The sequence below is a fragment of the Aythya fuligula genome, chromosome 1 (genome assembly GCF_009819795.1).
Source record: "Aythya fuligula isolate bAytFul2 chromosome 1, bAytFul2.pri, whole genome shotgun sequence".
In the NCBI taxonomy this organism is placed as follows: Eukaryota; Metazoa; Chordata; class Aves; order Anseriformes; family Anatidae; genus Aythya; species Aythya fuligula.
In genome coordinates, this window is record NC_045559.1 from 109,183,780 (window position 1) to 109,255,868 (window position 72,089).

The 72,089-nt window shown below is 39.2% G+C and overlaps 1 protein-coding gene across 2 annotated transcripts; it reads right to left on the minus strand.

Moving 5' to 3' along the window:
• Positions 1–4,383: 4,383 nt before the first annotated feature.
• On the minus strand, positions 4,384–36,022 carry CXADR (CXADR Ig-like cell adhesion molecule). 2 transcript variants are annotated; one of them, XM_032206292.1, is made up of 8 exons: positions 35,907–36,022; positions 22,080–22,249; positions 20,706–20,910; positions 20,175–20,330; positions 17,986–18,108; positions 17,491–17,629; positions 16,981–17,167; positions 4,384–4,480 (listed from the first exon to the last, which is right to left on the minus strand). In XM_032206292.1, exons 1-8 carry the CDS (start codon positions 35,983–35,985, stop codon positions 4,439–4,441), a joined length of 1,101 nt encoding a protein of 366 aa, XP_032062183.1. In that variant the 5' UTR covers positions 35,986–36,022; the 3' UTR covers positions 4,384–4,438. The 2 variants fall into 2 exon arrangements, with proteins under 2 accessions (XP_032062183.1, XP_032062175.1); XM_032206284.1 differs by lacking the exon at positions 4,384–4,480 and having other exon boundaries at positions 12,901–17,167.
• Between the last annotated feature and the right edge of the window lie 36,067 nt (positions 36,023–72,089).

Sequence of the window (72,089 nt, forward strand, 5' to 3'; positions counted from 1 at the left end):
GTTAAAGCATCCTGCATTATATAAGCAAACAGTTCAAAATAAATCACTTGCAATTCTTAACATATTACATTTTCCTATATACAATGAGAGTCATAAGAGGAATACAAATGAACTAGAATGAACCACATTAGAGTCTTAATATCTGTGCTTAAATTTTATAAACTGGGCCTTGCATATACGGATTAAAGCAAGCAGTATTTGGATGATACACCACATTGTAGAGAAAGATACTGGTTTTTCTTTTAATGGTTTCTCTCTTCACCTTCCACGTTACTGAAGTTGAGTTTGAAGTAAATTATTCCTCTCCACTTGAACTTGAGCCTTTTTTCTTGTAAACAACAGCAGACATCGTTTGCACAGAGAACTGCACTACCAGTGACCTAGCTACACTGCCCTTGAAGATAACGGTGATTTGCCCAAGTGAATCTATTTCATCAGATGCCTTAGGGAGAGACTTGGAATTACTTTGCAGTCACAAAAAATAACTGCATACATTTTTGCAAGCTCATAATTGAGGACAACATCAGCATTATCAACAGCCATCTCCTTTAAGTATTAAAAGTGGCAACTTCTGCTGACATGTTTAGTCCCAACACTGGCTGGGCCGGGATGTCCTGACAACACACTGGATTCATATAGACTGGTTCATACGTGTGGTAGCCCACGGGGTGCATGTGCAATACAACACAACCTGCATCCCATTCAGACCAGCTGGTTTCTGAGCAGGCCAGGAGGACTAAGGGTGCCTGGAACCACCAGTTGGAAGCAGAGGTAACTATAGCCTTCAAGCATCTTCAGATTTACATGGCTGCTAAAAATCACCATTTTTGATGCAGGGAGAATTTGGGTATGTGTGTCTATTCCACAGAATCACAGAATAGTTGAAGCTGGACAGCATCTCTGGAGTACATCTAGTCCAACTCCCCGCTCAGAGCACTTTTAGCATTGCTGCTGAAATAAGCTGTCCCACCTTTCTCTTGTACTTTGATCCCTGTTTCCACTTTCACACTGTCTCCTTCTCTTCCCCTTTTGTCAGCACAAATATTGGTGCAGCTGTCTGGTGAACTGAAATGATGAACATATCTGAGTTAAAACTAAACTACGCTATATGTAAGTAATTTTAAACTAAATCATGTCTCTGATGTGGCTCACAGCAGCTGCACCAATGCTTATGCTGACAAAAGATAAGATATAGCCCAAGGCCAGAAACGAAAAGCCAAGAGCAAGAAGGACTGGGCCAATTCAGCCTCTAGCATACCGAGTTCTGCTGTTTAAAAAGCATATGCTAGAGTTACAGTCTGAGGTTTCTAATTTTTATGGAAATAATTACAATGCTATAAGTTCAGGCCTGGATAGAGTCATGGCAATGTGAAATTGCCTTGTGGTGGCATAGCTCATTCCCATTTCTGAGCCTGTTGCAGCCATATTGCCTGTAGGGCAAAGTCTGAATCTGGATCAGCCCCTAGACCACAGGAAAGTTCATTTGGTGAAGGATCTGGCTTGCTTCAGACTCCAGATGGTGTAACACCCAGGCAGTCTGAACCCACATAACCAACTTTGGTCTTAAATTGCAACGTATGATTTCCAAAGCACACATCAAACTTAAAGGTCTGCATGACTAGAGCGCTTGGTAACTGTGGAGAAGATGCCAGCAAGTGTTAAAATGGATGAGCACAGTGCTATTTTTCAGATGTGTATAATTAGAATGGCTGTTGGAAAAATTATACTGAACTAAATAGAGTACAGTAACAGCTTGATTCAAGAATTCACATTTGATAGACCTGCATATTATGCAGGGATAGTGGGAAAGCATTGCAAGTTTTGCAGGCTGCTGAGTATAGGCAGCTCTTAGGCTTTGTCCAATTGTCCAGGTCAGCTAGCTTGCATATGAAAGAGAAAGACAGAGATTTTTGGGTGTGGACAAGAGCTCAGTTACCAAATAAGCACTGCTTGAACTTTCTTGTGAAAAGCAAGCCCTGGCAAGAAGATCTCTTGGCACAAGAGCTAGGGTGCTTACAGGGTGTTTCCTCCACCCTTTGACCAGGTAAGCCAGTCTGCATGCTAGATACAAAGATAAAAGACTTGAACCATATCCAAGTAAAAATGCCTACTGACATATATAATTCATAAACAGCCACCAGGTCACAGTAATCTATCCAGGCATGATCTCCAGGCTTCATTATTTTACCTTCTAAGCATGAACACAATGGCAGCATGCAGACAGAGTTAGTCTCAATCTTCAACCTGTCTATATAATATCAGGCAGGCTTTCAAATTTGTACCACATTTACACCACTGTAACAAAATTAACATTTACTTGGCCATCTCACTGAGGTAGACTTCTGGACTAAATAGTCAACATTCAGTACCTTGCAAAAGACTCTGTGTTGGTATCTGGAACGCTAGTAAGAAAAGCTGTACTGTCACGTGGATTAGACATGACAAAGTAGTTCTGCAGCTACTAGCTTACTTGAAGAAAACAAACACATCACACATTTAACTTCAAGAGCAACAGATATTTTTCTTTACTCAAAATATATTGAAAGACTGTTTAGGCAGGAATTTGAGTACAAAAATGGTTCCTTTCACTCCATGGACATATTTAGGTGCATGAAGTTTCAGACTTTTCTCACGTTCTTTTTACAAAACTAATTTTTAACCAACTAGCTGACACTATAAGCTTGCACAGTAATTCCTGTGTTTCTCCCCTTTCCTAAAACACTAGCAGTTAATCACTTAGATGATGGGGTGTGTAGGCAGGTGGGGGTGGAAGGGAATATCTCTTCATCTTAATTGAAGCAAACTGTAGTGAAAAAAGTTTTATTTATAAATTACTGTCTTATGTGACAGTCTTATGGAACCAAACAGGCAACTGGTGCTTCTTGACCAAGTAACTTTCCCAGTGGAATTTTACCCTGATTAATTACTTGCCAGATTTGCTCACAGACAAGTTTAGGCAGCACAGAGTCAAGGGAGAGATGAGTAATGCAATGTTTTGGCATAAAAATAAGTATTTCTTAAAGGCAAAGTATCTTTTTCTGCAATTATAATATTGAAATTAAATCAAATTTGAAATTACTTCAAAAAATTTGGCTACTTAAGCAACTGTGACATTTAGAAACTCTTTCCTTTTTTTTTTTTTTCTTTAACCGTTTTCTTAATTTATTTTACTTCTATGTGCAGTGACAAAAACAAATTTATGATTTTTTTGGTCAGAAGCATCTCAGTTTGAGTTTATAATACAATTAGCTGTGTTCCTTTCAAAAACTGAAGCAAAATTAATTGAGTAAGTAGCATACTTTTCAGCATTATAAGCACCAGTATCACCAATGAAGTATATGGTTGCCTTTCGAGTACAGTATAGCAGATACCACTGGATTAAGTTTTAAATTAGTAACTACATATTATAATAGTAAAACAAAAACAAACAAAAAAGCATGCACACATACACTCAGCATCTCTCAAGAGCAAAGAAAGATGTAGTGTCTTTAAGTTGCTCTGATTTATGGGGACTGTGACAATAACCAAATGACCACTTTAAAAACTGCCCATATATCGGTGGGGTACTGGCTCCCACCAGTTTCATCTTAGCCACAACTTTAAAATAAAACAAAGAATAAAGTGAATTATTAAAACCTCTGATCCACAGTCTACAGCGATTTCATCCTTACATGGTTAGGTAGATTAATGTTTTTATTATGAACTCACAGTTTTAATCAGTACTCAAAGTCTCATGTCACAGAAGACAAAAGACTATGTACCTAGCTTGGTTTAAAGAGTGCATTCTTCCTTCCTCCAGTTTTCTGCAGGGTAAAAGTTGAGGAACAGAAACAATGAGACAGTGTACAGACATGAATTACCACAACATCTGCATTAACAGATTATGCTGAAGCATGCATTAACTGTAGCATTCAAATACATTTTATTGTTATAAAACATATACAATCTTAAAATACATTTCAAAGACAGGTTGCAAGTCCTCATTACAGTGATACTGTAGTAGCACTACAGTACTGAATAGATGATATACTTCCTATCACATCAGCTGAACAGAAAGCTAGGGAAAAAACAAAACTATTCTATTAAAGATTAAAATCTCTTTCAATGCCCCACTGCTTAAGGCTGTATTTCTACCACCTGAGTTGATTTTGTTAACTTGATGAATTTTTGAATCTATGTGGTGGTGGAGCAAAGGGGAGTGATTGTGCATTCTTTTTAAAATACAAAACTAGCAAGAAAATGATGGTAGTCACTTTGTAAACTTTGTATTAAAAATATGTAAAAGCAAATTTGGTACTTACAAAACTAAATACAGTCTACTTTACAATCTTGAATCTAAAGTGAGATTAAGTTAAAAAAAAAAAAAAGCACTTCATCATGAACTTCAGTTTCACCGTACTTGAAATTCATGCAAAAAATGATGCCTGTTTCTTCATGTTTATACCACTGTTATGTCACCAATCTTGTGTGCGATGCCATACTATAAAAAAAAAAAAAAGAATATAATTAATCTATATTAAAGAGGGGCCAGACACTTTAACATACAGTAATTAAATGTATGATTCAGATAATCATCCAAATGATGGTCATTCCAATTAGAGTTCATACCAGTGTCTTACATAAAACCAGTGCAGCAGCGTAGCAAGCTAATTTGATTTATTAGTTAATTTGAACAGAAATTATTTGGTATTTCACCTAAAACATGCTTTAACTCCCACTCAAGTCAATGCAGTTGGCTGCAGCTAACAGAATTGCTCTCCATGCCATCCAGTAAATCATGTAATTTTAACTTCATCATAAGTTTTCTAGTATCTTCACCTAGGTTATTGAAAATTTGCATGGATTTCCCAGCATACACCCACTACAGTCAACTTGCAAAGTTTCTGTGAAAGTTTGCTTAGATGGTAGTTTTCTGTTTCATACCAGTGACTGAATTACCAAAGAACCACACATTTTTGCTTAGCACTCTAAGCACTCAAACAGGCTTTTCAAAGTACCCAATGACTCACCCATACTTAATAAAACATACTTAATTAAAAAATTGTTCCAGTTACTGTTCTTTACTAGGTCTGTATACTTTCACCTAATATTCTAGATTGATATTCTAAGAAATATGATAACTAAGCATTTTTGCTACCACTCTGTGCCACAAAACTATTTTTTCTACATTGTTAATACTCAAACCTTGCTGACAGTCACCAATATTCATTTTTAAAACTGGATACTCTAACACAAAACAAATCTTCTTAATTAACAATCCACAAATGCGTATGTATATAGTGCATTTACTGGAAAAATCCCATTTTCTTACTCCATTTCAGCCTATTAAGGGTTTCTGTATTGCTGTCCCAGTACTGACAGATATTTAAAACATGCCTTAACTCCATGGCAACTCATCTGTAAGACCATTAATTGAAAAACTAACTCAGGTTATCTCTGTAACAACTCACATTCTTCTTTGCAAGCTGTCACATTTCAACTAGAATTACACTTCGAATAAAATCTTCCAGCCGCACATGATAGTGAAAATAATTGAGCACCTTCACAAATCTTGCTTGGAAGCATAATTCAAAGCAGTGCCAAGTACTGCTTGGCACTAAATCACCATATTTGCTGATACGTTCAGCAACTTATTCTGTTTATTGTTTATATGTTTTCTAAAGTTATTCTTTTAAGGGATAACAACATGCAGTAGTGTCACAAACTTGGTTTTCATTATCATATATCTATTATTCTCTCCATTTGCAAAGATTTTAGCAACATTTTTTTGTTTGTTTCTCCTGGAACTCATTTTCACCCTAACTTAATGTATCTATCCTCAACTCTAGTACCACAGGAACAAGAACACTGCCATTGATAAAATTAATTGATACTCTGTAAGAGGCCTATTAATTCGAATTGTACACTGAGGCAAGAAGTGTCCTTTCAATCTGTTTTCCTATCTTTGCAGTTAACACAGCACTCGACATTTTTCATCAACAGCTCTCAAACATACCTAGTTAATAATTAGTAAACATAATCCTTCTAAAAAAGTTATACTGCTCCCCCCACAGTTCATCTTATCTCATGCTATTGCAAAAGCCTGAAGAAACAGATCTTACGTGCCAAAAAGTTTATAAATCTATCTATTCTGAAGGATAAAACAGGCACACAAGTAGGAGCTTACTCAAGGAGGGCTCTCCATCAAGCCTGTTCTGTCCTGTTCATGCCTTTTCATGAATGAGTCTAGAGACAATTAACATAGCCTACTTATGAAAAAAATGTCTTCTGTGTGGAGCACAGAGACCAGATGGAACAGGCCGATAGCTTTTGATCACCCAGTTGTTTGGGAAAGCAAATGTTTAAAAAACAATCAGATGCTTAAAAGAGCTGGAAAGACAATGTGAACAAATACAATGTAATCTGTTTTCTGTTTCCTGCACTGTCCTGATATTTTCAGTCTTTGTTTTCTTCTCCTTCTCATTTGAGTAAATCTCTCTTTCTCACACCAAAAAAATGTGGTAACTCTTTTGGATCTCATAAGACAAATATTAATTAATGAGAAACTGCTGTCTGCTCAGGTACCTGGGATCATAGCTTTATGTTTAACCTGAGTAAACAGGTGACAGTCTAAGATACTACGTATATTTAGTTTACAGTACCTAGTACCTAAAACGGTACAAAACAGGTGAAACTGGTTAGGAACAGAAACTATGATAGAAAGGAACAATAAAAATTATGATCATCTACAAAAGCTTGTTCAATAGCAACATACAGAAAAGGGGAAAACTGTCTAAAATCCATCCTGCTCCAATGGTGAAAAAATCCAGCAATCAGAAATAGACAGGTAGCATGCAACAGAAAGAAAGTGGAAAGTCAGACGTCAGTGCAAGGGGGTAAAGTAAAGCAAGTGGGTAGGTAAAGTAAAGATGTATAGAAAGGCAAACCCAAGGAGTAATTCATCACTGACAGGGCCAATGATGACAAGAAGCTCTACTTCCCTCTTCACGTACCACAGCCTGGCAGCATAAGCATACCTGTCTAGATGCCTACAACATCAATAACAATAAAGAGAAGTACTCAGTATATCTTGACTCTGTATTTTCAAAATAAATAGGATGAACTACCTTATTTTGAGGATACCTTTCATTACACTCATAAGTGAGCAGCAGAAGAGAAGGGTAGGAAGGGAGCGTCAAGTGGCCTGGATGACTAATGAGGGACACTGGCCTACGTGACTACTCTCTCCTAAATGCAGTTCAGGGGAACGAGAGGGAGGCATGCTTCCTGTGAAGGTGATCCCAAGCAAGCAGCTAACCTGGGTTCTGTGACAATGCACCTGGAGGAAAAGTGTTTCCCCTTGCACTAGCAATGGGTCTGGGGAGATCCTTCGCTCCTAATAAGTTGCCTAATGAGATCTGACCTACCATTCTTTTCTCTACATCCTGAAATACCCAAGTAGTGCCAGAAGTACTGGAAGAGCAATTATTGTTAGGACAGAATTAACTAACAGCGAATGGTAGGGGACAGACAACTACAGATGGTCTGACCAAGGTAACTACCTTTAAGTGCTGGTCATTTGAAGGTTTCATTTGACAGTTCAAATTGAAAACAAACATTAGATGGACAGCTGACAACCACTAAAAAGACTGGTTAAGGAGAGCTTTAAAAAAAATAAGGTGGTGAGTTGGAAAGTCTAGTTATAAAGTCCCAGTAACTCAACAGAATTGTCTTCATTTTAACAAACTGAGGAATATGGAGATGCTGTCAGTATTCAAACAAGAAAACATAATGATCACGTGGCTAAATCATGACATAGCCAAGACCTCAACCCTAATCCTCTACTTCATTAATCAGACTTCCTTGCCTTGGAAATCTGTTGTTATTGTTATTTCTGCAGGTGAGAGCACCTTTGTTGGCCATGTCAAGCAGTAAGCATGTCCTAAGGTTCCTTGCATTTTCAGCAGTTTCGCCCCGTGTACAAACCATACAGCCAGCAGCAAGTTAGCTAGTTAATACGGATGGCACAGACACAGGACATTGTCAGGACAAAATTCACATGTGTAATGTAATGACCCAATTTCCACTGTTAGTTGGATACCCCTTTTAGAGTGCTGATTAAAATCCTAGCTTGCCCAGGTATAACTGGGGGCAGGGAAATTATGCTAAGATATGCAAAATAGGACTGTTGAGCATAAAGGCTCTAAAACTCCTTTCAGCTCTTTCATCTAGCAATAAAGTATCTTACCAGGTTGTTGGAAACTCCTGCCTGCCCACCTAAATCATGCACTATTAACAAAAAAAAAAATCATATTGGTATATCTTATTTAAATAATACAACTAAAATACTTGAAGTAGAAACGTAACATCAATTTTAAGATGTAATTAATGTTTAGGACTTCAATCTCTTTCAATCTTTCTATTGTCATAAGAACTGTGCCTTTTTTTTAAATAAAAAAAAAAAAAAGGGATCACAGTTTTTACTATCTTGCCCCTGAGAAAAGCCTACAGATGCAATGTCTGAGACATTCCCTCCCCCTCCCCCCCCCGCGAGGACCTCTGCAAATGAAGGAACATTGTCAGTGACCTTAACAGCAGTCTCGGGAAAACAGATATTTCAATTACTAACTCATACTAGTCAATCAGGTTTCAGTTACGCTTTTTTTTTTTTTTTTTTTTTTTTTTTTTTTTTTAAGAAAAGGATGTAGGAGTTTATACTTCTAGCCTAGCAATAGGGTAGCATAAGAATAGTGTTTTACATCAAAACTGTCAAAAGCTATATTCATACCTCAGCTGTACATTTTTTAATATCTGTACAATTTGCAGCTTTTTACCAGAGCTTATGCAGACAAATAAAGTGTCTGCAAATAATAGATGCAGATTACAATAATCATTTTCTTACCTAAATTATTTCCCTGAATAAACAAGAAAAAAATAATTTTCTGGTATTTAAGAGTCACTTTGCTTTCTGTTGAAAAACATAACATTTCTTAGTAAGCCACAGTCAACCATCAGTAGAGTGGCCGTTAGCCAGCCAGAAAAAAATTAAAGCTGCCTACAGGTCAGCCACAAGAGGGCAATCAGCATTCTCAAACACAGAATTTACTACTTTGTTTCAATTCAGACCAATCCATTTACCCACATTTTTGTTTTTTTCCCCCTAAGTAGGCTAGAGTCAGTATGGGAGACAACCACCTTTTTCAAGTTGTGTTTTAAACACAGTGAGTTTTCCACCTTAAATAATAATAACAAGGTAATTAAATTAAATAGGTTATGCAAAGTTACTTGAACCAATATTCAAGTCTAACGCAAGGGAAAGACATTGTAATTCCTAAACAATTTCACACTATAGAATACAAGGACGAAATTAGGTCAACAACAAATAGTCAATTTGAAGCTGTTGGTATACAAGAAAAGTCAGTGTACTACTAAAAGGACAGAAGGAATGGGGAAGGATATATTAAATAAAGCAACTTCAAGCTTTATTTTATATTTTACAGCTCTTACAGCTTAGACGAATTGTTTCTGCTCTTGACAGTTATAGGATTGGAAGTGACATAAAAGGACATTCTATTTATTGGGATAAAAAGTACAGTGCTGGCAGCCACAACATAAGCTTTTTGACAAGTTCCACAAACCACCAGCTGTGCCCTAGAGTTGTCATCGTATTCAGAAGTCACAAGCAACTCAGTAGTGTTGTCTTATCACCAGCTGTCTTAATTTCTGGTCTAAGGATATCAGTTCCCCTCCCACCTGAGCTATTCTACTAGTAAATGGAAATCTTAAGTAAATATTTTATCTTAATCTCCTATCGTTAAGTATGGCACAGCTCAAGTATTTTCACTCCAGAAAACAGTTTCTTAGAAACACTACCCATTCACAGGACTAGCAAGATGCTGCAAGTTGATGCTACTGACAGTTGCAGTCAGAGACCTTGAACACTGAGAACAGAAGTTCTGCTACACATTTTTAACTTCAGTGAAATCTGACTAATCCTGACTGCTGTTTTACAATTAAGATGTTAGCAAACAATATGAAATAAGGAGTTTCAGATTCCTGTATGGGTCAGTAATCTCACTTATATATTACTTTACTTGTGTAACATTAACTGCCCTCAAAAAGACAGATGTTTCTTCCCAATTCACTACGAACGTAAGTGGCAAAACTGACACAATTGGAAGCTATTATACTAACAGTACTAGATGAAGTTACTTTCATTGCTCTTTATCATCTGATACAGTGTTCCTTGATACCACATTCTGAATTTTGACACCAAGTTCTGCTAACGTAACCCAAACAATCACTGCATCCCCACAGATGTTTGGTGAGCACCAGGAAACCTGGGCTCTCATTACTTGCACCATGTGGGCTGTGCAGGAGACTTTTGTCTACTGCAGCTCCTACCATTTCTCGCTGCTTCTTTATACAGTATTACTAGTAACAATATAACCAGAGACATCACATGCAGAAATTAATTATGGCAGGAAGAGTACCTGACACTGTGTTTTTACGCAGTGAAAATATACTGACTGATTAAACAACTCAAATACAAAAAGGTGCCGCAGATTGTCTGAAAACCACCAAATGAGACACTGCTGGAAACCAGAGCAGTAAAAAGCTTCAAGTTGGACAGTTAATTTGTGTTTCCAGAAATCATGTTTTACAAAATTCCCAACACACTGATCAGACTTGCTACTTTTCCTTCCCCATTTTATAAGTTGGAAAAGTACTTCTGGAAAGAAGTCACATGCCCTTCAGCTACTTCACTCAACTTTTACCCTGCCTGCCACTTAGAGAACCAAGGCTTCCAGCCTTGAGAAGTGGGACAACTGTCATTGCATCACACAGCTCTCTGAGTTTCCTAGTGGGCATACTGCCTCACGAGGTTTTACCCTGAAGAAAAAATTAGATTACTGAAGGTAAAATGATGCGCTTTCAGATGTTAACGTCTATTCTAATATTGCTGTTTTAAAATTGTTACATAATCTAGTTGTGTAACTGACCTACTCGAACTCTTTATAAAGATACTCAGCTCCTTCCTACCATCCAGTAATCCTATCATCATACAAGGTTAGTAAATGCAAGGTTAGTAAAAGTTGCAAAACTTTTATGTTTCTGAATATTATGGTAGAAGTGTCCTTCATCTAGTCAGTACAAGCTTGATAAATAATTCAATGAATATGCTGATCCGCTAAAGAGAGAAAACAACTAGTAGCTGCTGCCACTGAATTAACTTTGCTTTTCAAAGCACCCTGGCCAGTACTACACAGCTGAAAACTTGTCCTCTGAACACCAACATAGGAATGTGGCGCTAACACTGCCTTAGAACAATAGGGATCATTTAAAGAATTTATGTTTTCAGAACATTTATTTCCTCTCAGAACTGGGTAATCATCTACAGTTACCCCTCAAGTGAAAGGTAGTTTTAGTAATTTTAAAATATGCTAAGACTTGGAAAGGTAGGCAACACTCATAGCTCATTTCATTCAACTCTTACTCCTTGATCAGCTATTTTCTTTACAAATAGTTTTGGTTTTGTTTTGTGGATTTTACAGACATGAAAGCAAGGCTAAGTAGCCAGCATTAAGTGTTTTCTGTCTAATAATTTATTAACTATCAGCATAATTATAGAGCCTCTCTGAGAAAAATGTAAAACAGTAAGCTCAAAGTACACAGGATGTCTAAGAAATTCAGCAGAGAAACAGCAAGACAGACCTTTTAAGATACTTTATCCAAGGTGTTGTCTAATATGTGTGTGAGGACAATAAAGGTTTTGTAGAACTCCATGATGAGCATCCTCTCTTCTTTTATGACACTACCAGCAAAGTGCTAGTTGCTTTGTTGGAATTCCCACATTCATCAACTCCTCTGATTGAAAATCACGTGTCTCTAAATAGAAGCAGCACAAGAGCTGCAGCTTGAAAGTTCTATTTAACAGAAAATTGCCAAATTAGGAAAGGACAGAAGTCTTGAAATTAACATTTAAGAGATCTTTCTGCACCTTCTTAGAGTTCTATAAAATAAGAATATGAGCCTTCATTTTTATTAGGTATCCTTTTGTATTTAAGCACAAATTTTAATCTGAAATATAAAAAAAATATTTTCTGCTAGTACACTTCATATGCTTCTGTAAATACATTAAAAAGATTTTAGATATACACAAAGAAATAACACATCTGGTATGGCACAAGTATGCATTATCATATGAAAATATGCATACATTAAGAACAAACACAAGCAATTTAGTCCTCTAATGGTATTATGGTATTAACATACAAAACATGCCACTAATACAAACCTATGCCAGGCCTTGTTTCCTGAAAATAAAGTGCCCAAAATGACACTGAAGAACTTGCATTTGTCTTTGAGAAAATTACAAAGACAGTAAAGCAATTTGTTTGCAAGGTCAAGGGGTGGGAGGTATCCCCAGTCATCTTTTTTTGAATAATAAAAAAAAAAAAAAGCTAGTTGGTTGACATTATAAAAAACAATATTTTGTCAAAATGCTTTAAATATAAAAGCCTTCTTGTTTGAATTTTTAAAAATTTTAAAAAATTATCAGATTCAGGAATACTTGGTTCTGCCCAAAAGAAAAACAGGGCAAAAATTAAATTCCTTTCCAGCTTTTTTTTTTTTTTTTCCAGAATTCCTGTTGAGGATGCCCAGATGTTTCAACTCATCACTACATCTGTGTATCTGCAGTAAGAATTTCCGTATTAAGTGCATGTTCTAAAATATCTATAAAAAGTTTTACTTCCTTTTACTTAGAAATTGGTGGGAGGGGGGAAAGCAAGAAATGATTATTTCCAGTGTGGTATACACATGCCTATTTATTAGTTCACTTCCAGTTACAGAAAGAGAAAGTTGAAGCCACATGTAAGTGCTGCTTTAAAATAAAGACAGACTACTGTTTTCTCCAACAGTTTTATTTCAAAAAAGTACACAAGTCTGTCATGGAACTACAGCATTTTAAAATTTTGGATTTGTTTTTACAGATTCACGAACAATACTTGTATTGTAGGATACCATTCCCCCAAAAATGTGAATATAAAACTTCATACTGGAATTCATATCGATATTCAAGTCCATGTTTTGTGCATGGGAAGCATAACATAAGATTTTGTATTCCAGGAAATATTATTGCTCCAATTTCATTTGAGCTGTGCCTCAGTGCTAGAGGACTAACACCCAAAGGGCTCTCTATAAAGCACCCATCAAGTGTATAAAACAAGGTTTAAGTGATACAAATAGAATTGTGTCTTTAGACTGCCACAGAGATCTAAAGTGATCCAGAACATACACAGTCAAGAACAAAACCAAAAAGCTATCATGGAAAACAGCAATATACAATATGCAATATTACAGAGAAAGCTTGTAATTAAGAAGTCTTGTACTATCAAGCAGGAAGCATACACCTAACATGAATGTGACTATCACGGCTGATAAAGATGTATGCACTATACATTTGCTTCAAAAGTCACTTTACCTCTCCAACAAGGCATTTCTGTGCACTACGTAATTCAAAAGTTTTCTTTTTCAGATAAGGAAGGTTCACACAAATATCTTTAAATATCCATTTCAGAAGATTATGAAAAGGCTTGTAATGTATGGACAAATGTTACATAACCTCTACAGTATTACAAGTCTAATACTTTATTCACACCATACTATAATTCAGGGGTTTCTTCTATATATAGTAGTCCTCAACAGGCAAGTTTACAGTCATGACATTAACTAGTAATTTCTCAGGTTCATTTAGAGTATTTACATAATGCTATCACCACCCACCCACCCCCATTCTTTTTTCTTTTTTCTTTTTTTTTTTTTTTTTTAATAAAATGAGACATTAAGAATGCCACCTTCTAACAGGTATATCAGCTGCCACTACTTCCTAGAAAAGTTCTGTTAGCAGGTTTATTTGTAACATCAGACACCTCACGCATTTAGTCAGTTCATGTCCTACACAACTAGAAATCATTGCTAAGTATAGTAGCTCTTTTGAGAATCATAATCCAGTGTAAGTTATGAATCTAGTGACTAAAGAAATAATTTATAACAGTGGTATTATGTTTATATAGTAGTGTTTTATTCATTCAAAAAGGCATGATGATAGCAACTCGAGGCAAAGTTTACCCCAAGTCAGAGGTTTTTTATTTCAGATAAGGACTATGTCAGATTCCATTCCTTTTATTTTCCATGCAATTACATAAATAGACAGACACTGTCAAGGCTGCTAAGCCTAACAGCGAGGCTCTGAGGGCATATCATGCTGTCTTTCCATTCTGTCCATTTATTGTTTTGTGCAATCTGACAGAGCATTAAGTATGTGTAAACTCTGCTCTGCATGCTTCAGTGAGAAATTTCTCGAGTGTCCTAGGGCTTACCTGACGGAAAGCACAGGGTCTCAAGACAGGAAAAAAAAAAGCAGAAGCAAACAAAAACCACACCTAATCTCACATTAGGTCCACAGAGGGCTAGGAATCAAATTTAGTAGGTTTGCCTGTTTGCTTAGGTGTCTAGCTATCTCTCAGTCTGTGATTCAGTTCTAGTTTTGTACTCAGCTTGTTTTTATGATCCAAATAACCATACCCTTTTAATTAAGGAAGGCCTTAGTTGCAAGGTAAACAACCAGTTTATGATTAAAATATCTTGAAAGCCTCTTCTGTCACTGTAATTGGATGCAAAATGTCATCTCCTCATCTATTGTTCTTCATAAGCTTGAGTTTGGCACAGTTACTAAACCTATTATTTACCACACAAGTGAGAGTCAATCATCCATCTCATTAGTACAACTGAAGAGTTTTCAGGAATATAAACACAATATAACTACCAATTGAAGGAGCAACTCACAATTTGAAATACAGAACAATACAGAGAGTCACCGAAATCACATCCAAAAATAGGCATGAAGAGGTATAAATAGTACATAGGAATCAAAAAATCAGATCACAGTGTCATGTTTTAAAAACTGTACCATCATCTAAGCACCTGTCTGAACAGTAAATTTTAGGCACCAGAAATTTCATTAAAAACTGAAGATACAATCAGGCAAAGTTTATTGAAAAGGCACACATGAAAGATAAAAAATCTGATCTCTAACAGTATCAGTTTACAATCTAAAAAAGTCCAAAATGTGTAAAACTTTAGAGTCTAGAATACTTAGTAGCCATTCAAGTATCTAAATGTGGTATGAAGGGTATGTTACCTATGTTAACAGTGCCAACCAAAAATGGTGCACATAACTATAAGATAGGGAAACATTTAGTAGTAAGCCAAATAATTTATCACAGATTTAAGCAGCTACAAGAAAGCAAACACTAAGCCTAGAAGTTCGGGGAAGTCTTTTATCTCACTGTTGCTACATACAAACAATCCCAATATCTTTCAACAGGCTCTTTCAGATATTTTCTCCATTAACCTCTGTGCCACATACTATACTCATTTAGAGTTTTCCAAAATAATTGGCAGCCTAACATCTATAGCTAGAGTAAGCTGAAGGGACCCACACACACACACAGCCAAGCACAAGATGAGAAGGAGAGTAGAAAATAGGAAGGAAGGAAGGAAAAAAAGATTTAAACTGCACTTAACTTTAAAACTAGCTTCCATAGATAGGTAGTATCTATCATCAGAAACTTGAAAGTTCTTAAGCAGGTGTGAAACTAAGATAAGGGATTGTTCTACTCCTGTAATGCTTTAAGACGGCAAAACTGGGAAGGTGTTTTTTTTTTTTTTGAATGGACTCTTGAAACATGTTCATATCAGCAATTCTGGATAACTATTTTCTCCTAGGTTCTGTCTGCATGAAGCTTTTGGTGATGAAAATCTAAATGTCCATTAATAAGAACATTTAGGGCCATTAAACAGGCAAGGAGAAGCTAGCTTTAAATTCCTTGCAAATTCATATAAAAATGTATCATCATCTTAAGACTAACTACCACTTACATGAATGTGGGGAAGATTTTTCTGAAGAACTGTGAGAGCAAGAGAACAGATATCAAATACCAGTTAATTAACAGCTTTATTAAAGCTCAATGAAACTTCTAGGTAATTGGTTTATTAAAAGTAGGAACACTGCCTTAGAACCTAAGCAGGCTTTGGAAAATGGCAAGCTACAATTATAACTCAAGACCTGTAGAGATACATATTTGTTCTTAGTGTGACAATATAACAGTTGAGCTACAGATTTTAAATGTTAGATACCACTAGTAACAATTTGATAGGATGTCTTACATCAGATAACTTAATGTTACCTGACATGACTAAAACTAGTTATTGCAGTGGAATTCAAATTTCAAAGAGCTCACAAGGTCTCCTATCACATTTCCAGTCACTGAGATTTTAAACTCAGAATAGATTCAATTATATTAACTGAATCAATCAGATAACTGGCAGCCCCTGAAGTAAAAGCTCAAGAAGCACTCCAGATAAACATTACAAAGTTAAAGAGCTGCACAAATTCTCAGAGTTTGAACAGAATTCAAAGTCATCCTCAGCATTTCAGCCCCACAGAAACTTCAGACAGTGGCCAAATTAAAATACTTCTATTAGTCCAAAATTGAGGATGAAATTTCAAGAACTCTGAGGAACTTCATGGCCTACATATGGTTTTGTTACTTTTCAACTGTGTATTATTGTTTCATATTCAAAGCTGCACATTAGCAGACAATGTCTCTTCAGCAACCTACCAGAGGTCCAAACACCTTCAGTGTTTGCATTTATGAACTCCTGTGCTTTCAGCAAATGGTTCAACTGTTATACACTAATAAGATTAAATTTAAAGATGAGAATTGGTGGCTTTTCAAACTAACTTTGTTTTCCTCAAGGAAAATTGCATGCCATTGTTTAAATGAGGGATGGAATACCGTAGTTCTCTAATACTTATAATGAACAATTAAAAACAGGATTTAAATTAAAGTTCTATACTATGGACCCATCTTTGCTTTGTGCAGGAATCATCACTGGGACAGCTCCCATTCTACTTAAATTAGGTGCAGCTACCTTTGAAGATGCAAAGGTTTGGTTTTGACCAGAAGTACGTTCAAAGTCTTCACTTGGGACTTGACTATACGGGGTTTTGGTATATCCTTCCATATTTGATGGAGACATTGAGCCCAGAGAAGAACGATTGCTGCCTATGTAGCTGCGGGCTGTTGAACTGCGACTTTTTGGAGGCGGAACATCTTCTCTGAAATAAAAGAAAAATTCAGTTGCAGAACAAGAGTTCAGTCAATGTTACTATGCAGGAGCTTACACAAGTTTTCCATTTGTTTCTTCCTATTCTAACACAGTAGCCTTTTTAAGTTGAAAAAAAATGAAGCATTTGTTGCCTTTAAGATCCTTACTGAAATTACACAAACGTGACATATTCAAAACAAGTTCAGACAAACTGTTAGTGTTTCAATAAACAAATTAAAACAGACATCTCTACCACTAAATATCTTACTCACAGAAAAACATTTAAAAGTTAATTTTCAAATAATACTACTCAGAAATTAGGTATGTCATTACCTAATATCATGATGTACTTCTTTCTCATACTTCTTCTCTCTGTGTTTTTTACAGCAACAGAAGACGAGAAAAGCCAGTAAGGAGAGACCCAGCAGAGTTCCTACAATAGCTCCAGCAATTATACCAGCTGTATTTATAGCTAGAATAGATAAATTACAATACTTTTAAGTGCCAAACTTATATGACCATTTTCTTTTCTCTCAACATTAAAAACAGTATGTTTCCACATGATTCAGGTTAACAGCATATCACTGAATCAGGTATGCTTCAATCCATGATTCAGAATGACAATAGAGTTACAGTCTCCTGCATAAAACAGGCAGTATTTGGAGGGAAGTACAGACTTAAAGCTACAACCATCAGTTGCATAACAGTTTTTTTCATTTGTTTTGTTTTCAAACTTTTTAGGAATTTACAGAAACTTTTTAGGAATTTAGAGAAACAAAGTTATTCAGTTACACAAAACACAATATGACTACACAAGTCAACACTTACGAGGGGTGACATTCAGCTCAATAGAACATTCATCTACGCCAACTCGGTTTGAAGCAACACAACTGTATACACCAGAATACTCTTGAGATGCATTTTTCAACAGAAGTTCGCCTGTATTTCTATCTACAAGGAACAGAAAGCAAGTGTTTACCATTTAGCAAAGTTTAGTTTCCTATTCAGTGCTACAGAACTATTATTCCCGCACATACATGAAATCTTAAAAATACCATATAAAAAAATCCAAAAGTCTACCATGCCACAGAATACTATTATTTCAAAAAGACTTTTTACTGTACTAGATATTTATTTCACAAAATTTGACTTTAATACTAAGCCTTCAAATTGCTCTGTCAATGGGAAGGAACAGATGCTTAAAATGGCCAATTCTGTCACCTTAATGTAGAATACTAAAATACAAGAGATTAACTGCATCACAGAGGTACTCTTTTCTCTTCTATGTTGAAACCAATTCTGCACCAAAACCAATTCTGCACAACCAGCTCAGATGTGTGCAGAACTCATGTTCATCATGAAAGACAAGTTTGACGTAAACCTTGCACTCCAGTGGGCAACCAGTTAAGTCTAGCTATGCTGATAGAGTGAAAGCAGGAAGAACACTTCCCTTAAGGTTTCCAAAGCTAACAGCTACCTTTGCAAGATTTTTAAAATGCTAATAGATTTGCCACCAGCACTTAAACCCTAAAGCTGCCAAGAGATTACATCATGGTAACAAAGAATCACACATATACTTAGCTCTTCCCACTGGAGTTAGGCAGCATAGAAGTCCTTGAGAGCACATTCTATGCTCCCAAACCTACAGTCACAAGCCCCAAATAGCTGTTGCTTCATTATATGAAATGCCACTTTTGCATACTTCCTAAATCATTCTTGTCCAGCACTATCAATTGATTTTATTTATTTTTTTTTTCCAAACATGAGACAAATTTGGGATGCGTAAGAAGGAATAACAACAGAACAACAGAAACTTAAGGTCTTGAGTGGTAAAGATAAAGACATTAGTGACTAACTTCATTGTCAAAACAAGAGATTGGACATAAACAGCGCTACTGGGATGCAAAAGTTCAAAAAGAACAGCATAAGGCTCTTCAGATATAGTTATTTTTTTAAGCAATCTGTCCCTTAAGATATACAGATACTAAGAGACTACAAAAGTAGTAAGTAGACTGGAGAAGTTCCTGTAAGTCAGAGGTTGTTCTAATGAACTAAACTGGAACCACATCTCCCTCTGAAAATTCCTGAACCATAAATTAAGGGAGGATAAGAGACCACTATGAGGAAGAACCATGCAAGTTCCTGTTCCCTCTTCCCTAGACATCCACTTTTTAGACACATGGAATCATGATACCCTTTGTCCCATATGTCATGCACACTCCACATCAAAATGCTTCTATCTGTAAGTAGATTCTTAAACTGCTCCAACTGCAAGGTGAACATACCTCCCCCCAAGGATTAAAGTTTTTGTAACTACGAAGACTGACAAGAATTGGTACTGAGAACTATAATTCTAAGAAATATTCCAGGATAACTTTCACGTAGTCAAAACTCACAAATTACAAATTAACTGGCTTTACTAATAAACTTTCACAATGAAGCTTTCACAAGAAAATCAACACCACCACAATAATAATACTGAATTCAGTCAAAATTTGTAACATTGAATTCTTTCCTGGATGTCAGCTAATGTAAGAGGGAAAAGCTTCTCTTCTCCTTTATGTATAGGAACTTTTCCCCTAAAGACACAGAACTTCTTGCTTAAGAGGGCTGTATCACTTGATCAGGAATTAAGAACTTCTGTGCAATCTCTAATGACAATCAAGTTTTTATTTCCACTTTCCCAAATGCAGCTGTAACCATTAGTCTAGACTACTCTGACTCTTGCCTGATGCCCATCTGAGGAGAAAAGCAGCCAAGAATCAGAAAGCAAGAGAAATTAAAGCATTCATGCAGCAATGAACATGGTTCTGCAGTCTAATGGTAAAAATCTTTTGCAACTTCAAACAGCTAATTTAAATGTCAATTTTACTACCCAGTGAAAGGACAGAAGTGACACTTCTATAGACTGCTCTATACTAAAATTATGCATGAGATGCTAACAAGTCAAAATATGTCAAAAATACAAAAATAATCTTTATTATTTATAATTCTGAAAAATTAAAGTTTGACAGTACTCAGCGTGGATGTGGCAGGAAGTTCCTGTGTGTCAGGTACTCTTCTCCAGTCATAAGACAAAAGTGGAGATCCTTCTTGTGATGCACATTTCAACGTAACATCCTTTCCGATCTCCTGTGATCCTTCAATGGAACATTTAGTTCTTGCCGGCTTTACTAATAAATAAAGTATTATTGAATTAATAGGTCACAATCAAAAATGCTAGTTATGTAGGTCAGACCGTTTTGCTAAAGAAAGTTTGTGAAACAAAGCCTTTGCAAGCATGGAGAGATTTTGTATGAAATACAAGCCAGATTTAGATTTTTTTTTTTTTTTTTTTTTTTTTTTTTAAGTTCTCGTTATTCAGAATATTACTCCCTTTGCCCCTTCCCCCAAAACCAGAACAATGTCTGTGCCCACCCTGAAGTCTCAATAAGGGATGATATATTTAGGATGACTTTGCCCTGTGTAGGTTTTCATTTTATATATCAAATATAAAATGGCATAAGCACAAAAATGTCACTGCAAATTCAAGAAAAAAATTTGCTTACCAAGTACAGTCAACTGTATTTTTTGGCTTTGAACTCCAGGAGCTTTCTTCACTTTGCACTGATATGTGCCAGTATCTGATGACTTTAAATTCAGGATATCCAACGAACCATCACCAGATTTGGGATCGGCACTGGTAAACTGCATCCGCCCAGTCATAGCAGCATAATAATGATTATAAATTCTGTCTACAGCATACATAATTATCTATAAAAGAATAAATATGATTCAGAAATCTACTTGGCATGTAAGCACTTGAAAAAAAATGTTATCTTCAGATCCCTAGCAGTTCCTTTCTACTGTTTAAAATAAGCATGACAGATGATCACAAAGATGATATGAAGGCTGGAGAACCTCTCCATTAAGAAAGGCTGATAGAAGTGGGTATGTTCAGCCTGGAGAAGATATGACTGCTGGGAAAAACACAGTATCATAAAGGTTGGAAGAGACCTCCAAGATCATCTGCTCCAACCGTCCCCTACCACTAATATCACCCACTAAGCCACATCCCAAAGAGAGAAAGAAGAGACCTCATTGTGGCCTTTCAGTACTTAAAGGATGGAGAAGGACTCTTCACTCAGGTAGGTAAGGATAGGACAAGGGGGAATGGTCATACACCAAAAGATTAGATTTAAATTAGACATTAGGAAGAAATTCTTTAATGTAAGGGTAGCGAGGCAGTGGAAGAGGTTGCCCAAAGAAGTTGTGGAAGCCCCATCCCTGGAGGTGTTCAAGGCCGACTGGATGGGGCCTTGAACAACCTGATCTAGTGGGTGGCATCCTTTCCTATGTGGTGTGGTGGGAAATTAGATGATCTTGAAGGTCCCTTCCAACACAAGCCATTCTGTGATTCTACAACAAGTACCTCCGTTTTCAAAATAACACCTCATACAATGCTCTAATGAATGCTCCAACTCAACACCTGCCCAACTAAGAAGACATCAGCATTGATTTTTGGCTTAAAGAAAACTGTTTAAAATTCCTCAAATCTTCATTCTGTAAAATCTCTATTAAAAAGAAGTCATCGATAAGGCTTCAAAAGAAGTGACAGCCTTAATAACTAACAGAGTTAACACATAACACAAAATTCTCAAATTTTTGATCAGGAAAATAACACACATACACAACAGAGTTTTCTGTACTCTGAAGCATTTTTGAAGTTCTTTAGTTATTAAATTAAGTACAAAATATCATAACATTCTCATTATTCCAAAACTTCCACTACATTTCATATGACTGGTGTTTTAAAGTTATTTAAGACCACAAGCATCCCACCTTGAAAATTTTAACAAGTCAAAAAAGTCACTACCAAAATTCATATATTGATTTACTTTAAAATAATTTAATTAGAACCGTGTAGAAAAGTCTCTACTTACTATTTGTTCCTTCTTTTGATTATCTGTTGGTATCAAGACCCACTCAATATCTAGTGGGCCTTCATCCTCATCCGAGAGTACAAAAGTACATGGTAATGTAACTTTTTCTCCTTCAGCTTTTTCAAACATTGATTGGTCAGCTGGAGTTATACTCAGGCTTCTCGTTAGACCTATAAAAAATATTATGTTTTAAAAATCACTTCACAGTTCCACAGCAAATGTTCTCTTAGATATTACTATATTCTTTCCAGAACAGAATGCCTAAAACCAGTCCCTGTACAACCAAAATGCGTAAGTTTCCCAAACAGCTAAAGCCTTAGAAACTTATCTCGACACAATGAAAGCCCAACTTTTTTTGGAGTTCATATGTTCATTTAAGAAAAAAGTAAATTTACACCAATTCCTTTTGCAAATCCATGATATACTGTTTGTTCCTGTATAGAAATCAACTTTTAAAATCATTTCAAATTATTATTAAAAATTATTTCAAACTTTCATTGCTGCTTAAGAAATCCTGTGCAGTATGTTACTGAACACAATGCAAAGCTGAGTAGTCTTAGTTTGGAATTGTATCCCATAGGCAATTGCATCTTTGTTTGAAAGGTCTTTTTGTTCAATTTGAGTCCCATTTGAAGCTAATAAATGAAAAGGCTGCTGCTGAAAATTTTGAAGTTATTGAAAACAGAAAATACAGAATATTTCCAATGACACATTTGGAATGAATAAAAAAAAGTCACAAGCTACTCACTCATTGATAAAATGAGAGCATGAAATGGTGACAAAGCCAACCAGGACTGTGGGTTAGATCAAGACAAGTTACTTTGTGATGAGCTATAAGGACTGGTTTATCTAGGAGGAATGGACAAATGCATCCCTTCCAAAAACCTCAGGGAGTTTTCAGATCTGTTTGTCCTTTCTACCAGACTTACTTCTCAAAAAAGGCTATATAATCTTTATCCGTATGGGTGACTACAGAAAACATGTTTCTAAACGGAATTTCCCCACTTCAACCCCATAAAATAATCCACATAGTAACCCAAACAGACTTGCTCAAAGGTCTGAAGCAAGATTCCCTTTATTTTACAAAGGGATTAGGCTTCCCTCCTTAAGTGTATGGGAACATACATCACTATCAAGAAGTAGAAATCTCCATTGACTTGTTATGGAAATAGGTTTGGCATTTTTACACCCACTGTTTTGTCCACCTTGCTGGCTATCATGTTCAGGTTTTCAGAGTCATTTTTGTATGTTGAGGCTGCTGTCCATTGTGGCTATGACGTAGTCACTTGGATGTTACCACTACAGCAACAGATAAAAGGTCACAAGAAGATTGTCCAGCAAGATTAAGATTGTTTTGGTGCATCTGTGGAATTATAGCCTCAGACATAATAAAAATTACTACAAACAGTGCACATAAGCTCTAACTTGCACTCTCGCACTAGCTCAAGTTACTATTTAACTTGCACTTTTCCATATAGCGGAGAAGCTCCAGCTGAACTCTGGAAACAGACTGTACCACAGCACAAGGACATGGAACTATTAGATCAAGTCCAGAGGAGGGCCATAAAAAGTTAATCAAGGTTTTGGAGAACTTCCTAACAGACTGAGAGAGCTGGGGTTGTTCAGTCTGGAGAAAAGAAGGCTCTGGGGAGAGCTCATAGCAGCCTTACAGTACCTAAAGGGGGTCTACAAGAAAGAAGAATAGCAGCTATCAGGGAGGGTAGTCATAGGACAATGTGTAATGGTTTAAAACTAAAAGAGGGTAGGTTTAGAATAGATATAAGGAAGAAATTCTTTACTCAGAGGGTGGTAAGGCACTGGAACAGGTTGCCAAGAAAAGCTACGGATGTCCCATCCCTGGAGGTATTCAAGGCCAGGCTGGATGGGGCTTCGGGCAACCTGGTCTAATGGGAGGTGTCCCTGCCCATGGCAGGGGGGCTGGAACTGTATGGCCTTTTAAGGTCCCTTTCAACCCAAACCATTCTATGGTCTTATGATCCTATGAACACTTGTAGATAAAGATATTTTCCACTCTGTCCATTGTTTGTTTCATCAATGTTAAACTGACAAGCAGAAGCAGCAAGCATCTTAGTTGAAAGGAGATGACAGAGCCAGCTGGGCTTGAATCAAGCATTAGCACTAGAAGGAAGTGGCAGTTAATACTAGCTGGAGATCCCCTTCTGCAGAACAGACCCCCATCTGCTGCCAGATACATGTATGCTGGCAAAGAAGGTTTAGCTAGAGCAGGCGTGCTAAGAGATTGCTTAGCTTCCATGACTCTTGGACTATTATCACTGCATTATTACTACTAGTAGTAGTTTTGTTGTTTGTTTAAACTATTACCATTACCTACTCATGCTATTAACGAAGACAACCTGAAATAAGTCAAAACTGACCACAGAACTGGGAGCAAAGGAAAAGGAGGTGGGAGTGCTGGGGATGAAGGAAGAAAGGCTTGTGGAGAAGCATCCTGTGAGTGAATTGGCTGCAGGATTGGCCAGAAAAGCTTCTACTAGCACATGAGCTGTAAAGAACCAAAAAGGAAGTCAGGGCATTTGTTTTAGTGACAGCCAACATAAGGCAAGATTGAAGTAGTCACTGTTGATTCTGCTTGGAGTAGAAGGTTAGATGACTGAGGTCACTCTCAATGCAAACAATTCAGTTAACTGCATTAAAGACCTATATGAAGCTAATGCCCACAGTGATCAGATGGCGTTGTCTCCAAGCTTTCCCCAAACCTCACCTCCTCCGGTTTCCACTCAAATCAGAAAGATTAAATTTCTGTTCACTCCCCTAGTGTACTCCTCAAAACATAAGAGGATCATCTGTGGCATTTAAGTGATAGTACAACATTATCAGACTGAGTGAAGATCTGTATTTCATAGAATCATTAACGATGGAAAAAACTTTCAAGATCATCTGGTCCAACCATTGCCCTACTACCAATGTCACCCGCTAAACTATGTCCATGTGCACCAGGTCCAGCCTTTCCTTAAACACCCCCAGGGATAGAGACTCCACCACTTCCCTGGGAAACCCATTCCAATGCCTGACTGCTCTTTCTGAAAAGAAACGTCTCCTAATTTCTAACCTAAATTGTTTTGGTTAGTGGAGTTTTATGGATCAAGTTTCAGACTTTTCAGACTATTTTGAACATACCAGAAAGATGGTGATTTCTCAAGTTAGCTATCCCACTTATTCAAAGGTGCTTAGCATGAACAAGCACAGACGACTTCTCCATGGAATAAGATCTGAGCTCACGTATCTTGCTGCACTTAAAATCGTAGTTGATCAATATACATTCTACATTTGCATGGTACTTCACCTATACTAGCAGGCTCTCCACAAACTTTATGATTTGCCAATAGCAGCTTGTAAACAGGAAATGTCTGTAAATGCATGAAGGTTTCCTCACAGAATGAGGTCTTCATAAGTATCAATCAGAAATGCAAGCTACAAAATTCACTTAAGAGACTCTTTCAAAGTATAGTTTATAGATGATGTTTGCCTGCATAGTTGTGATCAGATCTTTCTGCCTGACAGACTTCAGTCTTGAGAATCAAATCCCCACTCATATTACTTCTGATTATGCCTCTCAACCGTAGTGAGTCTCTTATTTTAAGTTAGCTCTAATAGTATAAAGCAAAATTCCCCAACTGCCCCTTTTTCCCCACATCCACCTTGACAAAACTGCATTTCTGAAATAAAACACCATAAAACTTGGAAAGTCAACTTACACCGATGTCCTTACCAACTAGTACCTAACAGAGTGAGTTTCCCACTGCTTACTGGCACAGTCTGACACAAACACTGTAAGCCTTCCTCATGGCGCAAATCCCCATAAGTCACCATCTCACAATCTTCTGCTTCCTGACTACACAGAGTCAGTGTCTTCAAGTGATGACAATTAACATCTCTGCAAGGCAGGGTGCTTCTAACAGAATAACTGGAATAAAAGTTTCCTTAGCAAAAATAAAGTGAAAAGAACATTTGATATTATTCATTTTTAGTGATTTTGATATTACTAATTTTAGTGATTTTACAGCACCCACCATCCAAACCGCATCAGCAAAGCCAGCAGGGCCACAACCTGCAGAACTTGCTTAGGGTTTTTTCCCCCACAGTATCATAACTGACCACACCGCAAACTGAATCCTAGTTTTCCCAGTGGGATCCCCAAAGGCCACAAAGCCTAGCTTTAGGTCTGGGTTCTCACAATCTCCCAGCATCTTGCCTCAAACAGAAAGCGTAGCAGTCCATTAAAGTCAGAACTTTCAGGAGCTTGGGCCAGGTGTGCTATGAGGATTTGTTGTGTCTACCTTTCCACATCTTAAGCCCTAGAACTTCTGGCAAGCCTCAACGCATTGCAAAATCCTGAGAACATCACGTCCCTTAGTCATAATGAGGTCTGAAAGACAGGGTTAACCTTGCCTTAGTTTCTGAGGAAGTTTTAACAGGATTCAGAAAAATCAGGCTGATCAACTTGGGGGTAAACAGAAAATGAAGGGAAGAGAGTCAATTCTCATTTTTCAACCAGCTCTAGTCAGATTTATTTTCTCAACTTCACTATTTTTACAAAGACATGACTTAGAACAACACGGAAGAAAGGCCACCAAAGAGACTTTTTTAAGCTTAGTAAGCATTATAGAACCAATGGCAAGAAAAAAAATGCAATTTAATTGAAGGACGCACAAAGAAACAGTGGTCTTCCCTTTAGAAGGGAAATTCAAGAGATTTGGAGAATTCTGACGTGAATAAAACTCTAAAATTCTATTTTACAGTCACATACACAGATTCTCATGAGATGTTTCAGAACAGAATCCAAAATCCCTATTAGCTCAATACACATCTTCTCAACTTTTCTAGTCAGACTCTTAGTCACTGAAGAACCAGTACAGCAACCTCATCTTAGCTAAGAGGAATAAGAGAGGAGGGACAGAAACAAGCAAGCAGTCAATGAACCGTTGGTAAAAACAAACTGTAAAGCTTTTCTAACAAAGAAAGTACTATCCAGCCTGTTTTAAAAAGTTAATATTTAATATGTTCTACAGAGCAGTGTTTGATGCTAACTGTGGCTATTGTACAATGCTACAGTACAGATTTCAAAAATAAACCACAGTTCATAGTAAGTAGAAAATAAAAAACCCACCACCACACCATCTTAGCAAAAACATCCAACACTTCAACCTAGTATTTCTAAAGTTATCAACATTAACAAACTATGCCTTTACTTAAACCTCAAAAAGGCTCTATCAAAAAAAGATTAGAGAGAAGGTAAAAACCTGCCTGCCTACTAGCCTAAATCCACCATGCTGAACACTTGTTAATCCCTGAAGACAGCAGACTCAACATTTGAACAGATGTTCACACCTGCACCTCTGATCTCCTAGGTGAACACTCCACAAGCTAACCAGAGTGACACAACTTATTGAAGCACTTCTACTATGCAGAAAAGATCCAAAGCTTATGGAGCCAGAGAAAGTAAACATCTCAAACTAAAAGCACTAGCCTAGAAAAAGTTGAGATTTGGCTTCCAGTCTTCACTCCAAACACTGTTTCCTCCTTCCTAGCCTATTTAGTCCCAGACTCAATATAGTAGTTCAGGAAAATAAATCCACAAAACAATTTCTGAAAAAGAGGTTGAATTTTAGGTAGATAGCATTAGTAGAGGCACAATGTTAAACCTTTCTCTTTCACATTTCATCTCAGCTGCCTCACCAGTAGCAGGATGAAGCTGAGAGATCAAACTCCCAGAGATGTGGTCTGGGTAAGCTTTCGGGACATGCCGTACACAAACTGAAGCTGTTTATCAGCACAGAGGAAGTTTCTGCCATAAACTACAAAGAGAAAGCTGATGAAACAGCAGGAGCACTTAAAGCACAACATGGGAAAAAATCAATGTCAGAATGATCCTGGCAAATTCTATCACCTGGACAATCAACTACACCCCTGCTGGGTCTCCAAACAGTGGGTTTGTCTTTCCAAACTTCACTTCATCTGAGCAGCCTGGGTTGGGAACACCACTTACTGGAGGCACACTTACCATGCAAAATCTTCAGTTACGCTTACTCTCAAAATAACCAGGGTGACATCATGGATTTACTTTCTCCCTGCTTATTTCTGACTTCTTATCTGCTTCCATATTAAAGAGGACTCTGCTATTAAGAATAAGCCTTATTTTCCTTTTTACTATCCAATCCCCAGACTCATAGAAACATGGTTTTCAGTAGCACAGAACCTAAAATCTGACCAGTTCCAGAAATGGAGGAGTGTTGCCAGCCGAAGCTCCTGATTTCTGCAGAACATCTCAAAAACACTGATTCTGCTTCAGAATTCCACAAACACCATCTTAAAGGTATCTGCTCTGAACAGAAACTGAAGCAATCCTGCATTAGCCTAGGCTAAGAAATCTGACAAAATAAATCTATTCAACAATAACCATTAAGTTACTGAATTTCTACCTGAGTTCACCTGAATCCACAAATCCTCTGTCAAGTTACACAATGGAAAGGAAGAAAAACTGCAGTAAAACCAACAGGAAACAGGCTAAGCATACTGCCTTTCTGAAGACAAAAATATTCTCTTTCAGTCTGGACGTTACTTGCAATAGAAGAGTTCTGTGGCAGGATCAAACAAATAAGTTGCTCTAATTCATGTATAGTTGCATACTCGAGCCCCAGTTTAAAGCATACTGCACAGTAACTTCAGAAGTTATTCTTTCTCCCAATCTACTGACTTTTTTTTTAAGCTCTAAGACTCAAACAGAACTACAAACAACCCTAATCCTGTAAATACATAACATGATTTTTATTTCATTCCCAACCGCAATTCACTGAAATCAACTGGAATAGCTATGCAACAAAGGAAATCTTAAAAAGCATGGGCTAAAGCTTTACTGATCTTTTACTTGTCTCCCTCAAGTTTCAGTTCTTCCCTTGATATCTCATTTGATTCTACCCCATGTTCCTTTCTTTTTCCAACTGTCCTTGTGCTCCTAACTTGCTCAGCACATTCTTGAAGCTATTCCTGTTGCTAAACCCAAAGTCATTAGCCAAGTATCCTAGCAACTACAGCAGCAGATGACCTTACTTAAGAGGGACGTACTTATCAAGTTGGGAGCGGGAGAGTTCGTATCTCATTACTGAAGTAAAGGATATGCTTGGGGGATGGGGCGGGTGGGCAGCCACACATAAAAAGGGAAGGGCTATTATAATAAAAATTAGGATTAAGATTAATTTTAAGCATGGGGATACTGTTTAGCCCAACATCTGTAGACCACTATGAATTCTGAGTTTTAATGCTTGGTCACGTTCAAATGGTCACGTACAACTTTGCTCAACCTGAAGTATTTAGGAAAAGGCAACCAGACGACTTCGGACTTACTGAGGTCCTGCCTTCTCATCCTCAGTTCTGACTGTCACCTCCCTTTATGCCAGTAAAACACTTCATGCAAAAAAGCACAAGTTTCAGTAGCGCAAAGCCAGACACAGAAAAGCTGAGAGGCTGCTGTAGCCTCGGAAAGGATTTTCTTACACTGCCATGACGCCCCACCCCATAGAGAAATTTTGCGTTACACCTACACCAGCCAAGCTGCTGCCAGCTCTCAGAGTAAGCAGCAGGGCTCATCCCCACGCTGCACAGCCAGAGTGACTTGACTTAATGAACTCATACAGTAAGAAAATAACACACTCCAAAAGTCTTCTGTTGTACCAGCTGAGTGAATTCAATCATCAGCTGCACAGCACTGACTCTGACAGTAGGAGAGGAAGAAGGAACCCAAAACCACCACTGAAGCAGCAACAACCTAGATGGACACGTGCAGTCACACCAGATGTAACCACATCGTATCTGTAACACACCTAGGTGTAATGTGAAGCTATACCTTCACACTGCACTTAAGTGGCATTAAGGAACCATCGCGACATAGCATTTAGAAGAGTAAAAAGAAATGGTGTCCAACCATTACAGAGATTTTTTTCAAAGACAAAACAAGAAAAAACAAATCCTGACACTCCTTTCTTATCCATACAAAACCCTGCCTCTCTACCAGTCCACACCAACTGCAGCAGCTGGTTTGTGCTTTCAGCCCGATGAGTCACATGTTTTCCAGCTACCCAACTGATACAGCCACTAAGCAATCAAGTCACATGGTTCATTTTATTTTTTTCCTGCCAATTTGATGGCATTTAAAAGGAAGATGAATGAAGCAGTCCTTTTGCAGTGTGAAAGCATTAGGCACATCTGTCAGTCAATGCATTAGGGAGTTTAAGTACAATCAAGCACTTAACTGAGCAGCCATATTACTTTCACTTGAGTAAAGGGATTTGGACTCTTCCGAGCTAGTGAGCCACGTTTTTTCATAGCACATGCAAGTTTTACATCAAGATTGAAAGTTATTTTATTCAGTAGTATATTTTGTTGCTTTGTGAGTTGTCTTTGTTGTTGTGGTGGTGTTTTAGAGTAGCTGCTTGTTTTTGCCTCCCTCCTCCCCACTGCAAGAAATAGCCAGAAAGGAACATGTTCAAAGAACTAGAATATCCACCCTAAATAGACAGAAAGTTAACGAGTCATTATATGTATACATATGCATTATTTTATAGGTCTTAACTGAGAGGGAACATTCCTCATAGCTTAAGTGGTTAATACATCTAGAAGGAAAAAACGGAAAATGCAGGATCTGTAGATATATGAAATTTCAACTACCTATACAATATCACTCCACACTAGTTAAAACAGCTGTGAATTTAATAAGTTTTCATCCTTTTTCCTTTTTCCTACACACACCCCAAATATTTCTTGTTGATTAATCATCTTTCAACATGCCAAATGTAGGTTTTAGCTGCAGGGCATGAAAGATACAACTCTATGTGCTACATCACAAAATAAAAAAAAAAGGTAGCAGCAAGCAGAACTGCAAAACTTGTGACCATTGAGCACTTCAGATGCTTCTCAAAAGCAGCTAAAGGAAATCATGTCACTGCTGAACAGCTCAGGACTGGCTGCAGCCTACAGCCACCAGAGCTGCAGATCCCACTTGTCTATCACACTGCAGTTTTAAAATACCCAATCCAACAAGTACATGACATCCAGAAACAACTTTTTACCCTTCACCCACACGAGTTTGAGGTTACAGCTGATCCTTTGCTTACAACTAAGACTAGTGATCCCACTGAGTTGGATCCAGAAACAGAACAGGTAAACAGTACAACCTTATAAAACCTTACAAAAATTTAATGTTTTTCTGACTTTAAACCTCCCTGAAGACGCTCACTGTGGAGCCAGAAGAATGCCAGCTACCACTTGAAATGGGATGCAAAAGTAATCCTTGAGGTAACATCTAGCCATACAACTGACCAATTGCCTGATTTAGCAATGTAGTCAGACTCCCCAAAAAAGCTCTCCAGACCAGGGTTACATATTTTTCTCATGTGGGAGAACACTGATCACACACAATTAGTCTTCTTCCGCCATCTTCCTGGTACTCATTACTGCCCTGTAGCAGGACAGATTGTTGGCACAACTCTTTCTTGTTCCAAATCAGACAACCTTAACTGGTTTTAAAAAAAAAAAAAAAAAAAAAAAAAAAAGGTAACGTAAGGATTCTCAATTCAGACCCATTCACCCACACAACTAAGACAGTTGTGCAGTAAATAAAATTACCAGCAAGGATGAAGGGTTTGCTATGATCCAGCTCCTACTGAAAGAGGTTAGCTTCACTGCCACTTACTCCCATGACAACAGGCTTAAGTGGCTCTTCTAATAACCAGTTCCTGTCAGATGCAAACTAGTAAAAAGATGAATTTAAATAAAAGGCAGCATAAGCTAGCTAACTGTGTATTTAGCCAGCAGTGACTAAATTGACGTAATTGGCAGGGGAGGTATTCTTACAAGTTGCTGAGCCACACAACTGTTGAAATTTATTTAATGTTTCACACAGCATCTAAAAGCTTCATGAAATGAATCAGAAGTTGCAACATGAGCAAAAAGGGAGTCCCTGACATTAAAAGCTTATGAACACATGCAAGCAACAACAAATGATGAAATTAGTTAGACAGTACTATGAATCAATACTGGTCCCAAAAAGCTCTCTGTTGCGTATTCATCTCCTGGGTCACTGTGGCAAATGAGTTTTAAAACACTCCAATAGAAAGACAGGTCCAAAGATGCTTACAAGGAACTTCTTGAAGCATGAATGGAATCAAAGGCAAAACACAGAAGTACTCATAAGAAACTTTTTTTTTTTTTTTTTTTTAAAAAAAGGAAAACAGCAGTGAAAGCCAAAACAAACAAACAAAAAAAGTCATTTATATAGAGATAAAACTACCACTGCTGAAGTGGAATCTGGTTTGGAGAATGCTGCGACAAGCACTGAAAGTGAAGACAGGCAGACAGGCAGCTGATGCTTGATGCAACACAGGGGAAGCTAGCAAGGGGAGGCAGCCAGAGGAGAGCAAAGTGACAAGCTATAATCATTTTTGCAGCAGCACACTGAATGCATAAAATACTCTCTGATAAACAGAAGATTAGATAAAGCAAACTGATTGTAATTCAAATCTCAAGGCTGATGTCACAACAGTAACTAATTAAACCCAATAACCTCAGCTATTGCTGGTTAAAGTTTTTCATATGACTTGAAAATACTATTATTTGGGAAATCTAGGAAAGGAGAACTGAACATCATTTAACTGTCCACTGACATGAAAAGCTAAGAAGAACTTGAACCCTGCAAACTGTTAAAATTATTCCTCAACTGACCAAGCATATACAGCTTAGCAATAAAGAGACTAGGATGGGAATGATCCTGTGGTATTGAAATTCAAAAGTCAAATTCAGATCCAGGTGCTGCATAAAAACATGAACAGGCTTAAGTTCCTTCTTACACATACTTGGCGAAGTGTACCAGCCACCAAATGCTGCCTGACTTAGAATGCATCAAAAACAGTTGCATAACCATAAGACCTAACAAAATGATCTGCCAGTGGTAATAAATCACCACCTCCTTAAACCAAAATTCTGTATTATCCTTTGGAAAACAGTTTAATATAAATTTTCTCATTAAAAAAGTATTCAGAAGCTGGAGAGTATATAATTTTGATTAGCCTTCTAAAGGATTTGTTGGTGACAGCTACCAAATTAATTTAAAGAGAGCTTGCACATTTTTGGAACCCCCCCAACTACTTGAAGCAACCAATCATACTTAACCAAAATACGTAACAACAGACCTTGCACATGGCCATCAAGTTTCACTTACCACAGTGCTTGGAGTGCATTTTTAGATAGAGAAGAATTAGCAACGTAGCTTTAGAAAAGGTCTCACAATTACAAAAAGTGATTCAAATATGAACTCCAACTGTATGACCACAAGACAGCCAAAGACTCAATTTCACTACCCCAACCAGTTCTGTGGTCACATTGCAGTAGCACCAACTCAAAGAGAAACCACCATGAGTTATTTATCAGTTGCACAGCCAAGTAACACAGAGGCAGTTGCTAGAATCAATGCAGGACTAGTTACAATGATAGGGTAGAAGAGGACGGTTCTCCCCTTGTGTCCCAGTGTTCAAGGATGAACCCCTTCCCTCCTGCAAGGGAAAGAGGAAGTTCCCAATTTGATTATTTATGACTGAGATATTGACCTTAGCAGAGAGATTAAACCCCTGAGCTGGGTTCACGGACGGCTTACACCCAGACACCTCTCTCTTTCAACACAGAATAGCACAGCATGGTTGCCTGCTGAGGGTCTATTTTGTACAGTCAAGAGAAGCCTCCTGGTTTATACAAAATCAGTAATTTTGAGTCTTTTACTATTAGCAAGGTGGAAACAAGGAAAGTTAGACTTACAGGAAAGGAGGGGAAAAAAAAAAATACAACTTTCAGTAGAAGCCCTGAAGTACCACAATAAATTACTCCACTACCACAAACTCAAGCAAGGACTTGAGCAGCTAGACCATGCTCCACTGCCAGCAGCTTTCACACAACAGCACACAAATGGCTTCTTCTAACTTTGGTCCATACAGAGAAAGGCAACTTACTGCTCTGTTTCCTCAAAGGAAACACCGTGCATCTGGACCACTGACAGAAATATTAATTCTATTTAATAGAGAAGAAAAACAAAACACAAGGAATCCCTGATCAGCTCCAATGATGAACTATTTTTTTTGTTTGTTTCTTTTAGAGGACTATGAAATCTGTGCATCATTCAGGCTAGTCATCCAAATAACCATGCAAAAATATTCCTAATCAAAACACACTATGAATATATTACTTTAGGAAGTCATCCAGTTTCACAGTGAAGTTTGAAGACACCTGTAACACTTCAGTAAAGCTGGGGCGTGAAATCTGGTTCTGGTTTTGCATTTCATCATATAACAATTATCTCTAGTTTTATAGCATTGTAACATTTGATATCTTAGCAGGGATCCAGCTCGTTTACAGCATATGCAATAATTGTGCTCGAGACAATCTTTTTTCCCCAGCTTTTGTTACATGAAGTGTTTCAGTACAAACCTTAATCACTAACCCAGACACTAAATACTTGTGATTCATAGTTCACGTACAACTTCTGCTTAGAGAAAGCGAGTTAATGCAGAACTACCGATATCTCTTTACGCATGAGATTAGAGCCCATCATTCTGTTAAACAGGCAGAATTTTGATCCCATGAGTAATTTCCCCCATGACATCAACACGGCATTAGCATTTCAACAGGAAACAGAATCTGTCCTCCTGCCAGTGCTGATGCGTGCTCTGCTGTAGACCTTAACCTCCTCAGGTGTTCTGTCACCTTCCACAGTTTCACATAAATTCGGGCCACCTCTAGGCAGAACACAACATGTTTTTCGAAGTCACTTGAAGGAAGCGTTGACATTGCACGCAGTTCAACCGAGTTCATGCCAGCCACCTAGCCAAGCGTTTGCCTACTTTTTTGTTTCAAACAGGCCAGGCACGCTTTTGTTGCTGTTGTTTGACAACATCCACCCCTTTGTTCTCTCCCAGTAAGAAAATCAAATGAATTCGGGTTTACGTGTAATGCAGAGGGCTTTCTCCCACTTCGAATTCCCTCAACTTTCCACCAGAGCTTCCAACCACCCTCACCACCCTCAGTGAGTCCACAACAATTGGGCAGCGAGGGCTCGACGAGCCACCCGGCCCCTTCCACCCTGCCACGCCAAGACCAACTTGGCGGCTGGATGCAGGGTCGGGGGAGGCGCTGGGCGCCGATTTCTCTCGGATTTCTGATTAAATTTGATTAAAAGCGCTCCTTTTCGCTCCCATTCCCCCGGCGGGGCGAGTTCCCTCCCCAGCCCCGAGCTGCTGCGCCCGTTCCCGGCAGCCTCGCACACACACCCTACCGCCACCACGTTAAAGATTAATTAAAAAATAAATAAATAAATAAGCAAGATCAATACAATAAGGAGAGGAGCGACCAAAAAAAAAAAAAAAAAAAATCGAAGCCCGCAGGTCGCCTTCACGCGGCGAGGTGGAGGAAGGGAGCCGAAGCGCGGCAGCCCCCCGCCGGCTGGCGGCGAACAAAGCCCGGCGCCGCCCGCCGCAGGGCTCCGAGCCTCGGCCACCGCCCCGGAGCCACGGGGGAGAAGCCGGGACACCGACACCGGCACCGGCACCGCCACGAGGACCGCGGCCACCGCCCCTTCTCTCAGCCCAGGAGCGCCCTTTCCCCTCTTTTCCCCTCTTTCTTTTCCCTTCCCCTCCATTCCCTTCCCTGCCCTTCCCCTCCGTTCCCTGCCGGTTCCCTCCCCGCCACCTGCCCGCCCGTCCCATCCCGCCCGCCCCGTCGCGTCCCGTCCCGTCCCGTCCCGGCGCCCACCGGCGGAGCCGAGCAGGGCGAGTGCCAGCAGCAGCAGCACCGTCAACGACGGCGGCGGCGGCGCGAGCGGCGGCTCCATGGCGCGGCGCGAGCGGGCGGGCAACCGCCACCAACGGCTCCGGCCCCGCGAGTCCCCCCGGGCGGGCACCGCCCCGCCCCGCGCGCCCCGCCCAGCAGGTGAAGCGCCCGTCACTTCCGGGCCCTGGCGGCCGAGGTGTGTGGTGGCGGCGGCCGGTGACTGGGCTGTGTTCATCTACCGTGCACGAGGAGCTACCGCTGCGTAGCAGTCTGATGTGTACACTGCAACGCCAGTGCTGACAGCGGGCATAAAAGGCTTTCTGCCACTATGGCTTATTCTCGTGAAGGGATAAGTCGTGCTGGTAGCGCGTCCTTTGATGTGCCCCCTACCCTGTCCGTACTGAGAAGCTATCCCCATAATAAAAATGTTTACGCAAACACAAAACGTTGTTTGTTTCCCTACGCTGTTTTTGACAGGAATTGTGTTACTGTCAATTGTGTTATTTTTCTTTGATGCCCATAATACATAAACTCCAAATACGTTAATATTCTACGGGTGTGTGGGAGATGAAAGCTTAAAAAGCAAAGTCCTCTCTCCCCTTGTAAATTTTAGATCGAATGAGCAGCTAATCATTAGGGTATTTTCCCGACTGCTTAGCTATAAAGGACGTGTTGCTCCTTCCATTCAGTCAGGGATTCCTAGTGATGCAGGTGGTGGTGTCTCCATTTCTGCTGGAGTAATGAAGGCATGAATATGAGCTAGCATCTTTCAAAATGGTTGGCTGCTGTAAAGAAAGCTGCAGCTTTTACCTACCACCTCACAATCTTTTTTTTTCTTTTTTTTTTTTTCTTTTTTTTTTTTTTCTGATAAATAGGGTAAATGCATTGCTATTTTCCATGAAGATGCACCTAAGTACTGCTTATTCCATCTTGTAAGGGCATGACAGTTCATAGTGCTTGTTAGATCTCCTTTCAAAAACAAACTTACCCAGTGCGATGCTAGAGACTGTACATAAAGGATAGACTTTTAAATCGGGGGATTTTTTTTAATGACAAAACAGAATTGTCTTTCCCCTCTATCCAGGAAAGAAAATAATATTAAAGTAATATTATGTCAAAGGGACTGGGACCTCAAAGTGGGGATATTCAGATTTTGTTTTCATCTGTTGTTTTATATGTGCTTTAAAGGGTAATCTGTTTTGAGCATCCTAGGCTGACTGGATGAGTGAGGTTTTTTGCTGTATATCCACTTGTGTCAACACAGAAATTATATGCCATGGAAAGTATAATGAGGCAATCACAATCATTACAGAAAGAGAAAATGATTCATCATTAGAATGGAGATGCTCATCCTTCTGTGGAATAAATCCTAGCTAGTAATTAAAATAAATACTGTACTGCATTTAGGAGACATGAAATCCACACTTTGTCTAGCCTAGACAGACCTATTCCTGGTCTCATTTAAATCAAAAGCAATACTAATGCACTTGTGTTCATACTCCTGAAAATTGTCCTACACTAGCAAATTAAGAGTACGTCAGTTTAAATAATGATTTTATTTATTTATTTTATTTTTTTTAAGCAAAGATATCCATGCTTCCTCACTGCAGACCAAAGTCGGGGTAATAGGGCATAAAGCTACCAGATTTATTAGAGGATATGACACTGTAAATTTTGAGTGGCCTATACTTCCTGGAACACTAAACAATATGATGGAAAACACAACTGTGAAAATGACCAAAGCTATTCCACTCACAAAGGAAAAGGTCAAGTTCAAAACTTTTTGAACGGATTTTGACTAATGCTGACATTTTGGATCAAGCCCCAAAAAAAGCACCTGAGCTGAACACAGAATCTGCTCCACAAGGAAGAGATATCCACTGGAGCGGAGACCTACAGTCTAGACTTATGTTTTGCAAATGTATAATTGCTTACCATTTTGTTTATGGAGAATGTTGTCTTGTGCTCCCGAATCTTAAGATTTATGTCAAATGTACAACTGTACATTTTGTGTCTTTAAAGTTAAGAAAAAACTCAGTATGACAACCTATACATTAGTGTCAGTCTAAATTTATAGATATCCTGAAATAATACCAATAAAATCTTTTTTTAAGTTTTTGAGTAGCTTTTTACACAAAAATCACAAATTCATAAGTAATTTTAAAATAAGCTTACAACATGCGGAGGTGGTCAGTATATCCACAACTAAATCTTTCACAGCTTAAATAAAATGATTTGCAATTTCCCTCTACTTTTGTTGAGGATAAACTATCCGTCAATTCAAATCTCAGTTTGTGAGTAATTTCTGTTCCCTGCCTTGGGAACACTTCCTTACCTACCCTTATCTACTTGACCTTCCTGTATAAGTGAAATAGCTTTTATTATTAATTCATTTTTTTTTTCAGAGAAGAGTGGAAAAATATCAACTGAAGTGACGTAGAGATGTGATACAGAATCAATGAAATGGGACTTATCTGTGTTTCTATTACACAAATCAAGAAAATGCACAGCACGTGGTATTGTGGCCCTGTCATGAAAGGAAAACAAGGGCTATGTTTCAATTTCCTCCTGCTGAGTGGAAGGGCCACTGTGGTCAGACAGCACAACTCTTGATGGAAAACTGCCCATAGGCCTATATGACTCCTAACATAGATAACTGTATTTCTCAAGAAAACGAAGAGGAAAAGAAAAAAAAAAAAATATAAAGAGAAGGAGCAAAAAGTCCCAAAGTCCCTTGGGACTTTGATTTTAGATTTCTACTTGTAGAAGGGAGTAGACACATTTTTGTTCCAGGACAAGGTTTCTTCTTGACCAACAGACTGCATAGTTTACATTATAATTCAGGCCAGAGCCAGACAATAGAAGGAGCAGGAACATTTGGCCAGGAGAGTGGAAGGGGACAGTTTCTGTTCAGGCTGCTGCTGTTAGGTGTGAATCCACCCAGAGGATGGTAGTTACAATTAGGGGCGCAGCAGCCCTGCCCTCTCCCTGACACCACAGTACTGCTTTACACCAATGCTGGGGCTCATTACACTAGCTAAGTTAGTTCAGGAAGCCAGGTTGGCCAAAGATGAGTACCTTTTGTTTTCAGCCACCTCAGCTCAACGAACTGTTTTCCTGCTTATTTGCCTGAGTGCCAGCTGGCCCCAAAAATGGGGCAGGCTGGGGAAGGGCAGGACTGTGAGCGGCCCAGCTGAGAGCAGTTTAAGCTGCTGTGCAACCACATCCAGAGCTACCAGAAGGTAAAGGTCCACCTGACCCAACCTTTTTTTTTTTTTTTTTTTCTCCCCAGAAGGATCCTCAGCGCTGCTTATACCATGCTTTGTGCCCTGCTGTGAGGAGCAGGCAGTCTATACAGCCATTTTTTTTTTGGCTCTAGATGCCCTTATCAACATTAGTTAAACCAGCCTTGGGCAAGTCAGGCTGATATGCTGAAAATAGCTACCAGGGTCGAGATAAAGGCTACATTAAGGTCTCATCAACATGGGGAGATTACAGCAAAGGATTTTAGATGGCAAAATTTACAGAGCACTATGTATTTCACAGTAATGCTTTGAGTGCATGCTCTCGTGCTGTGTCCCAACTGGCAGAGCCTGGAGCAAAGTCAAATTCCTGTGTGGGACATGCCCAGCATTCCAGCTTCCCAACTGGGATTGATCTAGCTAGGTATCACCACCTACTTCCTGACCTTAGTTTCCACACCAGGGTGGATGGATTGCTGACTGGGAGAACCGATGATTGAGGTCCACATTTTTCTTTAATGATCTTGGGCTGTTTCCAGTTAAGCTTTCATGAAATTGCTACCTTTTTATAATGATAACTAAATGCAATCTCATATTGGGAAAAAAGAAAAAGAAATACAAGAAAAATAGCCAACAATAGCTGGGGTTTAATTATCTTTAATTCGGGTTAATGTTTTTCACAGACTGTCTTGTTCAGAGTTGAAATAACAGCTTTTTTGAAATTTAACACCTCAATCAAGTGACAGTTGTTATCAGGGTACAATTCACACCTTGCTACACTCCGCTTTTGGAGAGACTGTTTCTGGCAAAGATGTCCTAAGAGGGCAACAATTTACACCTTTGCGGCCCTGTGATATTAAAGTTTAGAAGTATAAATTGCCTCCAATAATTTTCACTTAGGTTACTTACACTTGTGTGTCACCTTGGATGCTTAAACAGCAGAAAGTAAGAAGGAACACCAGTTCCCTACTGATGGCAGCTAGTTTTACCCAAATTTAAAGTTACACATTTACACTATAAAAGGGAAGCAGAACCCATGTAATATAAAATAGACTTAGTTTGTTTAAAGTCCAGAAGAAGAGTACACTGTGTAATTTGTCTTTGTAAAAATATTAATACTATACATCTTCTGTTATATATTATATATATATATATATTTGTGTTCAGACTTTCATTGTATATGCATGTCAGTAAAAATGCAATGGTTCTTGATTGGAACAGTAATACAACAGAGAATGCAGCTGTGTACAGTAATAAACCATTTTTCTGAGCTTATATTCACCACAAATATACCTGGATTTAAGAAAGCTTCCATTACATAGGAAGTAAAATAGATATTAAGCAATTTCCTGAAATGATGAGAAAGTGCTTCTTTAGCAGCTGATCTGAAAATATGCTTTCTCCCAAAGAGGTCACATTCACATTCCTTTCTCCCTTTCTCTCTCTCTTTGCATTGAATTTCAACTGAGAAATTTGCTGATGCCTATATGACCCAGAAACAGCATTTCACAAAAAGCACAATTCTAGTCCCCTCTCTTCACTTTCACAATCACCAGACTTACCCTTGTGCCAGTTTTGATAGCCATCTGACAACTTAGTGAGCTAATTTAGCTCTCCAGACTAGCAAATAATTGTCTCCTTCACTTTTTTTATTAGCTTAGTTTTCCTGCAAAATGGATTACTGACCATTGCTGGTGTCTTAAAAGCCATACAAGCACAAGGTAGGAGGAAGTGCAGCTGTGAGAAAGACTTGGGAGAACAGGCCCATGCTTGTTGTTTGTAGCAATAACTAAATCATCTTAGATGCCTCATGAAATCTGGCCTTCCAGCTTTGGCCTATTTTCACTTCACAGCAAAATTAGCTGCATCACGGGGCAGTTGTGTTGAAGGAACCACAACTACACTTGTGAAGAAGTGCTGGATTCCCACTCCTGCAATTGGCTCCTTGTGGAAGGAACTCATCCAGCTGCTTGTACCCCTAACATAGATCTTAAATATTACAGCCAGAGAGAGGATTTATGTTCTTCCTTGCATGGCTTTTATGGGTTATACTTAGTTTGGGTCTCCAGCTGGAACACCTTAGCACTGGAATGGATTCTTGAATAGCCATGCTGGAAACAAAAGCCAAAAGGAAACCACCCACAAAAAAAAAAAAAAAAAAAAAAGCTAAAAGGTGCACTGCGGAAATTGGCATCTGTGGACAGAACGAGGGTGTTTGTAGTATGTTTTTCTAGTGCCCAGAACAAAAGGGAGAGAATTGAGAATTGAACAGGCAAGACTAGGAACAGGAGGACACACTTGAAAGGACAGAGAAGAGAAACTGGAGCTGAAATCCAAGAGCATTTGTGAGCTAAGAGTAGTGGGAAGGGGTTTCTCCGTCCCTTCAGGGAGTTCAGTTAAGCAGAAAGATGATCGCAGATATGTCAGAGTCAATTCTTATCTAATCCCCAAATTAACTCAGGTCAGTTTTGATAGTCTTGAACAAATAGCTGATGAATGCTTTGACTCCATCATGAACTTTCAAATTATTTAATTTGGGCAAAACATTTATAAATGGCACCTTAGCACCTACTATCCTATCTGGTAGCTGCAGTCTACAGACACTGGTAACATTTTGTGAACTGGCACTCAGCTGCCACTCTCCTGCTAAGCATCAAGTTTCTCCTGTTGTCACTGCAGACTTTGCCCAGTCATTAGCAAGCTGCTCAAGCCATTTCCTGAGATGATATCTCAGAACCCCTGAAGCAAGATCCTCAGTAATCAGGGGAAATCACCCCTTCATACCAAGCTTGAGGCCTACTTTGTTAAGTGGCTTGAGGGAGAGCCTGTGACTAGAGCGGGTAAGTCTGCTGTGCAGTACTTCTAGTGACTGCAGTAACTCTGCTGTTATACAACTATTAGCTATGGGAAGAAGCAAGAAGGTGCTTAAGACAGGAAGGAGACAACTGCATGTAACACTTGCTTCATCTGACATTCATTTTCTTATTCTGTCAGCGAACCAGATCCCAGAAGCATGCCAGATCACTCCTGTTTGTGGTCTGCCAGCTCACATGTTTGAAGGTCTGGGTACAAGCCAACAGTGTGTAGAAGAACACAGTGTCAGCACAAAAAGCAGTGGGAGGAATAAAATAACAGGCCAAAAATAAGAGATAAGGACCGCAAGTACAGGATGGGAAAACAAACTGTTTCATCTGGTAGTGGCACACCAAAATTTGATGCTGATGTGAGGAAGGTGTTCATAGCTTAAGATCTCAAGAACAGGTGGGTGGGTAGGTGCCATTTCAGGTCCACCAGCTAATTATACGGAGTCACTTGTGTATATGCCTGTACAACTTACTTGTTGCTCCACATGTCACCTCTCATTTTCATCAGTGTGAGACACTGTCCTCAGCTGGCTGCTTTCTGAGATACTTCCTGTGTAGCTGTCTAATATTCTCCATCTCCAGGGAAGCATGATTGCTTAGCTTGAACCTCTAAAATCTGCTTTTCACGGGGTAGCTAGAACAGCACTTAGAGCCAACTTCTACAAATGTATCTCAGTGTTAACTGGCACTGTTGCCAACAAAATAGTTAAATAACACTGAGGATCTGTATGTTGGGGCCAACAGTTACAAAGATTGTGACACAACTTCCAACAAATGCCTATTTTTGCTATATGTGATATCACTAAGAATGGTAATTTTCTCCAATATTCCTGAAGCCTTGTTCCATTTGGTCTTCTCTTTCATTTTAAAGTACCAGCTGCTACACTCATAAAAAGCGGAACTTTCATAAAAAATGAATAAATATTAGAGTCTCTTTGCAGCTGATAGACTGGGAAGAAGACCTGCAGAAATCACAAAAACAAAAGGCAAATAATTTTATTTTTTAAAGAATATTCATCATTTTTGTTGCAATCTCAATATTTGGGGATGTGGGGAAAACTCATAAGTTTTTAGCTGGCAGTACAACATATTAAGGGTTTCTAGCCATTTCTGAGATGGGTGCTACATCCTCCTCATCTTCATCATTTCCACTTATTTCTGTCTAATCCTCAGCTTTGCCTCTTCAGGTTCCCTTCTGTAAATCCCATTTTGTTCTCAGGTAGACATGCATCCAGGCTATCCTAGATAGGCTGCCCAGAGAAGTGATTGAGTCAACATCTCTGGAGGTCTTCAAGAAACGTGTAGATGTAGAACTTAGTAAGCATGGTTTGTCAATACTTAACCTTGTCAATACTAGGTTAAAGGTTGGGCTAGATGATCTTAGAATTCTTTTCCAACATGAATGATTATTTGATTTTATCCACATTTAACTATGTCAATCCCTAAAATCCCTAAGTTTTGTATAGCAAGGCCTACGAGCTTAATTATTCTGAAATTAATATTCAGTATCACTTATAGATGTCCCTCCTCTAAATCTAGCTGGCTCTCAGGGGGGTTCTCAGAAAGCAAAAGAATGGGTATGACTGCCTGTATAGCCAACTGCAACTAAAATAGTAGTCTTACTGTTAGCAATGTTTCCTTCACTTCCATCATGTTGCTCTCCATTTCCCTTATCCTGTGTAGTTATCATGTATCCTCAGAGTAGGTCCATCTGACTGACATATTGGGAAGTTAATCCTACAAAGGAAAACAAAATCCACCGCTTTTCCACCTGAGCCAAATGAAACCACGTGATCACGTGATCCATCAACAGAAACCAGTAGTTTATTGTGGCTGATTTTGTATAAAGGGTTCAGCCCCTTCTGGCAGCAGTTTGCCCTTTGGTGAGCTTAGGCATCAGGCACAGCCATGCTCCCCAGCCATCCAGGGAACAGAACGGCCCCTCAGCCCCTCGTTGCTGAAGCTGCCAGCAGTCCAAAAGTGCAATGTGAAACACCCTTTGCCTTTCATTGCTTCCCTCATTGCGGCCCCACCCCTTGGGTGCAACTGGGACTTTGGACCATGGAATCTACTTTTTTTTTTTTTTTCCCCCTTAATTTCAGGGGATAGTTTCTAATTCTTCATGTTTGAAGTTCTAGAAGAACTTTTACCTCTGGAAGAAAAAGTAAAGGTCTAATGGCTTTTAATACAGGACTTCACCAGTTTCTGCAAGGGAGCGTATGACATGACTGCTTGAACCTTGCTCAGCAACCCAAACAGAAGTCCTCCAAAGGTTGTCTCTAGTTGTGATTCTCTCTTTGTATCTTTGTGGTTCTCTGCATTGTATCTAAATACCTTTCTATCATAAGGGAAAGTTCCAGTTTGTATTCCAGGCTGACCTGGATGCATCATTTCTACGTTGCTAACTTTTTTTTTTTTTTTTAAGGTAGGCTTATGTAACTTTCTTTCCTGCTGTTTAAACTGGTTGGGTTAGTTTCAATAGTGCTTTGCAATTACATTAGCTTGGGGGAAAAATGCTGACAGTGTAAGGAATACATATTTTCACTGATAACAACCTTTGTAATGGCTTGCATAACTATTTACAACGAAACCTGTTTAAATGGCCTCCCAGAGAGCCAGTGAAAAGTATTTGCTTAGTAGAAGTGGCCCCTAACTGGAACTCTGGCACTGTTAGTCTAATGTCAAACTATGATGATGTCATTGCTTATTGAAAGTGGTGCTTACTGCGGAACTGTGGTGTATTTTGGGGCATTATGCAATCACAGAATGAACAAAGAAATGCAACTTTGTTGATATAGAATGTTACAAAGAAATGAAACTACTTTTCGAATTCTGTAATTTGCTTTTCTGTAAGCATTTTTCGGTCTCCTTCATGATATCAGCTTATTGCCTCTTGTTAAGTCAGATTTCAGTGGTGAATGTCATTACGAATTATATGTTAGTCTTTCATCAATTAGTAAAATGCTCCAGGAGGATGAGTAAAATGCATTCAGGAGTTCAAAACCGAATTGCATGACATGGAGAGGAGAGTGGGAGGCAGGACAGCCAGATTCTTCATTTTGGTTTTTGTTGAAATCTCCGTGCAATTTGCTTCACTTGTCTGTTCCTTAGTTGTCTCATGTGAATAGCTGTATAATAAAGTATTTGCTCATCTGAAAGGGAAAAATGTGAAAAGATAAATTTAAAAACATATTCGGTAAACGCTTAATCTTTGCTCTTCATACAGGAAATACTGTAAGCGCCAGAGATGTTATAGGTGCTGTAATGTCCATTTCATAGTGTATTTTAATATGTTTTATTGCCTCAAGCTAAAAGTTCTGTTTACACTACAGGGTGGTGAAGGCTAAGGCTTATGACTGGTGTGCAGTGACATCAGAAGAAGCATTCCTGGCCCTTCCCTTTGCCTTGTGCTCATCAGTGCTCCCCTGTGACTTCTTTGTGCTTGTGCACGTGTTCATTGCCATGCAGCCCCTGAGAAGAAGGGATTAGGCACATCCCAGAATTCACAGGGGAAAGACACATCAGGCCAGGACAGATGAGGACTGGGGCCAGCCTGTTGTGAAACCATACCTTGAGACAGCACAAATTAGTGAAAGCTATTGAAATTTCCCCTGAGTAAAGGCAGCAGGAGGAATTCTGGCACCACTGGAACGAGCGTCCCAGCTGCCACCACCGCATCCAGCAAGGCCAGAGCTTCCCCTGGCAAAGTGTGCCTTCCAGACAGCTTGGGGGTGGCTGAGACCACTGTCAGCACAGCCCCTCTGCTAGTGGCAGTTAGTTCCTCTGCTGAGTTAGTTCCTGAATCACTGCTGGTCACAGCCATGTGTACAGATAGCAAACTATGCCCTCACACTAGTGTCATTGCAGGACAAAGCGGCATCGCAGGGCAATCAGTTTTACAAGAAGACAAGGATGGCCATGGGGCTGTGATTGTTATGTCAGCTAAAGCAATTGTCATTTCAGCTAAACCTGCTGTTAAACCACTGTCAAGAGTATATATACTATTGTTTGTGCAAGACTCTGTTACGAGTCATGTCTCTCTTTCACTAAGAACTCTAAGTATGAGTAATAAAATATTGATCGCTGTCCTAAGTAACATGTCTACTCTCTTCTCTGAAGCTAGTGGTTTTTTTTAGTACTCCTGAAGGTGTGCAATTAAACTGTCATAATGAACCCAACTATTCCAAGATGCATTCTCAGTGAAGATAACGCGTTTTAATTTTCCCATAAAGTATTATTACTTGGATGATAATTGACCTGGCATTGTAACCTCATACCAGAACAAACATGACTGATTTTAAGCATGATTTCATTTCATAATAAGCCCTTTTTCTCATGGCTGTAGCCTCCTACCACACTGCTTAGCAGTTATTTAAGATTCTGTACTCTGAATGTTTTTTTCTGTCCATCTCTCAGAGGTCCCTCTCTCCAATAGCAGAAGCAACAAAATAGCAGGTGTATCTACATCTCAGTTTCTGCAGTTTACTGTTTGTAAATCCATCACATCAAAGAGCTTTCAGCTCACCAGCTTCTGAATGAATTGTAGTGACCAGAAAAGGGAAGGTAGGCAAACAACCCTTCTTTCTGTTCCTGTTTTTCTACTTGATATAACTTCTGGTGGAATGGCCAGGGGGCATTTTAGTGGAGGAAGTGAGGTGGGTACTACACAAACCATCCCCTTTTTATATACAAACGATTATCATTCGCTTTAGCTGATCTGAAGCTAAGTTTTTCATGCATAATACCCCTTAGGAGTGCAAACAAATCAGAACTAAAAACAAATATATGTAGTTTTGGCCAAAACTATGGAGAGTATGTGTCTATTCAGAAATGTGCTTATTACCATAAATTAACCGACCATTTTTGTAAAATAAATAAATAAATAATGAAAATAATTAAAAAGTAACAAAGTATAACACAGACTTGTAATTTAGTCAATGTATGCAAGAAGTTAAAAGAAATGTGGTCAGGAAAAATACTAAGTGCTTCTAAGGTAAGTATGAAATGGACAAAGGAGATGGTTATGGAATACGTAATAACACTCGACTGCCTACTTACTAGCAAACTATGTTTCTTGAGAGAGAGAGGCTTCAAGCAAGGGTATGGAATAAATCAACTTAATGGCCTTACATATTTTTAGGGGGGAAGTGTCTTTTGATGCTATTGAGAATCAAAAGAGAAAGCAGAAAGTTGTTATGTGCAATAAAAGATGATGACATATGACAACACAGAGGTCGGGAAGGTGAAAAGATTGACAGAATGTAGGAAAAAAGTAGAACAGATCTAAAACCAGAAAAAAAAAATAGTGTTTGTGACATAGTGGAGAGAAGGAAATAATGGAGAGACACAAAAGCAGAGGTGACATGGTCAAAGTGATGAGCCTGGGAGAAGGACGTGTTTATATTAGAATTTAGAAAATGAGATTTTTTCTACTAAACTGGGAAAGGAACGATTGCAGAAGCTTATCTGTATGGCTCTGCTATAATGTAAGAACCAAACACCCTGCAATTTGGGAAAAGCTTCCTTAGAAGTTGCACAACAATTATTTATAACATGAATACAATCTCAATAAACTGAGCCTCAAGCATGACTTAGGCTACAAAGACTCCCTTCGTGTCCCTAGGACTGGAATAGGGCTTTCCATTACCTCTGCTTTGTGAGATTCTTTACAGACACTTTATACTTTTTTTTTTTTTTTTTTTTTTTTTTTTTTTTGTAATAAAAACTATTGCCTTTCCATAGGGGTACGACTATCTTTTAGAAATGCCTAGTATCTCTTCATATAGTCATAGAACAGAATCATAGGACCATAGAATGGTTTGGGTTGGAAGGGACCTTAAAGACCGTCCAGTTCCAACCCCCCTGCCATAAGCAGGGACACCTCCCACCAGACCAGGTTGCTCAAAGCCCCATCCAGCCTGGCCTTGAACACTCAGAATCATTAAGGTTGGAAAAGACCTCCAAGATCATCCAGTCCAACCATCCCCCTACTACCAATGTCACCTACTAAGCCATGTCCCTGAGCACAAGGTCCAACCTTTCCATAAACACACCCAGGGACAGTAAGGACGGTAGTCAAAACAATCCTGGTGTTTTGGCAGGCTTAAATTTTTGCCTCATGGATTTCAAGTGAAGATCACACAGTCTTCCCTTCACCAATTAGTATTTAGGTATCTTTGCAGTTTTTATATTCTGCTCTGTCGTTGCTCACATAATGTGAGCAAGGTGGGTTATTATGCATATTGCAACAAGCGTGTATTTCCCAGCACATAGACCTTTCTCTCATCATATTTCAGGACCTCCACTGCCACTGACAACAGCCTGTTGCTGGACAGGGACTGTTAACTTTACGCAGAAGAAAGGTTTCTCAGGACCTAGTCCAAGATTCATTTCACCAGAAATACTTCAAATCTCCCCATGTTGACACATATGTAAACCTCTTTTTTTTTTTTTTTTTTTTTTTCCAGTTCTTTCCTTCTTTAGTGTTACACCTGAGATGTGTATTTACTACAGCTTAAATGTGTATTACTATAAAGTGGTCAGGTACCTTAAGAGTAGAGCAGAACACAACCATGTTATGATAAACATGAAAGGCGTGGTTGGAAACAGCTGGTTGGAAACAGGAATTAGGAGATGTTGATGTTTGTTTAAATGTGTTGGAAACACACTGTGAGGTTTTCCCTTATGGAAAGCACTGCCAGTTTATCTACTGCCTCACCAGCCCTGGGAGAGGGGAGGCTCGTCAATTTTGCTGACTTGGAGCAAAGGTTTGTGCATGGATTTCCCATGTAGCTGATGAGTATCTTACCCGCCGAACTGTGGTATCGTTCTCCCTCTCAAGCCATTGTAAGTATAGCCATAGGATTCAAAGGGATATTTTAGAAGAGACAGGCTTCATAATCTGGAGGTTAGGCTGTTGACTTTTGACAGGTAAAAGTGCAGTTCAGTAATGCTGAACAAACACTCTCAGCCCCTCAGGTCTTAACTTGCACTATGTCTCCCTTTTCTTTAATCCTTTCAGGGAACCTTGTTACAAAGCAACTTCACCAAAATTCTCATCAGCACAACTGCGAGGCTAGGGAACTGCAGTGCACAGCCAGAAATTCCAGCAGAAAGAACGAAGGGCAGGGGAGTGAGGAGCTTTTCAGGAGGTCTAGGCTGGGAATATAGCCCGTCCTTCAGCTGCACTGAAGGAAGAGTGTGCTGGTCTGAGCACATGAGGAAGTAGAAAGAACACAGGGAGATACAGTCTGAGAGATGAGCTTGACCACTTTGAAGTAAGTGCCTGTGACATTTTTAAAATAGATGTAGAGGTAAGGCACCCAATTATAATCTCTTGCATTTGAAAATGTTGACTGCAGGCAATACAAATGAAGGATGTATTAATAGGAGCAGCAAAAGCTAGAGCATGTTTGACACTTCCCTACATCCTCTGCTCAGTTACACAGTTCTTTTAGACATGCAGATAGCTTGTTGTTAGGGATCCATGGGGAACAATCAAAGCAAAAAAAAAAACATCAGGTAAAATAGGGTGATAAAGGCAAACTGGACCGAGTTCAACAATTTAAGTGTGTTTTAAGCACCAATAAATTCATATGCACTGTTGAAGACATAATATTTTAACATAGTGAAGCAAGTAAACAAATATAAGAGCTACGTTTGTAGTTACCCTACGGGAAGAAATAAGAAACAACCAAATGAATAAAATAACTCTGTTAGTTAAAGCCTGCAGGAACTATTTAAATTCAAGCCAACACAGATGCCAGCTTCAGTTTTTAAAGACCAGGAAGGCTTCTTAGAAATGCAAACTTTTTTTTTTTTTTTTTAGATAATATTCAGAATCATTCATTTAAAGAGTCTTCAGATTCTTAATTCTGTCTCTGAAGTGAGAGAAGCTATTTAAGGAAAACATAAACAGAGAAGATGTTTATCAAAAAGACAGTAAAACAAATAAGCCTTTTAAAACGTAAAACAAACAAACAAAAAAACCCTCAACTTTCCAAGACAAAGAAAGAAAGAAACAAAAAAAGCTCACACAAATATTCCTTTTCATGCAAAGGATTCTCTGATATATGAATCAATCTGTGTCAATTCTCAACGTGTAAATGTAATTTTCAAAACGAAACAAAGGGAAGCTCTCATGATTTTATGTTGTTGTTACTATCATCATTAACATGGACAGAAAGGATTTCTTTTAATGTTCCTGTTTCTTTATGTTCGGGATTCACTGCTTACAAAAAAGGCCCTTCAGATTTTTCAATATATGTTAGGAGTTCACAGCAAATAGTGTTTTAAAGTCCACTTTTTCCTAAGAATTAGTGAACATTTTTGCCTCTTTATAGTGGCATTCTAGTTTAATTAGACCATTTTGTGCCAGTATAACTGAATTCACATAAAAAGCTACAGTGATGCAAATGCTCTTCCTCCCCCTCCTCAATTACCCACATTAAAACATTGCCTTCCAGACAAGACAATTTCAGACAAGACAAAGGCAAGGAAAAATAAATAAATAAATAAAATATATATCTAAAAAATCAGGCCTCAGCCTGAAATTTTCCTCCACATAGCCACTATAAAAGAAACCAAAATGAATAATTGTACCTACAAATGCAGAGTGCTTTTAAGATTCTGAACTGACACAAAGCAATGTGGCCAGTATGAGCCAGTTCTGTCATGGACTACAGCAAGGAGGAAAAGGTGAAACCTGAGGTTGTCTTCCAATGCAACTTTTTTAATACATCAATTATTTTCAGTGATCCAGAGCAGATCTTTCTTCTCCTAAAACCATAAGCTCGGGCAGAATCAAACCTGAGATAAATCTAAGGTAGAAAGAAAAATGAAAGTAGGACAGCAGCAACAACAACAACATTAAAATCAATACAATGGCTTGCAAAGCAGAATTAACCATGGAAAAAAAAAAAAAAAAAAAAAAAAAACAAAAAAAAAAAAACAAAAAAAAAAAAAAAAAAACCAAACCAAAAAACCTTTGGCTATATATGTATATATATATATATTTTTTTTTTGTTGTTGTTGTTCTTTATCTCTTTGTTTCTCATTTTCTGAATGGGATTAGTCATTCTCAGTATTCCATTTACTCTACCGGGAAAAATCAAACACAAAGAGAGCGCAGGGCAGCCAGGAATGTGGCACTTTCACACTGAAACCCGATACCACCGAGCTAGATGTAGCCTCCGTAAAGCACTTTGGGGGCAAAGGAGGAATGGCTAGCAAGATGAGCTCTGAATCCCATTGCATTGTGCATGCTTCAGGCAGAAAAGAAAAAAAAAAAAAAAAAAAAAAAGCAGAACGAAAAGGCTGCAAACAAACAGCTTGGTGGAGAAGAACAGAAGGAAAATAAAATATTCAGGAGATATCACTGGAACGGCATGTTGACTATGTGAAGTTACTAAGCAGTTTCTCAGGTTTTTCTCCGACTTTTTTGCACACAAACAAAATCAGCTCCTCCAAGAGCGAGAGCTCAACGCGCTGTAGCTATACAGACCTCTATATAAAGATATAAAAGCTGACCAGACAAAAAAAACCTGCAACAGCCTGCCGAAACACTTCTTCTTCTAGGAAAACATATGGCACAGCCTGAAACCAAAGAACTTCAGAAAAATCCTGTCCCCCTCCCTTCCCAGCATGCCCAGACACAGCCCGGGGCTGCGGCTCAGCCCTGGAAGAGGTGCAGCCCGGAGCACGGCCATGCTGCCTTTGCCTGTGGTGCTGAGATGTGACATGTCTCTTTCTGGGAATTCTGCTTTCCAGTCAGGGAAAACTGTGACACTCCCACCTCGACAACGAATTAGAGAACCAGCTTGTCTGAAAGAAAATGGATGTGCTTTTGCTCATCTGTGTGGACTAGAAAGAAATGCGATCAGTAAAAAAGCACATTGGGTAGCCACCCCAACACGTGTCACAGCAAAATGGCCCAGAGTAACGCTGTCAGTGGTAGCCCAGCATCTAATTACGGCATGTCCAGCTATCTGTCCTTCTCTCAGATACTCAAAACAGGAGGTCAGTCGTGTGACTTGAGGGTTAACACATGCAGCCTGTGTCTGCTGTCAAGGGCAACATGTGAGTGCCTGCCATGCATTATTTACCATGTATTAGCTGTGATAACCATGCTTACAGGCTGTCATTAAAGGTTTGTCTGCAAAAGCGCATTTTTGGCCTCTTCCTGTCATTGGAGGCAGCCTTATTGGCTTTACCACTCAGGTATCCTTTCTTGTGATTCAGCTATAATAAGCACCAGAAGAGGAGCTGGTCCTATCAGCTGCTTTCACGTAGCGTCTGGCAGCAGCAGCAGAGCTGTTTGCAATAACAGGAACTCGTAGCATTTGCTCCTTGCAGCATCATTAACACCCGATAGCAGAAGTGGGGCTTTTTTTTAAAAAAAAATAAATATATATATATATATATATATTTTTGGTAACAGTACTGCCCAGAACATCAGAAAGAAAGCAGAAAGAAGTAAAAAGTGGGGGAAAAAAAGGGTGAAAAGTTAAAGGAAGAATGGAGAAGAAAATGTATGGGAAGAAAACAGAAGATAAAAGAGACAAAGAGGTGCCTGAAGGAAATAAATAAATAAATAAAATTCACACAACATTCTTATTGTATTGGGTGTTTCTCTGTATATTCCCTCCATGCACCTATGTCTCCCAGTGTTTAGTAAACTGCTGCATTAGAAAATATTCTTCTCTTGTGTTAAATGAAATAAGAAATGCTCTTGATTCATATTTCACAGTGCTATAAACCCATTGAACAATTTTGGTTATATATTACCATACAAATGCTGAAAGTAACCTAGGCCTGGGTGTGTATACTTTCATTTCATTTAACTGGCTCATTTTATGTTGCTTATTTGCTGTCTTTGCTGGAACCGTATGGGTGGAGTTCTATGAGAACTGGTTCTTTCACAAACTTCTTCATTCTGCTGCTTGTGAAATACATGTAGCTCATCATACATACACATTTACTTTCTAAATATACCTCTATACCCTTTGTTATGCATCCTAACCCAGCAAGAACTTCCTTGATTTCTAAGACCGATAATATGATCATTACATTTAATGGCAATTTCTCATGTTTACAAACTTTCCCAGACAACCTTTATGAGTCAGAAGCCAGGGATGAAACATAGCTGAGTAGATTCTGCTGAGTTATTCATGCTAGTCCTGCCAGCCAAAGGCACTAATTGTGACAAAGAAATGAGAAAACACAAAGCAGATCAAGAGGAATGTGGACTGCACAGTGTCAACATCCCTCTGGTTGTCTGTTAACAGAGGAAGTGTTGAATGATCAGCTACTTTGGCATAAATAGATTTCTGTATGGTGTATTTGTAAAGACTAGAAAACCAGTCTTCAGATTAGGGGAAAATGTGGGACATCCAATTTCTACTGGTTGAGAACTGATGTTGGGAAGAGGAGAAAAGGTTATGCCAGGACACTGGAGAGAGGCAAACAGCAGTGCCTGTTCAAGGCTTAGGGTCTCAAGGAGCACAGTGCGAACACTGGCAAGGCGGCACAGTGTTTGTGGCACTGCCTTTCTGCTTTACGTCCTACTCACAGGGGTTAGGGCTGGACTCCTCCATATGTCTTCTCTGGGCCAGTGGTGCTTCTGACCATACCGAATGACAGAATTCCTAGAGCAGAAGCTGCCTTTACAGCTGCTAATGCTGCTTTGCCTCCCACATGATGTCTCTCACCTCTGGGCACCTGGGCTTGGCTTCCACATGTTTTGCACATACAGGTTCAGGAGTCAGGCATCTTCTGCTGCAGCCAGAGACTCCTGAAGTCTCCAGTCATCGCTTCGGCAGAGCAGCCTTACTGGGTTCTGATTCTGCACAAGCAGACACATATGGCTGCTTAGCTCATCAAGACCTTACCGTGTAAGGGTTCTGTACACTGAATCACTGCTACAAAGGGATCAGGTAATGAGATGACACATAATCATGCAGATCTGTTTTCTTAGTGCTGCAAAATAGTCTTTTAGTGTTGGAAGAAAATGCCAGGAGTTGCTGCAGCTAGTGTTTCACAGCTCTTGTCATTTGTTGTGGTTTATTTGGCCACTAGAACAACAATGAAACTTGCTCTTTACTCTGTCAAAATAAATTCAATTACAAAATGCCTTGCTATAAGGAAATGAGCACTAGTGTTTGAAATGCCCAGTTGGCTATGCACCAATTAAAATAATCTGTGTTCAAAAGCTTAAGTGTAGGAGTTTCAGGATCTGGATAATTCCCACTCATCAGAGGACTAACTTATATCAGGAAAATGTACAAATTTGTCAACTGACATTTATACATATCCAATGTAGCTTCTGCACCATGTCAGAAAAGTTACTGTGTGGAAATAACTTGCAACTGAACTTCAGATGGAAAAAGAAAGAGTGTACCTCACTGAGTTAACAGCATAATTTGGTTGTCCAACTTTCAGTTTAGTTTATCCAATGTACTTGGTGACACAGAAAGATTTATTAAGATGCTTTGCTAGAACTCAATATTTTTCAACATTTTTTTTTCAAGCAGTTTCCAATTAATTAGAAGACTTTATTAGACAAAACAATTAAGTAATTCAGGTGATGGTGGAGTATTTTACAAATAGAATTAGGAGATAAGTAAATCTGAGCAGTAACAGCTAATATTGATGGAACTGGAGAAAAATAGGTACACTTGGAAAACCTCTTACTTGTGAAAAAACTGCTACAGAGGGAAAAAATACATGTACTTCTACTCCTTTCACCAAAACATCCAAGTAATTAATGAATATATTAATGTTATTATTTCAGACTTCTTTGGATCTAATAAATCTGATAATTTGACGGTTCACTTTTTTTTTTTTCCCCCAGATGGATTAATTTGCTCATTATTCTGACAATGTTTTGTTTGCTATTTGTGAACACCCATGCTTCCTACTGTTCACTGAGTAAAATTCCAGGATACATATCCACACCCAAGCTTTCGAAATGTTTAATTTCTTGCATCAGATGCATGATGACTTTTCAGGAGAGTTCAGCTGTAGGACATAATTTGCTATAATAATAAAGTTCAGAGTCAGAAAGCTAGATGTGTGTGAAGCACAGGACTTGACATTTCATTTTGCTTAACACCAGAATGCAAAGCTAGGGAGGGAGACCAAGAAGAGACTTGAAATCTAATGTCTTGTAAAAACACCAGGAGTGCAAATAAACATTTGTATCAACAGAGAACATAGTTTCCTAAACAGTTGGCTTTAGATGTCTATGGTTCAGAAGCTGATGTTAATAACATATCCTTCTGATTTTCATCTTTTCTCGTGTTTCCCAATTAACATTTAGAAACATTTTAGTACATTGATTCTTTACAAGTCATTGATTTGGGATGGCAATTCTGTGTAACAACAAAGTCTCTAGCTAGGGCAGTAATCCTCAGTGTGGACAGCTCATGAGGGAGAGAGGATTAAATTAATCATGCAGCAAAATGTCTAACTGCAGAAGTCAATGGAGGCACTTTGCTTGTACACCATTGCTGCTGAGAGCAGATCTCTCAGCATTATTCATAAGTGATGTGGAAGATCCCCCTCCAGCAGCATATTGATTCAAAAGCCTATAAACACAGACAGTATAATACCTTTTGTTATTTTCAGTCCACAATCTGACCAAGTTCAAGGACAGAAACCCCAGATATTATCAACTAGATAACTTGAGTGACCTTACAGTAAATCCACAAGTAAACAATTTTCTTCTCATTTTTGTGCAAGAATAAAGTAAACCTTGGAGAAGTTCAGGACAGAATCACATAGAAAGGAAGTGTCATAATTGAGTTATGCCCTAGAAATGTGATCATGGACATAACCACTGAACAGCAGCTAGACAAAGGCAGACCAGATAATGCAATAATTAATCCTGTTTGAGAGACACTGTTTTCTAGACGATTCCTGAGAACAGATTGGGCAGCATGTGCACCTAGCAGCCATTCAAGAAGCACCAGAACAAGAGGAACTTGATTTCCTGCATATTTGTCATATGCATGACTGACTTGGGTGCTTTTCCTGCTGCTGGGAGGTCCTGTTCTTTGTCTTCTTCCTCTCAGCGTTCTCAAGTGTATTGTAAGGTAGGAGCTCACACGGAAGTTTTACAAGGTAATTATTGGTGTTCCTGTATGTTTGGATGACACTTTAAGGAAACGAATGATTTCTGAGACCTCTGTATGTATCTGAAGTTAAACTGGATGGCACATCCTGAGCTACCGAGGAAGAGGGAAGGCCCACAGGGAGATGTATACACAGATTGGAAATATGATCACAAAAGGCTGCTTTCTGTAGAAAAACAGCTAAAAATCTGAAACTTAGACTCTAAACCTAGGTTCCCCCCTCCCCCCACCCCCCTATATTTTTTTTTTATTTTTTTTCTTTTTTTTTTTTCTGGTTCTGTCAAATGGAGGGAATAATATTTTTCAAATTTGAGAACTTCTAATTCTAATTGGTTCTAATACAAGAGCAAATACATCTTTATTCTGAAATTATGCTAGAATAACTTGGTCAGAAACACACACACACACAAGAAGAAAAACACAATTTCATATGAAATACAATTTGATATTATATGCATACCCACAGAAGGATGGTCATAAAACTAGGAATTTCATTTTCTTGTGATTAATTTTAAGAAATTAATTTATCTGTACTTACAGGTGTTTGAGATTATCAAGTTTGCACAGGAAATATAAAATCTTTTACCACCATACAGTTTATCAAGTAAATTTACAAACAACTGTAGTGGGTTTACGTGGCAATGTTTTGGTAGCAGGGGGCCATAGGAATTGTTTCTGTGAGAAGGATCTAGAAGCTGCCCCATGTTTGGTAAGGGGCCCCACTGCTGACCAGAGCCGAGCCAATAAGCGATGTTGTTTTGTGCCTCTGTGAGAGAATATTTAAGACAGGGAAGAAAAACGCTACACCACACACAGCAGCTGGGAGAGTGAGAGGAGTGAGGAACAGCCTTGCAGGTGCCAAGGTCAGTGAAGAAAGAGGGGGAGAGGTGCTCCAGGTGCCGGAGCAGAAGTCCCCTGCGGCCTGTGGTGAGGACCATGGTGAAGCAGGATGTCCCCCTGCAGCCCATGGAGTACCACGGTGGAGCAGGGTTCCACGCTGCAGCCCGTGGAGGAGACCACGGTGGAGCAGGTGGCCCTGCACCGACGGAGGCTGCCGCCTGTGGAAGACCCCTGCCGGAGCAGATTCTGGGCCAGACCTGTAGCCTGTGGAGAGGAGACCACACAGGAGCAGGTGACCTGGCAGGAGCTGCTGCCCGTGGGGGAGCCAGGTTGGAGCAGTTTTCTCCTGAGGGATGGACCCCGTGGTACGGACCCATATCTGGAGCAGTTCTGGAAGAGCTGCTGCCTGTGGGAAGCCCACACCGGATCAGTTCATCAAGGACTGCATCCCGTGGGTGGGACCCCACAGCACAGGGGACGAGAGTGACCGAGAAGGAGCGGCAGAGAAGAAGTGCTGTAGACTGACCATAACTCATATTCCCCCGTTCCCCTGTGCCGCTCGGGGGGGAGGAGATGGAAGAGGGTGGATGCGGGGGGAAGGTGCTTTTGGTTTCTTTCCTTTGTTTCTCACTTCTCTCGCTTGCTAGTAATAAGCAATAAATCTTACTGTCTCCCTATGCTGAGTCTGTTTTGCCCATTACAATAATTACTGCGTGATCTCCTTGTCCTTATCTCAACCTTTGAGCCCTTTTCATCATATTTTCTTCCCATTCCTCTTTGAGGACGGGGAGTGAGAGAACAGTTGTGGTGGAGCTCGGCTGCCCACTCAAGCGGAGCCACCACAACAACTTTAATTTGAATTCACTTTTTCTAGAAAAACACATTTCTTCTGTTAAAACTTTTTTTTTTTTTTTTTTTTTTTCTTTTTACAAGAGTAGATTTTCAGAGGATAAAGATGGTGTTAGTTTAGCTGTCAATGTTAGAATTTTAGAGTCTGTATTTCTACATGTGTGTTTTGTTAAAGAATATCAGAACAAAAAATCAAAATATGAGCTATCAGTAGGTAGATTTAGTTTGAGATTCTAGTTTATAAACTGTTGGAATAATGACAGTAGAAAATGAAACAGCAACTGCAGTCTCAATCCAAAATTCCTCTTGTAAAATTCACAGAAATTCATTTGTTTGTTTGCTTTTATAAGAAAAGGTCAGTGTCTGTGTTGCAAACACCTCTTCAGCCTGTATCCATCACCATCAAATTGATATACAGGCAAGAATAAGCAATAGCAACTGATCCCCAGTCAGTCTCCCAAAACAGATGTAATGTCAGTACAGTGCCAATGCCATACTTAGTTTCCACAGGTCTGACAGGCTCTTATAAAACTACTCAGAACTGATTGTTTCGGTAAATAAATAAATCAATCTTTGCTGGTGGTAACAGAGAGGCAGAAAGGCTTGAGATTTGAGGAGCCAAATTTCATTTACAAATGTTTAAAAATAACACTAAAAGAATTTCTATTTTCAACATATATACATATATGTATAATTAAAAAAAAAAAAAAAAAAAAAAAAAGGAAAATAGCTTTCCTTATTCTTCCCATCTGTTAAGGAATTCCATCCCTTAAGGACTCACAGCACTTTCTTTTCACTCGGAAAGCGTTTTACAGAAGATATAGCCCATGATGTTGGGGGGGTCTATGTACCTTCCCCTTCATAAATGGATCCCCATCCACATCCACTCTAAGTGGTAGGCTCTGACTGCCACCAAGGCAGCCTTGCCTCCTGCCCAGCCTGTGCCCCCAGGGGAGTCAAGACATAGGCATGCACCTTTGCAGCCTGGAACCCAGTAAGCATGGCTGAGGCAAAAGCACCACAGATTTCGGTTCTACTGTTGGTGAAGACATGGGTCTGAGGCCATCTCCAGCCTTCTAGAAGTATATCTCAGTAACATTGTCAGAGTGCTGCTTTCCCCTCCCAGTGCCTCTGTAACAGTTTGGCAAAAGAGTGTGGAGAGACCATGCTCAATGCAGCTTATTACCTGAAGGCTAAAGTTCATCTTAAGAGTGAAACAAGTTTTAAAAGAGAGTTGTTGCTCTCACTGCATTATGTGGAAAGTCCTAGGTCACTGTTTGCATAATGTGGTCTCAAGCAAAAAGGCAGATAGCCACTGAGGAAGAGATAGCCAGTGAGAAACTTGCTTCCCATGTTGAATTTCACATTTAAACTCATACCTTTCTTGAAGAATGAGTTTCTCTGTGGTTGCAGAGAAGTAGCACTTTGGTTCTTGAGGAACCACATCTAATCGATGATGGCAGTAGTCTCCTTAGTCAACTGACTGAGAGGTTTCTGAATAGAGTTGTTCCTTACCCCAGTTTCAAATTTAGATGCCTGACTTCTGCTACTTGGGAGTCTCCTGTCACTAATGTCCTTTCTTCAGATCTATCTCAGGGGGCTAATATTTATTTATTTATTTATTTTGGTTGTGTTTTGTTTTGTTTTTAATTCAAAAATCTCCATGTTTGTGCACGAATAGATACAAAGCCAAATCATACTCTGCACAGTTCTACTGCTGTCAATTGCATTATCTGGATCTATATCCTTAAACAGTGAGTTGAACAGCTTTTGGCACTTTCTGAACAGGCTTCTTACAGAAGACTATTAAATGCAATTAATAAGACCCTGCTAGCAAATCTTTTGGCTGTGAAATATTGGAAAGGAATTCAGTTTGCTTACAAAATGACACAACTATACTTTGAGAATTCTGAAATAAATTCCCAGCCAGGAATGGAAAAGGCACATGCCCCATTTATTTTTTTCACTACACCCTTTTATTGTCCACAATGAGAAGTGGTCCATTGCTAAAGGCAGATAACAGATGGCAAACCTTCACTGCCATATGACTGTGCTATTATCCCATTCTTCTGCATACCCAATCTTATAAATTCAGTGTAATTGACTATAAGTGTTCATCCTACATTTGAACACATCTGAATATGTTACAGCTCTAACGAGAAGACTAAGCAGACTCTTGGAGTCAAGGCTGCTTTTCCCATGTTTACTTACTTAGACAATCAAGAGTAGTCAATATAATTTAAATGTGAATTTCAACAAGAAAAGCAAGTTTCTTTGAGCACTAGTAGATTGCCACTTCCATGAGCTTCTCCAATACAGAGTCACAGAATCACAGAATCACAGAATTTCTATGTTGGAAGAGACCTCAAGATCATCGAGTCCAACCTCTGACCTAACGCTAACAGTCCCCACTAAACCATATCCCTAAGCTCTACATCTAAACATCTTTTAAAGACTTCCAGGGATGGTGACTCCACCACTTCCCTGGGCAGCCTGTTCCAATGCCTAACAACCCTTTCAGTAAAGAAGTTCTTCCTAACATCCAACCTAAAACAAAATTAAAGAGTTCATCAGATTTATTTAGTTCTGTTAAAGCACAATAAGCACCACAAGTATTAACCAAATCATTATAATCACTTTGAAAAGTACTTTGTGTTTAATGCATATAACTTCATTGTCATTGAATAGATTTTTTTTTTCAACCACTTTCAGCTTGAAATATCAATCCTTTATTTTTTTCAATTTTAATTTTATTGTTCTCTTTTAAAATTGCCTTGACAGTTTTCAAAAGGGGTTATAACTTACATGGTTTTCAGTCTCTAAATCAATGTCCCTATGCAGGAAACATGCAAGCACATTAAACATGCCTAGTCTTAAGCTCATACTTAAATCCTTCAAGTAAGAGCTGAAGTGCATTCCTGAATGAGGGCATGTTCCTCAACCAAAAATCATCTTTCTTTGGATTAAAGTGGGAGATTCACATATGCATCAAGGAACACTGCTGTATTTCAGGCTGATTATCAGCTGTATCCTAGCCAGTACTGTTTTTCTTTACAGTCCTTATTTATATGACTGCTATTTAGTACTTACTGTTGAATATGAGCTTGCAAGCCTAGTCTAGATGGAGGTGCTATTTTGTTAGGTCTTGTGTTAATGCAAATCATATCCTTACACTATCACAGCTACAGCACCATTACTGCAGTACTCTGAAACATTTCCCTTTAAGCTCAAATTCATAACTGAACTATCATGGTTTAACAAGTTACTGTGCATCAAGTGAGCCATGATAACAACCCACATGAATGCTTTTACTCCATGGTAAATCTGAAGTGATATGACTCGGCATAGCTTTTAATGCAAGACACTGCCTTGCATTTGCTGCAATCAGGCCACAGATACCACAGCGCAGCTGACATCATGGAATGTGTATATGAAGCTGATCCTTTTTTTGTGCCAGAATAATGAAAATCTTTAAGTCTGTCAATATAATTAAAATAGTACTATCTTCCCAGTAGTAGTAAATTTAGTATATCTATTTAGCACATTTAATTTTAGCATAATTAAAACGTGTCTAATCTGAAATCACAATTAGTATTAAAAAGTTTCATACCAGTATAGCTATTTTCAGAGAAATGACTAAAGACTACCATGTGTCTTTACACATGGAAATGTAGCTACATTCACTCTAAAATTTGCCATTCGGTAATCAATTCAGTGCCTAAAACTTGCAAATGAAAACCGGGCCTACTAAAAAAAAATGATAGAGAATAACGCTATTATGGGTAGAAGTGCTAACTATAGTTAAGGATATTCACAAATGCCCTCTACATTCTTGGTTTTAGTTGTTTCTAATTTTACCAAATGTAAGTTTCCAAGCTCCAATTTTTCCAATTTCTATTTTTCCATGTTTAATGTATGCTTCAGGTTGATTTATAAGCAAGTTAGCAAAAAGATTCTTCCAAATATAGCCCAGCTGTTCTGAGAATGACATCAGAGGAAAATAAACTTTGTTTTCCTTGTAAGAACAGAATAGATTTGTTGAAAAATACGACTATTTTTTTTGCTCAGATGGTGAAATATTCTCTTCCTCTCTTGCACTTCTTGATTCAGAGAGCTGGGCTGCATTGCTCTGCAGTAGGACCTGTGAGTCTGGGGGTTTGTTTAAAAGAGTTTGCCCTGGCTCTGCTTTTCTACCCTAGCAGTTTGCAGACATTTCTATTGCAGCTTTGGCTATTGCTGCTTTGGTGATGGCACAAGCCCAACCTTGGAGTATTCTGTATTCATTTATTATTTGGGAGACTGCCAATGTTTTTCTCTGGCATGAAAGCTGTAGAAGTGAAACCAGACTGGAACTTTATGAAATTAAGTGGGTTAATTAAATCGTATGCATTTAATCCAAGTTTATTAGCACTGAGAGGGCACTTTTCTAGCCTATGGGCATTCTCTTTGTTAAATTGCAAAGAGCTGTTATAACAATGGCAATAGAATTTTTTTATACAATGGTTATATATATATATATTTAAAACTTTATATGTCACTAACTGTATTTGGTACATTAAAGAGAAGTCACTACCAGACACTTCTGTCATAATGAACACACTGACATTTGTATGATAGCACAAATAGATAAAGCAGGCATACCTTCTTCTAATCTCAGCAATTTGTCTAATAGAAGTATTTTAGCAAAGGTGGCTCCTAAGGAATGATTTAAATGGCAGAACTAAGGCCTTGCAAATCAGGCCAGGGAGGATTTTCTCTATGTGTGAGCAGTCTTTGCTTTGTTAATTTAGGTAATTGGTGAGGACAGGACTCCACAAAGTGCTACCTGAACTACTGTGTCAGCACTTGCTGAGATTTCGGGGGATGTATCCCATGGCTCTTTCACTCCATTAAGATGAATTACTCTGTGATCTCAATGAATGGTGGGAAAATATTTCCTTCTGAAAGACTGAAAGACTCTAGGAATCTGTCTGCATTGAAGTAGTTTAGTTTTATTCCAGATCCTAAAAGGGTAAGATACAATGCTTTTTTTTTTTTTTTTTTTTTTTTTTGGCCTAGGCTCTAGGGTAAGATCGCTAGCTGTGACTGAAGCGCAGGTGACAGGGAATGCTGCTTGTGAAAAAAGCGTTTAAGGAGAACACCCAATTAAATCTTATATATTTCAGTACAATTCACCTAAGTAATTCTTAGTATTTCTATGAGGATATCTGCTAGGGGGCCCTGTCACCAGAAAGCCCAAACCTGCATGTGTATAAAACTGAGAAATTAAAATGTAATGCTGGCAACCATAACAGAACAGTGAAGGCCACAAGGTATGGAATGAGAGGAAACAGGTAGCGAAGAACAGCAAATGGAGGGAAATACTTTTTGTTGTTGTTTTGTTTCTTCTTGCCTTTTTTTTTTTTTTTTTTTTCTTTGTGAATCAAAACCAAAGAAATACATGTACATGCCAATATTGAGCAGGGTGAAAGCCATTCCAACCAACACTCAATAAACTATGTATATGGGTTAATTTCTTCCTGGAAATCATGAAATTGTCTACCTTTTTCTAGTGACTTTTTGTTTTAGTACTTGTGATCAGTGGACACAAATATGAGCACAAACAAAATATGGGCAACATAACTGTTTAAAGTCTTGTAAGTTAGGAAGCTGAAACATAATTATCTTTGCATCCATGTATGCCTTTGATGTCAGTTGAATGTATACATAAACTCAGTTTTGACCTGAGCAGTAACAGACACTGCTCTCCAGGGAGGAATGTAGGGCTAAGATCAGGCTAGTTGCTTAGTAACCACTAATCAAAAGCCCAGCCACAAATCAGAAGCCATTCTGTGTAGTTGTCTTGCATGATAGTAAGTGAAAAACCATTTTTTCTCTAATAACAAAATACAGAATAACCATTTCTTAGCTAGGACTTTGCAGTGATGGAGCTCACAGCACTTTGGAAGGAGGCCACAACAATTAATGCAGTTAATAATAATAAAGATTTATTAAACATCTTGTGATCAGAGAGAGGGATGAAGGAATTTTCACATCAGCATTTTCAAGACAGTCAAAAGCAACCTTGGACTTTTTCTTTCTCTCATTCCCACCTAGGGTCTTCTTAATCTCTTTCCCATCCTCATGCGTGGAAGTTTACTTCATCTGTGTCAGTTTGCCCTGCCTGGTGGCTCTCAACTAAACATTCAGTCTTACTCTTTTTCCAACATCATTTTCTTCCCCACTGTTAGTAGCTGTCCCATGTCTGCCACTAGGATATAGAGAACAATCTTTGTGAATCTCATATTTCTAGAATAGTGAGATAAGTAGGAGAATTTTGCAATGGAACAGAGACATTAAATCTTGGCCACCTAGAAGGAGCTGTCTCTTTTTCTCTGCAATAAAGTGCAAGTACACAGAGGGAGAGTGAGAAGAATCTTTCTTTTCATTACAGCAGTACAAGGATATCATGTCTGTAGTAGCCAAGATTTTAAAGCATAGAGATAAAAGGGATTATTCTAGTTAATCCCTGCCTAACCAATTTACGTACAGAACAGAACAAGAAAAGTTGTCAGAAAATGAGCAACCATGACCTCAATCCTCATATGCTGCAGCTATGCTGGATGTCATTTCAGTTGGATGTGCTAGGTCTGTTCTCTATCACTGTCTCACCACACATGCTTGCTCAACAGGTAGCCAAGGAAGGTAAACCAGAGAAGTGGGCATCGTTTTTAGAAGAAAAACGAATGACACAGACATTATTTCATGGTATTATTTCACAATTTCTCTGTCTTGTTTGGAGTCTATGCGTGTGCATATGGTGAGGGTGCAAAGGAATATGATGGTTTTGTTCTCAATACACACCATGGTAAAGACAACCTCTACAAATACTTTTGAAAACACACAAATTGTCTGTGTGTATAGATGAACTCCCACTACTTCCCAGATAGATTTGATTAGGACATAGACTGCCTAAATATTTTGAAAAGTTTAAACCTTAGAAGATATCATACTTAATCAAAAAGAAAACAATGTTAGTGATTATTATTATTTTTTTTTCTGACAATAGAGTTTGAGGTGTGAGCCTCATAGGACTTACCATGACTTACCAATTGAGGATAGAGAACAGGATGGGCAAGCCTATAAAAGAGCTTCTTCTCCATCCTGTTGGCCAAGGCAGAACCAGGTCTGCCACAACCACTCCCATCAGACATTTTTCTAACCTGCTTTTTTCAAGTGTGAACACTGGAGTTTTTACAGTCCCCCTACCCCCAGTGCATTCCAACACATAGAATCATTTAGGTTGGAAAAGACCTTCAAGATCATCAAGTCCAACCATCATCTTGACCTACTGAGCTCCTTCACTAAACTATGTCCCTTAGTGTAATATACAAAATTAATACCTCCAGGGATGGTGATTCCACCACTTCCCTGGGCAGCCCATTCCAATGCTTGACCACCCCTTCCATGAAGAAGAGCATTAGGAAGAATCCTAATGTTCAATCTAAATATCCCCTGGTGCAACTTGAGTCAATTTCCTTGTGACCTATCACTTGTCAGCTGAGAAAAGAGACTGATACCCTCCTCACTGAAACTTCCTTTCAGGTAATTGTAGGGAGCAATGTGGTGTCCTCTCAACCTCCAGACTAAATAACCCCAGTTCCTTCAGCCACACCTCATAACTCTTGTTTTCTATTTCCTTCATCAGCTTTGTTGCTCTTCTCTGCCCATGCTTGAGCAACTCACGATCCTTCTTGTAGTGTGGTGCCCCAAACTGAACGTAATGTTTGAAGTGCAGTCTCACCAGTGCAGCATCCAAAGGTGCAATCACCTCCCTAGTGCTGCGTGCTACACTATTTCTGATGCAGGCCATGATGCAGTTGGCTTTATGGGCTGCAAGTGCATAGTGCCAACTTATGTTCAGTTCAGGATCCTGCCAAGTCCTTCTCTCCAGGGCAGCTCTCAATCCCCTAATCGCCCAGCCTGTATTTGTGCTTGGGATTGCCCTAACCCAGGGTGCAGGAGCTTCTACTTGGCCTTGTCAAACTTCATGAACTTCTTCTCCCAGCTTGCTGTGAGAGACATTTTCTAGCAGCACCCTGAGTTTCACATGTGGCTCAAGCCTGTTTGTAAGTCCACAGAAAATGGAAGACGCATTTCCTCTTTTGCAACAGCATCTCTCTTTGCACATCTCTTCAGACTAAACAATTATTTCAACCTTTCTCTCACTGTCTGTGTTTTATATACCCACTGCCATCCACTTCCTTCTCCTCTGGGCTATCCAAGTACTTTTTAGGTTTTGTGTGTGTCTAATTTGTTTATGTCATCACTCTCACCTGGTGAAGTCCAAGGCTTCAGGGCCAGCAGGGCAGTGCCTCCCTTCCAGCTAGCCCCATTCTGCAGACCTAGCGAGGCAAACTGGGCTGGGCTGGGGACAGTGACCAGGGTCAGCCACAGCCCGGTCATCCTGAGGCCCTGCTGCAGGCTCTGAGCCTGTCCAGGAAGGTCAGGGCAGCTGCGCTGCAAAGCTGACCCCCATCCCAGGCAGCAGACCCCAGTGCTGGGGTGGCAGGGAACGTGCTCACAGCCATGAACAATTATATGTACCTCTGTAGATCTTAGCGTGTTGCTGTGTGTTGAAGGGGGCGCTTGGCACTTCTAGTGCTTGCAGAAGCAGATGTTTCCCCAGCAGACTTTTCTCATTTTCGCTCAAAGTCCATGTGAAACTGAAAGTTCAGCTGTTGGGGAGCTGACCTTTTGCACTTCTGGTACTGGAGCCACAAACACGTGCAGGAGAGGAAAAAGCAAGTATCAGCACTTAGCAAACTGGATAAAACATGAGTTAAGTTTTATTCATATCCGATTTTCCCTCCCAAGCAAAGGTTTGGGTTTTAGGCTTGGTTCCAGTGTTATGGTGCTGCTTTGCTTACATGTTTTCTGAAACTGGTCTGGTTTATGGAAGAGTCTTAAAACATTCAATCTTTGCATATAACATAAAGGTGTCTTCACATTTCAAAGTGTTTTATCTCTATTCTTCTTATTCTCAAACAGGATGAATGGCATATAGTTAAACCGAAATATCCACACTTGTGCTGCTTGACTCCAGAGCCACCTGAAACCTGTGTTTGATCCTAAAGGGCCTTCAGGTGCTGGAAAGTTCTGGTGCTCCTGGCCAGACCCAGCAGCACTGTGGTTCTGACAAGGCCTACATTCCTGAAACTGTAGGTGAGTTTTCTTTCACCTAAACTTAGATGTTTACATCTCAGTAACACTTTACCCTACATACCCTTTACACTTAGTAGAGTAATATTGGCACTTCTAGGGCCCACAGTGAGATGAACCATTTCCTGGAGGAACACATTTCTCTCCATAGACAACAAAAACATTTAGATGACTCACTCTACATAAAGGTTTATATTTTGCCACCTAAAGCGTGCTTCCCCCTGGGTGCTCTGAGGTCTCCATACACAAAGCCTTCTCAAAGGACGAGGCTTATCTGATGGGACATGCATGCCTCCAGCTCAGTACCTGCACATATATAGTCTTGTTCTAGTCTTGTGGCTATGACAAAGAATTGCTCTTCATTTGTGAAGATTAATTACATATCAGTTTCAGGCATTCATCAAGCTGGGGCTGCAGGATACGGGTCCCACTTTTCAAACCGCAAAACATCACTTAGGTATGCACAATAAATCTTTTTTTTTTTTTTTTTTTAAACAAAATGCAGTCCTAGCTGATACTTCCCTTTAAAGCCTAGCTATTTCTGGTGGTTAGAGAATTAACCATAGATTTGAGAAACCTTTTTAGACCAATATCCACAGGATACTAGCTGTACCCTCCATTTTGAGCTATTCTACCTATGAACTACAAATTATGCAGAATGGACTTTTAATGGTATAGCTTGTGCTGTATGTAGTAACATAGACACTAAATCTGAAATCTTGGCTTCCTTGCTTAAGCCCAGAAAACTTGAAAAGTCTAGCTCAGCCAGGTTCAGTCCATTCTGAGAGTCAAACTCACCCTTCCAGTGGCGGGCTCTACTATCTGTTAGCCATGCCTCTTTACTCTTTCAGGATAGAACCTATACATTTGTGTATTTGAGCATATTTTCCAGTTTTCTGGTTGGCACTGTGCAGAAAAGAACTTGATGCTAGCAGATGAGATATAAAGTGCATCCAAAATATTGATCCTGTAACCCTGGTTGTCCTGGCGTGGATTTTTGACCTCTGTTCTGACCACACTGTCACCTGATCGCTGTCAACTCTGCTCTGACCACAGTCATTTGTCACTGTCAACTGATACTATGAGCAGTATCAGTTATGGAGACAGCACTGGGAGAAAATACATATAGTAAACTGAGGGAGAACTGAAGGTAGGAGAGGCCTGTGTGCTATCAGAGCTGTTTAGGACACTTGGGTCTATATATAAATGGGGGAAAACGTAGTTGGGAGCCACACGCACCTCTTTTATGCAGAGAAGCTAATGCCCATAGTAGGCGTAAGCTTCCCTGTGTAGAACGGGAGAATGCCGGTCTGCCTCTGTGAGACACTGACCTCCCCTGGTGGCTTTCCCAATTACAAGCTAGGTTTTCTGACTCCTTCCTACAGTTGCATGTACATGTACATGAGCCATTTCAACAGGGCCGGGATTCCTATTTCTCTCCGTTTGACTTGAACACCTAAGATATCCTGCTGTACAACAGAGCAAGAACCGTGGCATGTCCTCAGAGAGTCCTAGGCTTGTCACAATATCTTTGGCTTGCTTTCACAAACTCAGCCTTGGGAAAAACAACAGTAACAACCACAATAACAACAAAAACATCACAAACTGTTACAAGCACAAGTCCAAAAGCTGCTTCTTTTCCTTTAATCATGATATTAATAATAATAATAATAAATGTCCACATCTTATGTCTTATTCATTAGACAGACAACTGTAAGAAATACAACTGCCTGCACTATGTTGATTCAAGCTGGGGAGTGCAACGTTCTGAGAATTTCAGAGCACTCTGTGAATGTATAAAACTACATAAGCAAAGTCTTCTCTCTTTCCCACAAACTTGCTCATGTGTGACCCATTATCAGTAACTGTTCAAGATATGCAAAGACGTAACAGGGAGTACTTGTGTTTGTACTATTACCACTTACCACTTACCACTTACGTAGTAGAAGCCTAAAATCAAGGCCTCTGCCAAGTGCTGTCATGAAATAGGAAACCCTCAAGTGCCAACTTATTCCTCTATTACTCACATAGGGCAGGCTGTTTCAGTTCATCTGTGGGATTTACATTATCAACACAACAAGCCAAGCTGTACTGCTCAAGTGGTGCAGCAATGACCACCGGGTGAAGATGGGTATCAACATGCCAGACTGATGGATGCCTGAAAATTGCCATCAGTTACTGCTTATGATCTGCCTTTCTTGCCACTGAATGTTTTGCTTTGCCTTTCCATTTCAAGTAAGGCAATAGCTGCATTGAAAGGACATAAATTTATGGGGCTAAAGTGGGAGAGATGAAAGGCCCTGCAACATCCATGGATTTCAAAGACTGTCTTAAATGGAGAATCACACTGGTTCTACACACTTCTGGATTTTTCCCTATCTGATCCTGCTGTGCCATGGCTACAGGAGTGCAAACTGTGTTGTGAACCCTGTGGCCTTTCTATTCCCCACATGGGAAAAAGGAACAGCGGAAGGAACTGGAATTATTTACATGTGGGCAGACTGTATAACTGAGGCTGAACAGAGATGCAGACATACATATTGACAGGCAGTGTCTCTTGATGATTTTACCTTCTTTCTCTCAGGTTTTCTTTTATTTTCCTGTAATTTTTCCTAAAGCCATAAATCTTGCTACTAAATGCAATCTTTTTAAAAAATGAATAAATAAGTAAATAAATATACACACACTATATATATAAAAAATCATTCTATCTGTGACAGACAGAGGTGGCTCTCAGCAAAATAGAGTTGCTAAGGAATACATAGATGGGAGCAGTAAATAAGGTATGACTCATTTGCTACATTATCAAAGTGTGGTTGCCTTTGCCACTGTTGGGGAGGAAGGGGAAGGTGGTGGCAGCAGAAGTAATGGTCCCTTTCTGCAGCAGCATGCACCATCCCCTGCATTTCCCCTCCCTTCTCCAGCAGCAGGAAACCACAACTCTGGAGCACCTAGCTCTCCCAGGCCTGCCCTATGCTGCAACTATCTGCTCACCAGTTTTCAAGAAATGTGTGGGAACCAATATTTTTAAGATGCAACTCTATCTATAACATTTCTATGTTACTGCTTAAAGTGTTTAAAAAGGTGGTGACAGTGTGGCTTCACAAGCCCTGTTTCTGTCTGAAATCTTATGGGAAAGCAGCAGCAGACAGCAGTGATAATGGCAGCATCAAACTGAAGCCAGAATAAGCTGGGCTCTGTAGTTGTCATTTCTACTGGCAGTTGCTACTCCCTAGGTATGGATTTTCTACAACAACAGTCTTAAATTCCAAGACTACCAGGATGTTATGCCTTGCAAATTTTACTAACCACAGGAAAAATAACACAATAACAAAGAGTCACTAAGAATTAGTCCACAATGGCCAAAGCACTTCAGAGAGCTTGGTGAGCCTCACACACGACACATCTGCCATCTCCCTGGGACCTGGAGAATTGTATCCTCCCTCTGCCCTGAAGAGGGGCAGAACAGATTCCTCTCTCTGAAAACGTCTAGAATCCATACAACTTGGGGCCCTGATGTAGCAGGATAAGTGTTGCTTACTTTCACTTAAACCTGGGCTCAGAAGGATCAAGGTTGAGTTTGAAAAAGATATTTAAGTTAGTTAAGAACTCTTGAAAAAAAATATCCTTATTGTACTTAGTTACTTGTACTGTGTTCCACCTTGCCTACACACACCAAGTAAGGAAAAACAATGTAGTGTTTTGAGAAGTTTTTATTTTTATTTTTTATTTTTTATTTTTTTCCTTCAAACTCTATACATTTTTATTTTAATTTTCTAAAGGTTTTGTCACTAATGACAGAAGGGAGATTGCTGTGACTGAACACAATACCTACACAGAGAAATGTATAATCAGAGCTAATCCAAATTCACTTTTTAGCCATAGATAGAACTAAGCATTTTTAGCAGATGATTCATCTCAGACAGAGGAGTTGCAGCCCTTTCCAATATCCAAACTTTCTGAGCTCTGTCACTTTTCCAAGCTCACACACAGCGGTCATTGACAACCAGCAAGATTGGAAATATTTTCCCCTTGTTTAATTTCTCCTTTGATTTTGAGCTAACCTCTTACCTGCCTTGTTAGACTGTGCCTAGAGAAAGATACTGGCACCTGACCTGGCGATAGCCAGAAGAGTTTCAGTGCTCTTTCTTCTAATGGTATTCTTCTGCTTTTAAGTCTTTAAGCTCTTCCAGAAGTGCAAATTTGAGGAAAAAAAAATGAGAGCAGCAAAAAAAAAAAAAAAAAAAAAAAAAAAGCCTTTTTTTTTGGTGGATTAATGTATCATGGTGTGGGTTCTCTGTTGTTTATGATAGTAGCATAACAAAGATGGCAGCTCCAGCCTTTCTCTAAGCTGTACAGCCTCCTCCTGTATTAAACTACCTGTCTTCACAAAACACACCTATAATGATTAACTTCTTTATCTCTGACCTATCACATGATTTGATCTAACATGGGTAGAGAAGACAGACACATATTTATATATATCAACACACATAAGCACACAGCATGATCACTAAATCCTAGTTGCTTAGATAGGCAAGCCAAAGCTGTAAGGGTAGAGTACCTTACACCTAAGATGTATCTCAAATCATTTAGCTGCGATTATCAACGTGAACTGCATGTATACAATTTTTGTGATCACACCTACATGAGCAGTTTGCACTTGTCTGGCTCAAGAGTGTAGTTTAAACACTGCATATCCCGAGCTGAAATTATCCATGGAAATTAGAGATACTTCTAAATTAAACTGAGCCAGCTTTAGTGGCCAGGTGGAGTGTGGGTGGTGTTGCCCATGGCTTTCCCGAACATGTTTTACCATCGGGGAAGTGTCGGAATGCTGGAAGGGTTGTGAAGTGGTCTGGCTGAGCAGTAGCAAATGTAAAACCTTTTGACCAAGTAATCTCCTTACGCAAATTGGTGTTTGTTTCCACACCCTGAACACTATCTGCTGTTCGATGAAGAAGTGTGCCGAGGAACATCGGCAAGGCCCACTGACAAATTTTGGATCCAGTGGGGTTGGAACACGACCAGCAAGGC

Excerpts from the sequence above, each read along its gene's own strand:
- CXADR (XM_032206284.1), bottom strand. The coding sequence starts at position 35,985 with ATGGAGCCGCCGCTCGCGCCGCCGCCGCCGTCGTTGACGGTGCTGCTG. Across the intron at positions 18,109-20,174 it reads TCCTGCCACATCCACGCTGA|ATAGAAATACAGGCGAACTT; the intron begins GTACTGTCAAAC and ends TGTTCCTTGTAG. Across the intron at positions 17,630-17,985 it reads TGAGCTGAATGTCACCCCTC|CTATAAATACAGCTGGTATA; the intron begins GTAAGTGTTGAC and ends TATCTATTCTAG.